We start from the raw sequence: 67,229 nt of genomic DNA, 5'->3' as shown, positions 1-67,229 counted from the left end.
GGTAATCATATACATACACATTTCTTTTCTGTAAAGTAAGAATAATAATCTATATTGCAGTATATAAATATATAAAGCCAACATACTGCACGCCCTAAATGTATACAATGTTATATGTTAATAATATCTCAATAAGAACTAATTAAAATTAAAATTAAATTTAAAAAATAATGATCTAATAATACCTTCCTTTTTGGGTTGTTAGAGATACAAATGATATCAGCATATAAAGTTCTGGCCCAAGGTAACAATAAATGGTGGCCTTCTGACTTTCTTGCAACCTCTAGGGTACTAAACTTAAGAATGGCCACAAAGGCCATGTCCAAATGCTCTTGTCTGCAGACTGACTGCTACACTCTAGAGGCAAACTGCTATCCAAGCTCCCAGGTGGTGTTGGGATTCAGGATAGAGGGTGTCAGTTCTGGTGCCCAGAGAGGCTGGTGATGGAGAGAAAGCCCACATGAGGAGTGGGGGGGAGCCCTGGATCTGCCCCGTTCACAATAGGATGATCAGCCTTGAACACTAGACTTACTTCAGGCAATTTCCTTGGACATCCATGGGCTACCAGAATGAAGAGGATACAGGCCAGTTTCAAGAAGAAGGAGTCAGAGCCCGGTCCAAGGTTAGGAGCACCTTCCTCCTCCCCGGCCCATCAGGGAAGCAGCTGTGGGGAAAAGCACCTGAATGAACCTGCTCTCCCTGTTTCTCAAAGCTTCCCTTAGACTTCCCCAGATAGGTTCTGATCAGCTCCCCTAAAACCCCACAACGAAGGCTGTCAACTCCACAAATTCTCTCTCCTACTTGCCAAATCCTACAGCAGTGTGGTTCGTCACTGGCCCGGCCCCCTAGCCATGGCTTCCAACCCTCTCACTCATACAGACCCCCATACCCAGATCTTTCGCATGAGTGGAGGCCATGGCAGGACCAGTAGAGACCAAGAGCATGAAAACAAAAGCTAAACAGAGTTTTAAAAGGAAAAAAGGGCACTGATCACCGTAGTCTCAGTGAGGTCCAACACCTTCCCCCCGACCTAAGGCAGGAAATTCAGGATGAGGTATGAGGTTTCCCAGCTGGGGAAAAGAAGTGGCTCTCCCACTTCTTCACAATAGAGGCCACCTTAGCTTCTCACACAACGTCGGCCACATTCTATATTATTCAGCCAACAACACAATCAAGTGGGAAGGAACTGCCTCCCTTCTAGACTCAGCCAAGACTCCTCCTCCAGGAAGGCCCTAAATAAATGGAATTCTATAGCACTTGATATGTAGGCTTCATCTTTTCCTATAACTTCACAGTTACCAATAGAGCATTTGTATACCATTGCCTCTGGGACCTGCCAGGGATAGCGTCAGAAGGAGCCCAGGGCAATGACCCTCACAAAGGACAGCCAACTTGACTGTGGGAACCAGGCAAGGCAACTTCCTGACTTTCTGTGCTAAAGAAACCCTACCATCAGTTCAACCTAAGTGCAGGGATCTGGAGAAATATTTAAGAGATTTAAGTTTAAAACAAAACCCAACAACCACCCCCATATCAGACTGACTATATATAGTCAGCTCTCTCTATGCCTAAAATGGAGAGATCATTGGTAAAGTTAATCCAAAATGGAAAAAAAAAATCATTGTTTGTTCTTAACTCACAAGAGAATGGGGTCAGTAATGCAATTCTCCTAAAGTTAACCTAGCACGCAGTTTTCGACAAGTACTTATTGAATGTCAAATAAATGAACAGGATCTCCAGTAGACACATGGAGTTATTTAGACCTCTCTGTCTGCACCTGTGTTATGCCAGAGAACTCTTTGCACTGGGAGTCCGGACATCTGGGTTCTGGTCTCAGCTCTACCAGTGACTGTCTATGTGATCTCAGGTAAGTCACAGTACTTAATTTGGTGAGAGAGCGAGAGAAAATGAGAACATGTTCCTTTTAGCAACATCATTTAACAGAGCCCTGGTTTTATGACAATCATCCTGCCTCTAATTTGGCACGAAGCTACAACCCTTTAGTCACACTGGAACAACCAGATAGCTGAAGACGGGCAGTGGCTGGCAGAAAAGGCAATGAGAAGGGGGCCCTGAAGGAAGTGCAGGGGCATGGAATGTCAGGGAGGTAATTCTACACCATGTTTCCAACACTGTAAAACCACTTCTAAATCAAGGCCCCCTCATTTCCTGGCCTGTGGTAGAGTGTGAGCTCCAAGCTCTCATTTACTAATCGAGTAGAAAACCTCCCCAACACCAGAAGAAAAAGAAAGGGTTTGGACAGCCAATTCACAGAATACAAATGGCAAGAAACACAAGGCAGAGAGGAGGTGCAGAGAATGTTTGACTTCATTATTAACAAAAGAAATAGAAATGAAGTGACGCTGAGACACCAGTTTACAACTATCAGATTACCAAATGTTTAAATGAGATGTGTTAAAGCAGGCTCTCCAATACACTGCTGGCAGGATTAAGAGAGACAGGCTTTCTGTAAAGTGATTTGGCCATGTTCATCAAGAGGCTTTAAAGAGTACTCCATTGGATTCTAGTGATTCCACTTCTGGGAATCCACCCTAAGGAAATAATCACAGACATCATTCACAACATGATTTATAATAATGAAAAGTGAAACTCCTCATGGCTGACAATAGGGGGATGTGTATATGTTATGGAATCATTAAGTATTTTCAAATGATTTCTAATGATATGGAAAACGTTAACTAAAAAAAAAGCAGGGGGCGCCTGGGTGGCTCAGTGGGTTAAAGCCTCTGCCTTCGGCTCAGGGTCCTGGGATCAAGCCCTGCGTCAGGCTCTCTGCTCAGCAGAGAGCCTATTTCCCTTCCTCTCTCTCTCTGCCTGCCTCTCTGCTTACTTGTGATCTCTGTCTGTCAAGTGAATAAATAAGATCTTTTTTTAAAAAAAGCAGAATTACAAAGTCTATAGTTGAATTCCAATTATGTTTAAAAATATACACGCATACTGGAACACCTGGTTGGCTCAGTCAATAGAGCATGAGACTTGATGTCAGGTTTTGAGTTCGAGTCCCATGTTGGGGTAGAGTTTACTTAACTTAAATATACAGAGAAAAGACTAGAAAGAAATACATTAAAACATTAACAGTTATATCTTGGTGATGGGTTTATAAGTAATTTTTTAAAAGACTTTATTTATTTATTTGACAGATAGAGATCACAAGTAGGCAGAGAAGCAGGCAGAGAGAGAGGGGGAAGTAGGCTCACTGCTGAGCAGAGAACCCGATGCAGAACTCGATCCCAGAACCCTGAGATCATGACCTGAGTGGAAGGCAGAGGCTTAACCCACTGAGCCACCCAGGTGCCCCTTATAAGTAATTTTTAAAATCATCTTACTTTCTTATACTTTCCCAATTTTCAACAATGAGCATGTGTTGTTTTTAAATTTAAAAAGCACATTAAGGGTGTGAGGGGAGGGGGATGTTTGTTTGTTTTTTGGGTTTTCCAAATATTTAGAGATAGAAAGGAACCTGTGACATAATATAGTGGTTCTCAACCCTATCAGCCCCAATCCTCCATGGTAGATACAATATTTTGTGACGCACCCTTTGCCACCCTTAAATGACTTTCATAGGTAATAGAACCTGCTTATACACATAATTTCCAGAATAGTAATGTAATACACTATTATAATATAAAGGAGAAAAAAGGGAAGTTTGTTTAAGATAATATATATTTCAATATGCAAATACCTAGGCAAGACTATACTAAAAGATATAATAAAGCAGTCAGAGGCTTCCACTCACATACGTAGATCCACTGTGAATGCAATTGCTACAAAGAAAGACAAATACAGGTACATTGCACTGGCGACTTAAAAATCCATGGATGGCACTGTGTTGGTGACATGATTTTCAAAAGTCACAACTCTTGCTAAAGTTCTGAATTGAATAAAATACCATCTTCTCTCCATTTATACAGTTGTTGCATTCCTGGAAATTCAGTGTGTATACTGAAATTGTACAAACAAGGGCACCTGGGTGGCTCATTTGTTAAGCATCCAACTCTTGATTTGGGCTCAGGCCATGATCTCAGGATAGTGAGACTGAGCCCCTCACTCCGTGGGGAGTCTGCTTGAGATTCTCTCCTTCTCTCTCTGCCCCTAGCCCTGCTTACTCAGTCTCTCTCTCAAATAAATAAATAAATCTTTAAAAAATAAATAAAATTGTAAAAACATGTTTTGTGTTGATTTGTAAAGTAATCAGGCCAAACTAATTACACCAGGTTTGCCCACTTACATTGATGTCCTATAGGACATTTGAAAATTTAGATACAGATTTCTAGTTCCCATTTCCACTTCATATTTATCCAAATTATGAAATTCACAATGACTCTCTTTTTTGTGAGTTGGGCTTGCATCCTTTAAAAGTAATGATATTCACAGTTTAAGCTTTTGATACTATTTCTAAACCCTACTGCCTAAAAATAGCAAGTGGTTCCTAGAATGTAATCTTTTTTTTAAAAAAAAAGATTTATTTATTTCTTTGAGAGAGAGAGAGAGAGAGCGCTCATGTGGCAGGGGGGATAGAGGGAGAAAGAGAATCCCAAGCAGACCTCTTGCTGGGTGCATAGTCCGCGACTTGAGAGCATGACCTGAGCCAAAACCAAGAGTCGGATGCTCAACCGAGTGAGCCACCCAGGCACCCCTAGAATGTATTCTTAAAACTGATACAGATGCTTCTAGATTTATTGAAAGCATTGCTCTTCTTTAGTAGCACCAAGCATAAGGGCAAATTATCGGTTTTTTGAAACCATTCACTGTGATCCCTTGGTGATTTTCCCTAGCCTGGCCCCATCCTCGGAAGTATTAAATGAATAGAGCTGGAAGAAGAGGACTAATAGGGCTAGGCCATGGGGAGAGAGAGGATGCTAGGTTGCAAGGGTACCACTTGCGCCAAGCTAAGTAGTCCCAGAGGAGAACCAGACACAGGACAGGTCCCTCTCCCTGCCCCACCAGGCTGAGGGCTCTCTCAAAGGAAGGGGGTCAAAAGGTGGGAGACGGGCTGGTCACTCACACTAGGCACAGGGAAAGACGTGAGGCAGAAGCACAAAGAAACAGACATCCCTGTATTTCTAAAACCATTCGAGTCTCCTTCATTAATTGGCTTCACCCCAAAAAGAAAGATTTCTTTATTAAGAAATACCAGAGAGTGAAAAACCTACCACACATACACATTTGTAGATTCACACAGAAGTGCAGAGTTTTACATATTAAATTGCATTTAAGTTAGAAAATAGATTTAAAAACAAAATACTTTTTTTTCCGCAACAAGGTAAAGAGATTTGGTCAGTAGGAAAAGGGACCTTAGGGGCAAAGGCAGGAAGGGCAGGGCAGGAAGGATGGAATTTAGCTGCTACAGAATTAGAACCCACATCTGCCACTGGGAAAAAATGCGAAGGGGGAGATGACACTCTCTGCTAGGGCAAGGAAGGCCCCCGGAGCCAAATGGACATGAAGAAATGGTCCCAAACGGCCAAATCCCACCACTCCTTAGGGGTTTTGGATCTGTGCCAGCCACCGTGGCCTGGGGAAGTAGGGTACATAGGAAACTTAAGGGATGGAGAGGAAGGGGAGAGGTGGAAAGAATGTCAGGTATTGAAAAGAGTGAACAATTTAAGGCCTATTCCCCAGGGAAGAACCAATTCTTCAATCCCCTCTGTGATCCATCACTCAGACTAGGTCCCAGCTGGCACGTGGTATGAATGGGACAGATCTCCAGGCCAAGGCCTTAAATAAAGAGGAATTATAAAGGGAAATAAAGAGGGCAGGGAGTATGAAAAAAGCAGAAACTTTTAAAAAACTGATTTCACACTAGAGATAAGGGATCTCCAGGTTTACCCTTCCTCTCAGAGAGAAAGCTCTGACAGACCTCAGGGTCAGCAGAAGAGTGGTTGAGGTTAAGTTGAGTGAGGAGAGAATCTGTCCTAACCCAAAAGAAAAGATGGGCTGAGACAGGGTAGGCTGAGAACTGACTAAAAAGCGGTTCATCTGAGTGTCAGGTTAACTGGAAAAACCTAACAACTTCCAAACTCTTGAGGCTTGGCCTTATTTTGAACTAACTAAAATCTAACTACAAGGGTAAACCTGAAAGATACACAAAAACAATGGGAAAGTGGAGGGAGATAGGAGAGGAACAGTCCGTCAGAGCCAGTCTCTCCCTAAGGACTATTACACTCAACCCCTGCTAACAAAGAAAATAGGAAGACATACAGAAAAATCTGGAAGCAGCCAAATTTCATTAATTTTAACTAGCTAGGAAGGGTGAGATAGGCATTGGCTGGGGTCTTGACTTTAGACCATTTAAAAAGAAATATATACCATCACTTATAAAAGATCACTAACAAAGTATTTCCAAGAGGAGGCCCTGATGAACCTGCTTCAATAACCAAGACTCATTTGCAATTAACAGCATCCCTCTGCATAAAAACAATATCCTAATAAAGAACAGGTATTTTTCAGTAAATATAATCCCCTCTGACCCTCCCAATCTTGTTAACACTGTATATTGCCTTGAAAGCCCTTTTCTCATAGCCCGGAATAAGGTAAACTTCAGTCTGAATGTGGTATAGATCAATGGAGAGTTTGGGAGCTATCTCTTCAACACAAGGGCCCCCTAGAAAATGGAAGTATGGGTAGTAACAAGCAACCCCTTCAACCCCCACCCCCACCCCAACACAGACATCCACAACCTCATGGTAGTTCTTGAAATGGAAGGGGGAAGGAGGAGGCAGGCAGTTTGCATTAGACACAGTTTAATCACCTTCAAATAGATTAAAAGTTCTGGTTTACACTTCCCCCCCCTCCCCGTAAGTCATCCAGACAGGACCCTGGCTTAGAAAGAGAAAAACACAGGTGCTTTAGGAAATATAGCCACATATAATACATAAATCTTCTTCCCTGAAATAGAGCAGGTCCTGAGCAGAGCTGACTGGAGGCCATGGCCCACCCCCAGGATGAAGCGGCTCTGGGACTCTGCCGGTGGAAGTGCTGGAAGAGTGGGGCTTGGAGGAAGCCCCCGTGTGGTTACCAAGCCCGAGGTGGGCCAAGGCCTTGGAGTGGGTTTACCCTGGAGGGCAGCAGTGCTGGGCTTTCCCTCCTCACTCAGCCGAGGCCTAATGGAAGTACTGGTTATTCTTTTTTTTTCTTTTTTTTTTCTTTTTTGAGGGGACATAGGGGGAGAGGAGAGGAGAGGAGAGCCTCTCTGTGCCTTGGTTTCCCCATTTGTGCATTCAGGGCCTCTACAGGCCTCACACAGGGAGTCTGAGGGGGTAGTGTTTAAGTGAGCACTCCGGCTTCCTCTGAGGAGAAGGAACCACCAAAGTGCAGACTTTTATTACTGCCCTTCCTGCTCCTAGTGGGAGCAGGAGTCAAAAGGAAAACAAAAGGGGCTAACGAGAAAGGAGGAGAGGTGAGACAAAGAGTGCACGGGGCCATGCCATTGGCATCTCATAAATTCTTACTAAGGATGGCACAGGTATTAAAAAGTTTCCGGACAGTCTACAAGAAATGTGAATTGTTATCTCTACAGTAACTACTTACATATATCTAACTGGAAGAGTGGGGCCTGGGTGTTAGAGAGTGGGCAGGAGACAAAGGAGAAGCTACATGAATAAATACAAGTGGAAGTTACCTGCCCCGTTCCTGAAAGGATTTGCTGGCAATGTTGGCACTTTGTAGCCAGGAGCATCCTCCCAGCCCACTCTCTAGCCTCTTCAATTCTGAAGGCCCCAAGGATCTAATTAGGATTCCCTGGTCAGGGTTGTCTGTGACTGTCTCTGGACTCAGGACATGCAGCAGCTTGAGAGGATCTGAGCTGGTCTCAAGAACCTTTAACCCCAGAATTGGCCCAATGATCCCAAGCAGGAGAGCTGGGATCTGGAGGAAACACAAGGGAGTCCAAGGAGACTCCGTGGCTGAGGCCATGGAAAGCCAGTGCCGGGGCCCCAGAGACCCATTTGTCCAGTTACCAGAGGTGACTGACATCTTCTGTGACTGCCTTGAGTCCAGAAATTAAAAAAAGCTTGCAGCAAGAAAATGCCAGTGTGCAGTTGGGTGAATAAAGACCAAAGGAAAACAATAAAAGGGACAGCTCACTTGCTCTCTGTCTCAGGTTTATCTTCTCCCCTTAAATCTCTCACAGTCCTAATTAAACACAAACAAAAGTCTCTTCCATAGATAGGCTACTTCTCAGCTTCAGTCACCTCCTGTGGTGGCTCTGGGGGTTCCGGGGGTGGCATCTCTTCAGGAGTGCTGGTGTCCTCCGGCATCTCGTTTGGGCTCAGATGTTCTGTTGGGGCCTGAGAAGGAGAACGTATCAAAATCAATCCAAAGCTCTCAAAATCCAAACAGAGATAATACATAGATACTGAACTCTTCCTCTGAACCCATCAACCAGACTGATGCTCCAGATACGTAGCCTCTGGCAGCAAACTCTGAACCAAGACTGAACTACAGTCTTCTCAACAGAATTCAACCGATGTGTGAGTTTTCTTCTTCATTGTCGTAGATAGATGTTTCCATTATTATTCATGATAATAATAAAAGGGGGCACAAATAATTACACGGACCCCTGCACCTTCACAACAGAATGTTATAACATACTTATCTAACGAGGCCTGACCCAGTGGTTCTCAATCTTTTTATCCCCTCTAACACACAGCTCACTAGAACAGTGATTCTAAACCAAACAAGGTAGGCTGGCAAAATCTTCAGATGGTATATGTGGTTGGAAATGCCCCCTGAGCGATTCTAAAATACTACCCTGTCCTACATTCAACTTAGCGTCACTAACTTAGATTGTTATGATTTAAGATCAGATTCATCAGAAAAATTATATTCAAAATGAGATAGTAATATATAAACAAGAGTTTGCTTTACTTAAAAAAAAAGAAAATTGAAAATTTAGGAAAGGCAAAGTAGAGAACAATTATTTACTTTACAGAAATCAGTCACTTTTTTAAAAGTAGGATTCCAAATAAATAAATAAATAAATAAATAAAAATAAAAGTAGGATTCTGTTTGAAAAGAATGTTCAAATCTACTAAAAATCTATTAGAATAAACAAGTTCAGGAAGTTTTCAAGATATAAGATCAATATAAAAATCAGCTGAATATACTCCCTATGTACAATTCAAAAATGTAATTAGGAAAATAATTTCATTTGCAATAACACCAAAAAGGATAAAATACTTATGAATAAATGTAACAAAAGTAGTATAAAACTTACACTCTGGGGGTGCCTGATTGGCTCAGTTGGAGAAGAGTCTGAGCCCCACGATGGGTGTAGAGATTACTTAAATAAATAAAACTTGGGGGCGCCTGGGTGGCTCAGTGGGTTAAAACCTCTGCCTTCAGCTCAGGTCATGATCCCAGGGTCCTGGGATCACGGCCCACATCAGGCTCTCTGCTTAGCAGGGAGGCTGCTTCCGCCTCTCTCTCTCTCCCTCTCTGCCTGCCTCTCTACCTATTTGTGACCTCTGTCTGTCAAATAAATAAATAAAATCTTAAAAAATAAGTAAATAAATAAAACTTAAAAAAAAACTTATACTAGGGGCTCCTAGGTGGTTCACATGATTAAGCATCTGACTGTTAATTTCAGCTCAAGTCATGGTCTCAGGGTCATGAGGTGAAGCCCCACATTTGGCTCTGTGCTCAGCACAGAGTCTGCTTGAGATTTTCTCTCCCTCTTCCTCTGCCCCTCCCCCCACTCTCATGTGCACGCTCTAAATAAATAAATAAAATTTAAAAACTTATACTCTGAAAAACACAACATGTTGAAGAAATTAGAGACCTAAAAAAGTGCAGACAGCCATGTTAATAATGGTTTAGAAGATTTAATCTTACTAGAGAGACAACACTCCAAAAATAAAGTATAGATTCAATGCAATCCCCATCAAAATTCCAGTTGGCTTCTTTGCAAATTGACAAGCTGATCCTAAGATGCATATGAACATTCAAGGGACCCAGAACAGCCAAAACAATTGAATAAATAAAGAATAAATTTGTACTACTCACACTTCCTAATTTCAAAACTTACTACAACACCACAATAACCAAGACTGTGTGATACTGGCACAAGAATTGATATATTGATCAGTGAAATAGGACTGAGACTCCAGAAACAAACTCTTGAATTTACAGTCAACTGACTTTTGACAAAGGTGCCAAGACAATTCAATGGGGGAAGAAATAGTCTTTTCAACAAAGGATACTGAGGCAACTGGATATCCACATGCAAAAGAAAGAATCTGAACCTCCTACCTCACACCATATATAGAAATTAGCTCAAAATGGATCAAAGATCTAAACATAAGATCTAAAACTATAAAACTCTTGGAAAACACAGAGGCATAAGTCTTTGTGATCTTGGATTAAACAATGGTTTATTAGATCTGACAGCAAAAGCCCAAGAAACAAAAGAAAAAAAAATAGATACATTGGACTACGTCAAAATTTAAACTTTTCTGCTTTAAAGGACACCATCAAGAAAGTGAAAAGACAACCCGCAGAATGGGAGAAAATATTCACAGATCATATACCTGATAAGGGACTAACACAGAGAATATATAAAGAACACTTGGTACTCAACAATTAAAAAAAAATTGCCCAATTTAAAAATGGATAAAGGATCTGAATAGACACTTCTCCAAAGAAGATACACAAACGACTGATAAGCTCATGACAAGATGCTCAACATCATTAGGGAAATGAAAATCATAACCATAATGAGATACCACTACACACCCACTATGATGGCTGGAACCAAAATGGCAAATAATGACAAGCGTTGCCAAGAATGTGGAGAAACTGACACCCTCATACACTCACGGTAGGGGATGCAAAAAGGTGCAGCCACTTTGGAAAATAGTCCACCAGGTACTCAAAAGGTTAAACATAGAGTTATTACATGACCCAGTGATTTCACTCCTGGGTATACACCCAAGACAAATGATTAATATGTGTCTACACAAAAACTTGCACAGGACAGTTCATCACTGCATTATTTGTAATAACCAAAAAATGCAAAGAACCCAAAGAAGGAATGTAAATACAAAATGTGGTATTATCCATATAAGGGAATATTATTCAGCCATATAAAGGAATGAAACAACATGGAGGAACCTTGAAAATATTAGGTCAAATAAAAGAAGCCAGACATAAATGACCACACATGATGTAATTCCATTTATATGGAATGTACAGAAGAGGAAAATCTATAGCAAAAGAAAGTAAATTAATAGTTGCCTAAGGATGGGGTTGGGGGAACTAGAAAGAAAAGAGAGAGTGACTGCTGATAGGTGCAGTAGTTTGGTGAAGGATCATGAAAATGTTTTAAAATTGATTGTTGATTGAAATTGAAATTGATTCAATTGATGATTGAACAACTCTGAATATGCTACAGTGAGCCATAAAGGGGCTTTACGAGACAGGCCCTACTGGTAAAGGGGCTTTAAACAGGAATTTTATAATATGTGAATTATAGCTCAATAAAGCTATTATGAAAAAATAGAAATGTCAAGGGCTGCCTGGGCGGCTCAGATGGTTAAGCATCTGCCTTTGGCTCAGGTCATGATCTCAGGGTCATGATCCCAGGGTCAGCCCCACATCCGGCTGGCTCCCCGCTGGGTGGGAAGTCTGCTTCTCCCTCTGCTCCTCCCCGCTGCTTGTGCTCTCCCTCTCTCAAATAAATAAATAAATAAATAAATAAATTTTAAAAAGAAATGTCAAATAGTAACTTTTTAGGAACATACTTTGTAAAGCATATCCTGAGCAAGAGAACTGGGAGATCTTCTACAACATCTGCGTATGCCAGGGAGGAAGCCCCCTTCTACCAAGATAACCCCTCCATTAACTCAAACCTACTGCCCTCACCCCTGTCTTAGGTCTGACAGCACTTTAATGCTTTCCTCCTCAAGTCACTTTTCATAACATTGAGCAATGGCATATTTTCTTGTCTCACATCCCCACCAGACAATGAGCTCCTTGAGATCAGGGACATTGTTTGTCATGTTCACCAGCATATCCCTAGCACCTAGCACAGTGACTGGCACAGAATGTCTAAGAAATGATTAGCTCTTAATCCACCTCAAGGGCACAAAGATCTAAAGACCATGTCAGGGCAGAAGCAGAGACAGTGAAGCTGGAATGACTGGACATGAAATTGCCTAATTATATTTCAAAGGTATAAATTAGCCTACACCTTCTATCACTGACTCAGCTGTTAGGTCAGGAATACTTACTGGGCTCTGTGGCAAAAGGCTGCTACTGGTCTCTTGAGTACTGGGAGGTCGGCTTCCACTTTCCTCCAGTGGCAAAATACCCCTTCGGTCCAGCACACTGAAGGAGAGAGGACCGTTAATAAAGCACTTTGTACTCACCCCTCCACCCATCTGCCCCAACCAGAACCTCTCTGTGTGTGCTAGAAAACATGAACCTGCCCTTTAGCAGCCTAGTGTTTCCTAGCACATGCCTCCTGTCTTCCATGGTTTTTTTCTTCAACAGACCAGGGAACACCACATTAGGCAGGGAACAAACAAATAAGAATGAAAGGTCATCCCTTCAAAAAATAAAGGTCATCCCTGTGGTCTGCGGTCCATGTAGATACGGCACAAGGGATAATCCCCAGGAAAGCCCATTTGACCCCAAAAGGCCACATTCAGAAGAATGCATCAGGGGCACCTGGGGGGCTCAGTCAGTTAAGTGTCCAACCCTTGATTTTGGCTCAGGTCATGATCTCAGGGCCCTGAGATTGAACCTCCGTGTTAGGCTCCCTACTCAGCGGGGAATCTGCTTCAGGATTCTCTCTACCTCTCTCTCTGCCCCCTCCCACCCCACTTTTGCTCTCTCTCTAATTTAAAAAAAAAAAAGGATTCATAAGGCCAGGTAATAGGATCAGGTTGAACTGCTTGTCCCAAGAATCCCAGAATCTTCTAGTCCGCTGAGTACCTGGGGGGCAAGGGGCCACACAGCACTTCACAGCAGTTCTTCACAATGTTGCCATGGCTATAGGGATTCTGAACACGATTCTTCCCTGTCCATGAGCCTTTGATCTGCAAGATAAAAGCCAAGGCCTATAGTAAAAAATATGTTGCAGAAACACCTGCAGCATGGAAAGATGAAAAGCTCTGGAGATGGATGGTGGTGATGGTAGCACAACAACATGAATGTACTTCCTGCCGCTGAATTCTACATTTCAGCATGGCTAAGACAGTGTATTTTATAATAGGTATATTTTACCACAACAGGAAAAAAAGAAATACTCGCATAGCCATAGAAAAATATTGACAATCGAGTGAAAAATCAGAGGCATGTATTATTTCCAATTAAAAATACAAAATATATATTCATCTAAACAAACACAGGAACAAGTCTGGAGGACTACAAATCATACCATTAACAATGGTGAATTTAGATAAAAACTTAAAAAAACAAAACCATGGTGAAATCCAGGAGGTAAAGTTACAGGGACTTACTTGCTGTGATTTACTCATCTGCATTTTCTGATTTTCTACAATGAACATGGATTAATTGGTAAGTTTTAATGGCTGAGCCACCCAGGTGCCCCTTAATTGGTAAGTTTTAAAAAGCAAGGATTTATTCAATGCAACTGTCCCTCTCCATTCCAAATCCAGAGGCCCTAACTAGCCTGTAAGGACCTATACCAGCTGAAGACCTTGTACCCACTTAACCACTGAACCTCTTCTTCCCAAAAAAAGCAGTGTGCTTCCTCTTCCACACACTGGATTTAACAATCTCCCAAACCAGCTTTCTGTCTGCCTTGACCTACCCAGCCCTGGAGACTCAGTTCTCGGGCAGGTAATGGGAGCACAGGCTTTGGAGAAGGAAGAATACGCGATGAAGAAGAGGAAAAGTTGACTCACGTCTTCATTTGTTGTCTGGTTGAGAGCCACGAGGAAAGTGTGAAATCCAGTCAGTCCCACGACGGACCACAGTGTGAAGAAGCAAATAAGCACTTCTAGGACAGTGAGGTGATGCTAAGGAATGTTGAAGAAGCTACACCAGGGAACTCAATGCCTCAGCCTCATGGCAACAATCATACCGACTTTACCTCTCAGAACATATATCAGAAATGGCCAAGTAGCCACATATAACAACAGATGAATTCTAAACTCATCGGATATATGAAAGGTAAAGGACTCCTATTTATTCCCTACGAGTAGCTGTCTAATGTTTCTGGTGTTTTTAAGTGTTTGTTTATTCATCATTAGCTCTTTGAAGAGAAAGTTTAGAAGAAGGCCAAAGCTAAATAATGTTGGCCTTCACTGCCAGTGGAAAATCCATCGAAAAATAAACTTTATAAATGAAAAACTGGTGGGAAAAACAGAACGTGACTTACAGAAATCCCATCGGAATCTCTTTCTCAGAAATGCAACTGTTGTACAAAATAAGCCTGAGCTATAACAGAAAGGGGGGACTTTGGTCAAGTGATGTAAGAGGTGTACTGAAACAAACACAGCCCACTAGAGGAGGCAGGGCTGAGCCTGGGTCAGAAGGACTTGGGAGGGAGGCAGTGGAGAAAAGGGTGAGGGAAAGACCTCCCTTTAAGCCCTGGCCATCTTCCATTCTGGTTGCTACCATTAAGACTACATTTTTTTTTAATTTTAATTTAATTAGATCTTGGCACTCTCTAACAGATAAAAAATGAGATGGTGGGAGAAATGCAGAGAGAAAGCCTACTCGAAACTAGTTTAAGAGGGCGTCACAGGGACATACTGCCAGGGGAGGATATGTTCCAGGAGTTTCTTTCAACGTCTCCAGGAAGCCAATTTTCAAGGATTCTGTTAAATTGGGAGGGCAAGTAGAAAGAAAAATCAATGACTTTAGTAAAAAAATGCATATTTATCCTAGTACCCACTCATTTCCTTCCCTCCTTATCCCATGTTACAAGCTGCTAAGAGATTAAGCCCTCACTCAAACAAGGGACTCTCACCTACAAGCTGGCAGTATCCTCACTAAAGAGTTTACATTCTCATTGCGGGATCTGGCACTGGACTACAGAGTCTGGCAGAAGTCAAGCTTCCCGCTCCCCTCCCTTTTCCTGAGCCCCCAACTATGGGCATGGATGGGGAATATTCATTCATAGATGAAAGAAATCAGAAATATTCAAGAAAAATCCTTTCTCCTCATCAATCCATCTACCTCCCTTGTTCAAAATCCAGCTGAGAACTCATCTCTTGATGAAGAAGCCTCCTTTAACTCCACACCCCATCTGGCTTTAGGGTGACTTGGTGTGTGTGCGTGTGCGTGTGTACGCACACATGCGTGTGTGCACATGCATACATGTGGGTGTGTATTTTCTGTCTCCCAAAGTAGACCACGACCTACTGAAAGACATTTCTCTTGTATAACCACTTCTACCACCTGGCACAGAGCAGGTCTTAGAAGACAGAAGAAAGGATGCAGAGCTAAAATACATCCTCAACCTTTGGGATCACCTCAGAAATGCCCACTACTCTGGGTACAGACCAGTAATCAGAGCCTCGGTCTTCAGCAGAAGGCCAAGGACAAGGTCAACATTCTCAGGAATATGGATTGATGTGAGCTGAGGTTTGGTGCTAAGCTTGAGAGCAGAGGGTAGTATTCATTTCTAATTGGTCCTAGGGTGCCTCTGCAATGGTAAAGTCCCACCAAGAAACCCAAATGTTTTCCCACCCTTCACCAACAGACACTGCCCTGCATACTCACTGAGAGCCACATAGACGATGTTGAAGGCGAACACATAAATCGTGAGGAGGGAGAGAGATAGGATAAAGAGGTAGAAGTAGCGGTAGTTCCTCTTTCCAACACAATTCCCCACCCAGGGGCAGTGATGGTCGAAGCGCTCTGTGGGAGAAAGAGAGAGTCCAGTGTCAAAGCCTTCAAAACAAAGCATAGCATGCCCTCCACATAGTGCCTGATTTAGAGACCCCCAAGATCACTGCCGATTTTGATTATAAAAAACACTGGTTTCTATTTTTCACAATGTTTTCAGCCATTTCATTTGACCCCCACAATCACTCTGGAAGTCAAGCAAAAGAAGATACTCTTTTCTTACATTGCAGTTGAAGAAACTAAGGCACTGAGGGGTCAAGCAAGCTGCCCCACTGCCAGGTGACAAGAGATTTTGCTTTTCCAAAGAAAAATCTTAGGTGGACTTACTAAGTTCAGGAAGAATAAGTAGGTGAAAATAGCCAAGGAAATTTTGAAAAATGAGTAGTGTGGTTTTTCTTAACCTCTAGCTTAAAAAAGATGATAAAACTACAGTGGCACCTGGGTGACTCAGTTGGTTAAGTGTCGGACTTTTGATTTCCACTCAGATCATGATCTCAAGGTTGTGAGATCCAGTCCCACACTGGGCTCTGAGCTGGGTGTGGAGCCTGCCTAAGATTCTCTTTCTCCCTCTCCCTCTGCCCCCTTCACCTCTCTAAAAAAGTTTTTAAAATAAATATAAAAACAAAATATAACAAAAAAATAACCATAAAGAATAGATGAGGGGTGCCTGGGTGGCACAGCCTGTTGAGCGGCCAACTCTTGGTTTGGACTCAGGTCATGATCTCAGGATTGTGAGATCGAGCCTCAAGTCAGGTTCTGCACTCCACACAGAGTCTGCTTGAGATTCTCTCTCTCTCTGCTCCTCCTGCTCCTGCTTTTGTTCTCTCTCTCGAAAATAAATAAAGTCTTTTAAAAAAAGAATAGATGAACACTTATCCACTGTACAGATAAGGATTTTCTAAGTAAGCATAAAATTAATAGAGGAAAACACAGATGTTAAAGAAAAATATACCTGACTCCATAAATCTTAAAAATATTTTATACATGTTAAAAATACTATAAAAGAATATTAAACAGGGAAAAAATGGAAATATATGTCAATTTTGTACCTTAGTATTTGAGAAAACCTTACAAATCAGTAACAAAATACAAAATACTCCTTCAAGAAAATAGCCAAAGGGCAAAAACAGTTAAATACCACATAACCATATATTTAAATGTTTTCAGATTCACTAATAATTCAGTGCAATACTAATATAAAATAAGAATTTTGCCTATCAAAATAAGAATATAAAAAAAATAAAATAATATCCAGTGCTGGTAAGAATAGCATAAAATAGATACTAATATACTCTTTGTGGGAGTATAAATTCAGAGAGCCTTTCTGAAAAGCAATGTGTGTATCAATGGCCATAATAAAGCTCACACCCCTTAGGCAAAATAAATCCATTTTCAGTAGCTTCTCATAAGGAAATAGAGATGTGTACAGAAATTTAAGTTTAGTAATTTTTTATTAGATATTTTATTGTGGCAAAATATATAATACATAATTTGCCAATTTATTCATTTTAAGTGTACAATTCAGTGGCATTAATTACATTCAGTGTTGTGCAACCATCACCACTACCTATTTCCAAAAATTTTCACCAACGCCAAAGAGAAGCTCTGTACCCATTAAAGAGTAACTCTCTATTTTCCCCTTCCCCCAGACCCTGGTAACCTCTAATCTTTCTGTCTCTTTACCTATTCTAGAAATTTCACATAAGTGCAATCATACGGTATTTGACTTCTTCTGTCTGGCTTCTTTCACCTAGCATAATGTTTTCAAGATTCATCCACATTGCAGCATATATCAGCACTTCACTTCTCCTTATAGCTCAGAAATATTCCATTGTACGGATATACCACATTTGTTTATTCATTCATCTGTTGATGGATGTTGTTTCCATCTTTTGGCTATGGTGAACAATACGGCCATGCACACTGATATACAGAAATGTTTGAGTATCTATTTTCAATTCTTTTTTGGTGTTTTTATGGACAGAATTGTGTCGCCTCCCCCCCCAAATTTATATGTTGAAGCTCTAACCTCCAATGTGACTGTATTTGGAGACAGGGCTTCTAAGGAGGTAGCTAAGGTTAAATGAGGTCATAAGAGTAAGGCCTTAATCCCGTCAGACTGGTATCCTTATAGGAAGAAGATGAGACACCAGGAGTGCATGAGCACAGAAAACTAGCCATATGAACAGAGCAAGAAAGAGGCCCCTGCAAGCCAGAGACAGAGACCTCACCAGACATCAATCCTGTCAGCACCCTGATCTTGGACTTCTAACCTCCAGAACTGTGAAAAAATAAATTTCTTTTAAGCTCCACAGTCTATGGTATTTTGTTATGGTAGTCTGAACAGACTAATTTAGATACACACACACACACACACACACACACACACACATCCAAGAGTGGAACTGCCGGATCATATGATAATTTCATGTTTAACTTTTTGAGGAACTGCCAAACTGTTTTCCACAGTGGCTGCGCCATTTTATATTCCCACCAGCAGTATATGAAGGTTCCAATTTCTTCACATCCTTAAATTTAATCATTTTGATTGCAGTGTAATAATAATGAGTAAAATGGAATAGTAAATAATATTTAATTAGAGGAAACTGCCTAAATAAACTAGAATATAGCCATATGATGGATTATGCAGTCATTAAAATAATATATTCAAAAAATATTTATTAAAGATGTAGAAAAATGCTCAGGATATAATGTTAAATGACAAAGGCAGGATTAAAAACTGTATCATGTGTGGGGTGCCTGGGTGGCTCAGTGGGTTAAAGCCTCTGCCTTCGGCTCAGGTCATGATCCCAGGGTCCTGGGATTGAGCCTCGCATCAGGCTCTCTACTCAGCAGGGAGTTTGCTTCCCTTCCTCTCTCTCTGCCTACTTGTGATCTCTGTCTGTCAAATAAATAAATAAAATCTTTAAAAAAAAAACTCTATCATGTGTGCTCTAACTTCCAAACAAGCGACAGTGGAAGGAGATACAGAAAAATGGAGAGTAAATTTGGGATTAAGTTTTATTTATACTTGCTGTACTTCCCATATTTTCTACAATGAACATGTGTTATTTTAATGAATAAAATACAGCATTTAAAAAATGGGCTATGTACTGGTCAAAATTAAGACGGTAAGAATGGTACATCTCCTGGCTAAATGGCTACAATATATCTTCTCAGCAAAGGATAAGAATATGTGGAAAAGACACATCCAACTGATTAGGGTAATATCTGGATCAAGAATTACAGACATTGGGGCACCTGGGTGGCTCAGTGAGTTAAGCCTCTGTCTCTGGCTTTGGTCATGATCTCAGGGTCCTGGGATCAAGCCCCACATCAGGCTCTCTGCTCAGCAGGGAGCCTGCTTCCCGCCCCCACCTCTGCCGGCTGCTCTGCCTACTTATGATCTCTCTCTCTCTCTCTGGGTCAGATAAATAAATAAAATCTTTTTTAAAATAAAATTTAAAAATTAGAAAAGAAGAATTACAGATATGGCCTCACTTCAAGCAAAACTGCCATATAAAAACATTGAAAACTGTAGATTTATACAGATACATTTTTACTGTATTTTATTTTTATTTTTTAAAATTTTATTTATTTTAGGGTGGGAGGGGTGGAGGGAAAGGAGACAGAGGATCTCAAGCAGACTCCATGCTAAGCATGAAGCCCGACACAGAGCTTGACCTCACGACCCTGAGATTAATGACCTGAGCTGAAATCAAGAGTTGGACCCTTAACCGACTGAGCCACCCAGGCACCCCTACTATTTTAAATCATACTTTTTCTTTTTCTCTTCTAAATATTTTATTTATTTATTTGACAGACAAAGATCACAAGTAGGCAGAGAGGCAGGCAGAGAGAGAGAGAGCAAGGGAAGCAGGCTCCCTGCTGAGCAGAGAGCCTGATGTGGGGCTCGATCCCAGGACCCTGGGATCATGACCTGAGCTGAAGGCAGAGGCTTTAACTCACTGAGCCACCCAGGTGCCCCTTAAATCACTTTTTCTGATAATATAACTAATATATGCTCATCACAGAAAACTCAAAAGAGGGACGCCTGGGTGGCTCAGTTGGTTAGGCAGCTGCCTTCGGCTCAGGTCATGATCCCAGTGTCCTGGGATCGAGTCCCACATCGGGCTCCTTGCTTGGCAGGGAGCCTGCTTCTCCCTCTGCCTCTGCCTGCCTCTCTGTCTGCCTATGCTCGCTCGCTCTCTCTCCTCTATCCCTGACAAATAAATAAATAAATAAAATCTTTAAAAAAAAAAAAACTCAAAAGAAAAAAGAAAAATAGAGGAAATAAAATCACTCATAATTCCACAACCTATAGATAAGAAACTATAAGCATAAGCATTCTGGTATATTTCCTTGCATATATCTTTATATATATATTTTCAACCATGTAACTGAGATCACACTATAAATGTAGCCTATCTCCTATTTTATTTCATTTAGCTTTCTTTTTTTTCTAAGATTTTGTTTACTTACTTGACAGAGAGACAGAGCGAGAGGGAACACAAGCAGAGGGAGTGGGAAAGGGCGAAGCAGACTTCCCGCTGAGCAGGGAGCCCTATGCGGGGCTCCATCCCAAGACCCCGGGGTCATGACCTGAGCTGAAGGCAGATGCTTAACGACTAAGCCACGCCAGCGCCCTTCATTCAGCTTTCTGATCTGAGCTTTCCCCACAAGTCTATTGCATGGACGTCCCACAATTTATTTGACCATTTATCTATGGGTGGTCAATTAGGTTTATCCAATTTTTCATCATCATGATAATCCTGAGGTAAATATTTCCATACCTAAATCTTTTACCACATCCCTGATTATTTTCTATCTAGGGACCTATCCCTAGAAAGAGAATATTTTTATTTTATTATTTTCTATCTAGGGACCTATCCCTAGAAAGAGAATATTTTTATTTTATTATTTTCTATCTAGAGATCTATCCCTAGAAAGGGAATCACTGGCATCAAAGGGTATACATATTTTAAAGCTTTTATGAATCTCACTAGGTTGTCTTCCAAAAAGTTTGTTCCAATTTACACTTCTGTCAGGGTAGCACTAAGCATTATCAGGTTTTATTTGCTAATGTTCTAGATTTTAAGAGACCCTGTTTTAATTTTTATTTCTTTGATTTTTAGTAGGGATGACCCTTTTTCATGTTAACTAGTTAATTACCTTTCCTATTTTACAAACTGTCCATATTTCTACTGGAATGATAGTGCTTCTTTTTAAAAAATCAAAGTTCTTTATACTTAAGAATATTAATAAGGAGAGAAAATTCTTTATGAAAACCTTCACATTAGGGGCGCCTGCATGGCTCAGTGGGTTAAAGCCCCTGCCTTCGGCTCAGGTCATGATCCCAGGAGCTCTCTGCTCAGCGGGGAGCCTGCTTCCTCCTCTCTCTCTGCCTACTTGTGATCTCTGTCAAATAAATAAATAAAATCTTTTAAAAAAAAAAACTTCTTATCAGAACTTCTTGAAATATCAAGCTTCCTAGCTAATTTAAAACAAGTTTTAATTTATAAAAGTCCTATCTACATACAGATTTTTACCAAATAAAGTAAGCTTTATCTTCCCAACATTTGCCCAAAGAATTGGCTAATAAGAAGAAAGCAATGTACTCAGTGAGGCATGTTCCATGGCATATACAAAGAGTCCTAGAAGTATGCTTGGGGAGCCTGGTGGCTCAGTCAGTTAAGCATCTGACTCTTGGTTTTGGCTCAGATCATGATCTCAGGGTCCTGGGATCAACCCCGAGCTCTGTGTTGGGCTCTGTTCTCAGGACAGAGTCTGTTTATCCTTTTCCCTCTCCCTCTGCTCCTTTCCCCAATCCCTACCCCGCACACATGTGCACTTGTGTTCTCTCTCTCAAATAAAAAAAAATTTTTTTAAAGTATGCTTATTGGTAAGGTAAGGAGTTGCATATTATGAACAGACATATTTACTGCCTGTTTCTGATCTTTCCCAGGGTTCAACACACAGTAGGCAGTGATTACAACTAAGCCACATATGTGCAGACAGAAGCACAGACCCATGTACTATGCACACCCACCACCCTTGCAACATCGGCAGAGAAAGATGAAATGACAGTTTTGGAATCAGACCTACTCCAGTTTCATATCATATTAATTACATGAGCCGGCACAAAGATGCATCACCTATTTCCTCATCTGTAAAAAGGGGATAATACTCACCACATGGGGTTCTGATGAGTCTTAAATAAGAGAAAGGGAAAGCACTTAGCACAGTGCCTGGGATATAGTAGGAACTCAATAAATGCTAGCAACTTTCTTCTTGGGAACACTACTTCTTACATATCCCTTCCTTCCCCGATGCTGCCCTCCAGTGGACTAGAGCTCTCCTCCCCCCAAGTAAGGCAGGCTCCACTTGAAACAAATCCGGATTTGAAAAACAGGTCAAGTTTACTTCCCCATTTATCAAAAAGGTTTTTTAAATACATTTCAGACTAGAGGATATTTCAATTATGATATGATCTATAGAAGTACAATTGATCTACAGCTGTTCAGTACCTTGCTTCCTAAAGTTTCCTAACTAAATCTAGCTTATTTCCTATCTAAATCAATCTTCCCACCACTACTAATTCTTCCCTAGAAAAATAACCTTGACCCTCTCCTTCAGTTCAGCCTTTCCCCCAGACAAAGCCCCTTCGGTTTTACTCACCCACACAGTTGTCACAGATGCTGCAATGGGAGGCCCGGGGAGGCCGGAAGATCTTGCATGTATAACAGTATTTCAGCTTTACAATCTGGTTGTTGATCTGGAAATTCTTGATACGAGGAGGTGGTCGCTGGCCCTGGGGCACTGCACCATTGGTAGCTTCTGTAGGTCAGTAAAGACAGTTAATATCACTCCCAGTCATTATTTGAGCCCCAAAGTCTCACTTCTCCAAAAGCAGAGGGAGCAATCGCCAGTTCCTTAGGCCCACTGTCTTTTCTAGACTAGCACTGCCTAAGGGCACTGTCAATATCATCAAGTATCCCATCAAATTCCACTGAATACCATGCAATTCTTTTCTGCACATGTGAAAAGAGGTTTCTTCATCTTTTTCGGCAGATTACAAAGAAAAACATTTATAAAAGAAATAAAAATGGCTAAAAAGCATATGAAATGAAATCATTCAAATTCACTAAGAATCAAAGGCATAAAAATCTACACAAAGATGCTATTACCTCCTACTATATTAACAAATATTAAAAAGAATAAAAATGGGACGCCTGGGTGGCTCAGTCGGTTAAGTGTCTGCCTTCAGCTCAGGTCATGATCCCAGGGTCCTGGGGTTGAGTCCAGCATTGAGCTCCTTGCTCAGTGGGGAGCCTGCTTCTCCCTCCACTTGCCTCTCCCTCTGCCTGCTGCTCCCCCCTGCTTGTGTCCTCTCTCTCTCTCTGACAAATAAATAAAATCTTTAATAAAAAAATAATTAAAATACCCAGGATTGGCAAGGATGGGGAAGGTATTTTTATACATAATCAGTAAGGGATAAAGCATTGGCTCCCAAAACTTTAAAGGCATATATTTTTTGACCCAGCAATTCTGTTTCTAGGAATTTAACAAAACTACAAAGAGATACACAAAAGATGTTGATGGAAGGATATTTGTCACAGAGTCCCTTTTAACAGTGAAAACCTGAAAATAACCTCAGTGTCACAGGGGATTGGCTAAGTAAATGCATGCATAGGATGGAATATTATGCAACCATTTAAAATGATGTAGACAAGTGAATAAAAACACAGGACAATATTCACAATATATTGCAAAATGAAAATGTACACTAGAAGGCATGTTACATGCATAAAAGGATATTATCTTGCAAAAATAAAATATAAGCATAAAAAAGGCTGGTAATACTTAGAATCAGAAAAATAATCATTTAAAAATAAGAGTAATGCATGCTTATTATAAAAGTTTGGAAAAAAACAGAAGATGTATGTAAGAAAAAAAATCATTGATAGTCTCTCAACTCAGGAATATGTTTTGGTGTATTTCCTTAACAGGTAAATAAACATTCATGATTTTTAAAAATTTGAGATCACATTATAAATATAATTTTGTATCCTCTATTTTTTGCTTAACACTATATGGTGAACACTTCTCCATGACTGTTAATTTCTCTTCCAAAAAATATTAACACTGGCAATATAATATTCCATCATATGTACATACTATTATTTATTTAACCATTCCATATTGTAGGGCATTTAAATGGCCTCTGGGCTTTTACTATTTAAATGATGTTATATGAAAAAAACTTAAAATGTTACAGATAAAGTTTAAATCCCCTCTGATCACCACCCCAATTTCCACCTCCCCTTCTCAACAATATATCCATATGTTGGGGCACCTGGGTGGCCCAGTCAGTTGAGCATCCAACCCTTGGTGTCAACTCAGGTCATGATCTCAGGGTGGTGAGACTGAACCCCGAGAGTTGGGCTCCAGTCTCACCTTGGAGTCGGCGTGAGGTTCTCTCCCTCTCCCTCTGCCCCTTCCCCCACCTCTCTCTCAAATAAAGAAAATCTTTTTTAAAAAAGATAATATATATTATTTAATATGCATTAAAATTAATTTCTAAAACAGAAAGAAAAAAAAGAAAAGCATGTTGAAGTCTGAGCGGTAATATATGAAGCTGCTGGCATTAAAACAGCTAGGCCCACATTAAAAAGAAAAAAAAAAGGAAAAAGAAAAAAATGACATGCTGAAAATCCTTCTACAGTAATTTGTATGAATCTGATTATTTCTTTAACTAAACTCTAAGTGAAATGGAATTACTGGGTCAAAGGGTATGAATCCTTAAAGCCCATATTGCTTATTGCTAAAATGCTTCCCAGACAGATTGTATCAATTTGCACGCCCATCCATCTGCAGCATATGAGAATGCCTGTTTCCTTGCACCCTAGATGTGCAGGGTAATTCTAAAAACAGAATAATTTTTCAATTCACTTTGATTTTAAAAATATCTGCCATATGGAACTTTTTTCCTTTTTTTGCGGAGTAGGGTAGATGCTGTGAAATCAAACAATAACAGTGTGCCACAAGTCTTAAAAGGATGGGGATAGCTCTTCATTAGAGAATGATGTAAGTACCAGCATGCCACCTTAATATTCCTTTGCATGACCTTTACATGAACGCACTTGTGAGATAGAGTTCATGGTTCATCCTCCCCATGAGGCGCTATGCTGCAATGGAATCACAATGTTGTCTTCTGCCCCAACCTCCATGCACATCTGCCCCATCCCTCCAGCACAGGGATGAGTGCAAATTGACAAAAACTTGCTAACATAAACATACAAATGAACGCAAGAATGTATTCTTCTATGGAGAGAAACATGCTAAAAGGAGAGGTCACAATGTGACAGCTCAAGCGTGGGCTCCAGGCCCAGTGATCTGGCAAAACAGAACTAACCTTGCTAACACCTGCTGGGAGATGCAAGAGACAAGTCAAGGCACTGCCTTGACCTTCAGTTTCTCCATATGTGAATGGAAAGATGATGATAAAAGAATAATCCCAGGTGGCGAAAAGATGGCACACACAACTCTCCCTCCTCCTATCTTACTCCTAACTACCCCAGCCTTACCAGGTCTCCCCTAAACTCCAGCTGTACCAACACACCTGGCCTCTGCTTTTTCCCCACTATTCCCACTCTTACCCCATCCTTAAGTAGTTCAAGCTCAGAGGTGCACAAACTATGCCCCCTTAGCTCAACTAAAACAGGCTAGAATTCTTCAAAAAGAAATTCACTGAGAAGCTGGAGGAAAATACAGCTAAAACAAACAAAAGAAATACAAAAGCTTGGACGCTTTCAAAGCACTGTAAAGGAGTATCAAATCAACTCATTGTATACTTTAAACTTACACAATGTTGTGTCAATTACATCCTGATAAAACTGGAGGAAAAAACATCAAATGGAAATGGGAGAAAATATTTCATTGATGATAGCATGCATATAAACATTAGGAATAAACTCAATATAAGAAATATAGAAACTAGAATTTAAAACTATAAAAATTTTATTCAAGGGCATAAAATTCAATCTTAAAATAAAGACATAGTATTTTCTTGGATAGGCAGATAATATTATACAAATGTAAATTCTCTCAAAAATATAAATGTAATATAATACCTATTATAACTTTAATGTTTGTGTATTTTTAATTAAAGTAATATAAAAATCAAAAAACAATCACCCTAACAATCTAAAGGCTAACCATAGATTGATGGTCCGTGGGCACTGCTTTTAGTCTTATTAGTCTTATAAGTCCTGGGCCCCTTTCTTCTAATCTATCTAGGTTGGACACTAACTCAAGCTACTTGGCTACTGGACTTGCAAACAATTTAGGCAAGCACTGCTGTGGAGTCTGGGAGGCTCCCAGTCCCCATGAGTGTTGATATCCTGGCCTTCTTTCCCAGTGTGAGCTCCTAGGATAGTCCCTCCTCTAGCCCTGGGATCTTCTGGTTCAATCTGTGGAGCCACCCTGGATCCTGGCTAGTGTAGCACTTTATCTCTGTCCCAAAGAGACCTACCCTGAGCTGAAAACTGCACCGTAATGAGCCTGTAACTGCTCCCTTTACCTTCCTAGAATTCTCAGTGGTTCCTGGCATCATAGCTGTCTCCTCCCACCTTGTGTATTGCCTTAAAGCAGGAGTTCTTGGTGGGGCCCACGACTGTGCTTCAAAAGATCTGTGAATCTCTGAAATTACATCCCAAATTATATGTATTATCAAACATAAAAGAATATTTTTATGAAAAGAAGGCTTATAGCTTTCATCAAAAAAAAAATCAAATGAGTTCATGACCCCTCAAAGGTAAAAAAAAATCCCATCCTCTTAGGAAGAGTGCAGTAAGACAAACCCTTCCTGAGACACAACCAAACACAAGAAGAATGAAGCATATGGCTTTCAAATCTTGCTAACCCTGCCTTACCAAAACCACAGGGTAGCCATGATCTCAGATTCAGGATCTTACAGGGAAAAGGCTAGATATTATTCTTAGTCTGCAACTACTATTATGATTCCACTCCTTTAGTGATTAAAGTCACCACAGCATCTTGCCAGCTGGTTAGAACACTCACCTATCTCCATTTCTATGAAAGCTGCTTCATCTGGTAGGGCCCGAGGGATCACTCCAGGGTCACTGAAGCTGGTCCTCAACAGTGTAGCCATGGAGAAAAGGAAGAGCATGGCAGCAAACACAGGGATGGCAGGAGAGAGCTGGACAGCCAGGTAGCGACATCTGAAGAAAGTGGGCGATTGAACATTTAGTTATATCCACCCTATATTGACCACAAACTGTTACCAGCATGTCGATCTGGTCTCCACAATAAAGTGAGCAGTACATGGAGGGAAGAGACCATGCTTTTTTCTTCTCTTGAACTACCCATAACTCCTAATATATGGTTCTTCACATAGTAGGAGCTCAACACTTACTGGATGTCACCTATAACCTCAGAAGACAGTCTCCAGGGAACCCCCATCACCAAGTCCAATTCCTCCTGTCAGCCTGCTGAGGACCACATTTCCTCTGTGCCTTGGGAAAGGCTCACACCTACTAGGGTCAGGGAAGCAACTGAGCCTGGACTTGTAAATACCACAGGTTGCTCTCACTCTGGGAATGTCTAGAGCTTTTCATAATCACTCATCTGGCATTAGGCCTGAGCTCAAAGAGGAGGAAGAAAAGATGAGGACCATTCATGAAGCAGGGTCCCAGCGTCAGAGGGTACATCTGGCACGCTTCAAGGCTAGTGAAAAGCTTCAGGGCTGCTGACTGACTTTGCAACATCCATCCTCTTCTCTCCTCAATTTGCTCTGCTAGTAGGTACTTAGTGACCTCAGGCAAAGGAAAAAGAAAATGTTATCTCCTCAGCACCTCTTCCCAACATCATGTTTGCTCCCCCTCTTTCCTCATAATTCACCCAGAAAGCCACCCCTCTTCTTCTCTGGATATCCCAGATCTACTCATCTTCCAGGTCCCAGAGGTATCAATGCCATCATTGCCACCATCACAACTTACTGAGCACTCAGCATATACCAGGCACTGCACTAAGCCATTTATATGCATTATCTCATTCAATTCTCACACTAAATCTATGACATAAAGTCTATTATACCCATTGGATAGCTGGAGAATCTGGGATTTAGAGAAGTCTTGCCTCTTCTGAGAGGCCTAGCCTAAGCTTCACTAATCTCTCCCTTCTCTACCGCTGTAGTCCTCACTGCCAGAGCCTTGTATTGTTTCCTAGCTGCTTTTCACTATATTGACCTCGTCTTCCCCAGCTGCACTTTGAAAGAGGAAAAACCTTGTCTTTGTGAAGTAGGAATGTTTGGGTTTGCAATCTGGCTCTGCCAGCTCCTACTTGGGTGACTTAATTAACTTCAGTCTCCTTAGCTGTGAAATGAGGATAGTAATAGTACTACATAGGGTCACTGTGTCATCAAATGCATGAATATAAATAAAGTGCTTAGAACTGCACCTGACACATAGTAAACGTTAAGTAAATGTCAGCTCTTAGCGTTCCCGTCTTACCATCGTGGCTCTGTATCTCCCAGAGCTTAATGCAAGTATGGGAACAAAGAAGCTATCCACAAATACTTGTTGCATCCAGCTGAATTTCAAATAGGAATATGTGATGAGAGTTATCACTGACCTATTTTTATTCTTTTCCTCCTGAGGCACATTTTTTCCTTCAATACAGAGATCTTCTCTTGGAGGCAGACTACAAGTGGATAAGCAAGGGCCAGAGGGAGAGTGGAGAAAGTAAGCTAAGGAAAAAGGCTTACCTCATCGGCATGGGGATTAAGCAAGCTGCTGTCCACTCAAAGCAAACATTTAACCCCAGGTTGTACATTCACTGTAGTTTTGGAAATCCACACGAGATCCTCCCCCTGCCTCCCTGCCACACACACGAGTGCAGGGGTGGGCGGGTGAGAACCAACATAATATTGGGCTGAGCAATTTGTCAGTAGAAGATGAACATATGTAGTGAACTTGCAAAATGATTTTGTGGCTTTTTGTTTGCTTGCCTGTTTGTTTTTAACAAAATCCTCGGTCATAGCCTGATTTTGTATGATTTACTTCCTTCCCCTAAAAGCTAAGGGTAGGAGGTAAAATTTGAAGAACTGAAGTATCTGACTACACACAGGGTAATTAAGGTTCTTACAGATCACTAGCTTGTGGATTACCTTCTTTTCCATTGTTCCACCTTCAGTAGAACAAGTAGCCAAAAAGTGAATTTGGAAACAAAAGTTACCTCTGCCTATCAGGAACCCAGAGGATACAGAAGAAACATTAAGACTCTGTTTCATGAGCAAGCCAAGTAAAATTACCACACTAACAGAAAACAGTCGTCTTTCTAGTCATTGCCTATTTCTAAGATCACTCTTGAAAACAAACAAATTCTCTAGGACTTGAACTGCTCTGGGTGTATGGTCTCCAATAAACAGAAAAATCAGAGCTATCTGATTGGCCACCAAAGGGATTTTAAATCATTTTATTACAGGAAAAAGATACAGAGAAAACAGAACTCTCTCTCCTCTCTCTCTCTCTCTCTCTCTCTCTCTCTCTCTTTCTCTCTCATACATGCACACACACACACACACACACACACACACACACACACACAATCAATGTTGCCCCCATGCATGAAGGACCTAATTTAACTAAGTCTCATTCCAACACCTGCTTGTTAACCAGACAAAGGACAACTTAAATTTGAATTATGCTATGCCATCAAGGATAAAGGTCTCTGTAATCTCCACATGGACTATCTTCTGCACCTGCTAAAACAATCCACTCTGTATGTCAACAAGTACACAACAGGCCCATTGTACTGTTCTCCAGAGATGAGGCTATTGGCAGTCAGTTGTCACTAGTGAGTGGGTGTGGCTGGGAAGGCAGATGTGGGACCAGCAGGCCTTTCCACTCCAAGTAAGAGGAAACTTGGAGAGCCAGTAGCTAAAACTGCTGTTAACTACAACTTATCATGTATGTCTGTCTTTAATAGTTATGATCAAAAATACCCCCTTAGGGGGCGCCTGGGTGGCTCAGTTGGTTAAGCTTCTGCCTTTGTCTCAGGTCATGATTCTAGGGTTCTGGGATTGAGCCCCATGTCCAGCTCCCTGCTCAGCGGTAAGAAGCCTGCTTCTCCCTCTCCCCACTTCTCCTGCTCTCTTTCACTACCTCTCTATCTCAAATAATATAATATATTTTTTAAATACCCCCTTGGATTAATCCCATAATTGCACTAAGCTAGAGATCTGCCTCTGACAGGACCAGGGTATGTGAAAATCTGGTGGCAATTCCCAATATCAACCTGAAAAGTCAGGAGTCTCCTAAATCACTAATTTGTCTTACTGGAAGGCTAGATCTGTCATCCATGAATATAAGCTAACTGTTTTTTTTTAAATCCCCCAGTATTTTCCATTTATATCACTTCATGGAATAATGATATCCATATACTTTTTTGAAACAGAACTCTCTTTTATCTTCAGAGTACCAAGAGGCTTTCCCCCTTCCAAAGGGTTCAGAAGTTGCTTTTCTCCCTTGTGAATTTTATAAACACAACCATGTCTCCCCTAAGTCTTCCTTTATGCCACCTGAAGAAATATCATTATTTTAAGCCACCTTCTATCAACCTCTTGATTGGCCTCGGGCTTTCATAGCCAGACTACATGACTGGACTTCCACATGTCCCATGGGCCGCATGGTGGTACTGTCTAGCAGTAACTAGCAGTGCCAGGCTGGGCTGGTGTGTCATGTCCCATCCCCCACCCCTAGCATGCTAGTTCACTGGAGGGACAATGATAATGACACAGACTTTAACTGATAGGAAAAAATTCAAAAGAGATTCATGAGTGGAGTTGGTAAGAAACCAGACAGATTCCATAGCAGGGCTCTGCCTCAGAGACTGGGAGCATGGATTGGTATTCTATACAATACTCTACCTCCAAGTCTTCCTAATAGCTCAGTGCAATCAATCAGCCAACAAGTGTTTATGGTTCTAACAAATGAAGAACAAGAGAAAATAGGAGTTAATTTTGTTGGGAAAAACATAACTAACATATGAAATAGCTGAAGAATAAGATAAGACCAATAATCAAGGGTTAGGATGGTGATTCAGACGCTAAGGACTATAAGTGGTCAGAGAAGAGCTCTTGGGAAGCTGGTGGCTGCTTAAAACTGCTCCCATAGCAGCTGTTAAGGGTGGCTTTAAGGAAAAGCTGTGCTTGGAACAGAAGAAAGGGCTCAAGATTAGAGTCCCACTATGGCCCTTGTCCCACATAATAGTAATAAGCCTTTGCTATTAGTCCCCACTGATATGGACAGTTGTCTGTTCTCTTACACACTACCTACTTCGGAAGCACAGTAAACATGCAGCGTCACCTATACTGGCTCAAGGCTCTCGTGATGACACTCAAGAGTTTGCTGAGAGGGAAAAGTTTCCTTGGACACTGAAAACATAATTTAAAATCAGTCTCTAGTTTGACTGCTATGTGAAGGTCAAAGGAAGAGGCATAAGTCTGTTTTGCTCTAGTAGCAAAGGGGAAAATTAACCAAACAGGGACATTTTCAATTCTGAGGCAATGAGCCATCTTCTCACTAAGGAGGGCCAAAATCTCTAGCCAGACAAACCTGCTAAGCAGTTGTTGAACTGCAGTGATAACAGCAAATTTCATGTTTCGATTATAACAAAAATAACAAAATTTCAAATATAATAAATAACAAATTTCAATTATAATGTACTCCTGCCCAAAACATAGAACAATTCCCTGCTGCTTATTATGCTAATCCCCGAACCCCACAGGCCAGTTATTCCGAGGCCCTCCATTAACTGGCCTCATGTAATAACCATCATAAGGTTTTTGCCTTCACATTGCTCCGTTCCAGAAATATTCCCCCTAATTACCCTGAATTCACTGGCTTCTTGCTATTGCAAAGGCATAAGGTGCCTCCTTTGTTCTTAAACATGATACCAGCTCGGGTGTCTCTGAGGAAGAAGATTTAGGGGATCCCTTCTTTACCTCAATAAACATCTCAAGTGATATCAGCATGCTGGGGGAAATCCCTGTTCTTTGTGCTTGCTTTTCCCAAAATAGAAGATCACTATACTCAATTAAGACTCATTCTCAAAAGATGGGAGGGGGGCCTAGTGTCACAGTTGGTTAAGCATCCAACTCTCTGTTTCAGCTCAGATCATGATCTCAGGGTCCTGGGATTGAGCCCCGCATCAGGCCCTGCACTCAGCATGGAGTCTGCTTGAGATCCTCTCTCCCTCTCCCTCTGCTCCTCCTGATCATTCTCTCTCTCTCTCAAATAAAGAAATAAATCTTTTTAAAAAAAAAAGATGGGAAATGCATTCAGTAGAGATCAACAGTGTGAAACTTATCACCAAAAAAGGTAGTAAGGCTGAAAATATACAGATAAATTCTGAATGACAGAACTATAAAGAAAGGAAAGCATACCATTTGGAAGACATAATCCAACCCTTCTCCAGGGAACATGCTTTATCAGCAAGTTGAACTTAGCTACGTACTTTAACAGATTGATATCGGAAAGGCAACTATGACTTTCTAAAACTGCTATTTGGCTGGCCAAGTCTTAGAATCTTGGGCTAGGTAAAGCACAAGGCAGAACCTCCATAGAAAAATTTTCCAGAAAACGTTCTCTCGGTTAGAGATCATGACAAAGTCACTTTTTCATCTTCCCAATCTCATCTAAGTAACTTCAGGAACCTGGACATTGGAACTATAAGCGCAATATTCTGCCATGTCAGTTTGGCTTTGGTCTACATAGCTCTGTATTTCCTCAACCTGGTAACTTTGTTTTGTCATATTGTCTTTCCCGTCTCTCCACAGGGACACAATGCCCCTCTCATCAGGATCACCCACATAGTAATGAGGTAGGGAGCACACATTGCTTAATTTTTCTCCAAACCATTCTCATTTGGGCAGCAGGGACTATGAGTAGTCACAGAGGTGACTACTAACTCACAAAGTTTCCCTTCTATGCTCACACTTAAAGATGGGCCTCTCTGTTCCTGCAAGGCTACCAGAATGCTATGCCAGAGTGCTACTAATTTTCTACAAAGACACCTTCATTTCCCAGGAGCTTGAGTGGAGGAGGCCCAAATAACCTAGATGCCACTAGGTAATACAGTCCTTAGTTAGCAAGAACCTAGAATACGCTAGTTTAGCATTTGGCACTATGCACACTTTAGTAAATCTGAATGTCTTCAGGATTTCATATTCAAGGGAACAATGAAATGAAAGGTAGTGTCATACAGAGGCACTGGCTGGCTGACTGATCTTGACAATGGGACCTCTCTTCTGTGCACCTGGTTTCCTCGCCTGCAAAAGGATGGAGATAGTTTCCAAGGGCCCTTCCAGTTCTACCATTCTATGATTCTGTGAGTCAAGACTGTTATATTTTAAGTGTATCCAGAACATATTAATTCAGTAACATTTATTAACCACCTACACTACGTAAGGTCTGGTGGAAGGCACCATGGAGGGCTACACAGATATAGGAGATAATCCCTGGCATTGAACGAGCTCAAAGTGTAATAATCATAGAATTTAGAAATCTAAGAAATGTCATATGATGATGTGTTAGATGAGCAGTATGTGCAGAAATTACTGGAAAGGTTTCAGGAAGGAAGACTCAAGAAGGGACGTGAAAGAAAGGTAGAATTTGGATAGGCTAGAAGTGGGTCAATTACGAAGCACCACTACAAAGCTTTTTTCAGTTCATATAATTCAATGACTCCTCTACACATCAAAATCACCTGCAAGGGTCAGTTCAGCAGGGTTTGATAGTGCCTTGATACAATTTCCTCTACAAAGAGCACAATGAGGCATAAGCAGTGAGCATAGAAGCAAACTGCTTATACTTCAGGGGTCAATAGTCACTTAGTCATTCTTGCCACAAGAGAAGTCTGGGTACCTTGACCCCACCTATAGTCTGGTCATAAAGTTAAAAGAAACAGATAGGAAGCCAATTCCAGAAGATACCGCACTTGGTCCTTCCCCCAAGCTTTATCAGGAAATTGAATTTGACTAACACCATAATAGTCTTTGAGTAGCTGAACACCTCACAGTTGTCTGTGTCATTCCACTAGAATGTTCTGACATAACTGGCAAGCTGGTGGCCAAGCTTATGTGTTCACACAAGCTGGACAGGGTTTGGGCAGAAAATACCGAGAATGGTTCATGTGGTCAAAGCTAAAACTGGCATATTCACTCACATTTCCTAAATACCTCACCCTAAAAATAAATTAGGAAATCCTCTTTTTAAGCACTGCAAAATTTTCACTCTGCTTTTAAAGTCAATACATTTACCATAGATATAATTGTGTTTAAATATGAAATATATTTAAATACAGCTACCTACTGGAAATCCAACCTTTCCTTTTCAGTGTGTGTATCTGAATCTTCTAGACAAACTTACACAGAACTTCAGACTCTCAGAGTTGCAAGAGGCTTAGTGATAATCTAGCCCAATTTCCCATCCTAGGCAGGAATCCACTTTGAGACAGCAGCCCTGAGAGATGGCCACCCAGTGTCTTTGGAAACACTTCTAACAATATAGAGCTAACTAGCTCCTAGATGGACAACCTTCTTTCATTTTATGTATTCGACCTACTGTCTGTCCACTGAAAATTATAGGATCCTCCTTTGAGAAGTCTAAACATGTAAAGGCAAAATCAAAAACAAAATATATAAATATACACTGGTACTACTAATACTGCATGTTTTTCATCAAGGGGTACCCACATGCCTGACCAGATTTCTCCAGCCATCTGGCCAAACCAGAGCTGTGCCATGGGCAGCTATAAATCAACTTGCACTTGTTCCTAAGCACCTGCTACAGGCAAGACCCTATGATGAAAATGCAGGTCCAGATGTGCGGCAAGATCTATACTTCCTTAAGGCAAAAATGCAGCAGCCAGAGGATGTGGAATCTATACTCCTAGGCAATTTGAGGATGAAAATAGACAGCTCTCAGTCACTGGTGGTTCAGATGCCCTCACCTGCCTGAAGGCAGGGGATTAGATCAGCTGATATCCTGAGGTCTCCTTAAATTCTAATGCTAACAAAGGGGCCCATATTCTGCCTCCCAAATGCTATCCCCCACTGTGTGGTTGGTAGTGAATTATATATTCCAAAGAAAAGGTTGACCAGAAAGAGATTTCATGCCTCAGAGGCATGCTGGTGTCCTTTGTACAGCCTGTCATTAACTAGGCATAAGGCCGCCAGCACTCAGAGTGTTTGTGTGTCTCCACATGGGAGACACACACACAAACACACACATACAAAGAAACACACACACATGTGCACAAACAGATTCCACCACTCTCAGTTAAAAGGATTCATCACCAGTGTCCTCTCCCCTTTGGTCAGTTTTATGCTTTCCCATTCCACTCCTTTGCTCACACATTAACTTCTTTCTCCCTTCTCCCTCCCCTAGCCCTACCCTCAAACATATTTACTCTATCTGGGTGGCTCAGTTGGTTAAGTGTTGGATTCCTGATTTCAGCGCAGGTCATGATCTCAGGGTTGTGGGATGGAGGCCTGCACTAGGCTCCATGCTCAGCACAGTCTGCATGTCCCTTTCCCTCTGCTCCTCCCCTGGCTTGTTCTCTCTCTCTCTCTCTCTCTCTCTCTCTCTCTCTCCAATAAATAAATAAATAAATAAATAAATAAATAAATAAATAAAATCTTTTAAAACTATTTACTCTATCACACAGATTGCTGGAACTCAAGGCAGTTCACAAACAACGTTATCCTTCATATCTGAGGGCAAAGCCCAAGAAATAACTTGGGGGGAAAAGTGATCTTGGTAGAAAACTCAACCTGCCTCCATCAAACAGTAACTTGGCTAATTATAAGCTTCATCCCACAGGCAGTTTTGTTCAGAGGCCTCTGGAGCCTAAGTGGGACAGATTCAAATCAGATTCTGTCTGGCTCCCAGATACAGAAAGGGCCAAACGCCAATAGCCCCAAATTTCAAGTTCCCCTGGACAGCCAAACCAGAGGTTTCCTGGGCCCAGAATTACTAGCTCACTCAGGGCCTGGAAACAAATCTCATCCCTGTTTCAAATGGTTCCAACCACAAAAATTTAACTCTAAGATGGAAGGGTGTGGTGGCAGAAAGAGCTAGTGATTCAGCAGTGGGAGGACTGAAAGAGAGGGAGAATGATAGTGAGTTCGGCTTTGCACTTTCAAAAAGAAGCAAGGCAGGAAAAAAAGCAAAGACAACAACAAACAAAACAAAAACTTGGGGAGAACGGTGAGAAGGGAAACATTTTTTTTTAATGTTTCACATACTCCTGCCTGACCGCACATGCTCATTTGTACCACACACAAGTACACACATACACACACCCCACCATAAACCTCAGACTGGAAAGCAGCTAAGAAGCCATCACCAACCGGACTTTGCCAAATACTTCACGAAGTCAGCAGCAACAGCAGCAGCAAAAGTGCCTTTGACAAAGAGCCTCTCTGACCTTCCTTTCCTAGCCCTGTTATAAACTGCCCCCCCCCTCGCTGTTATTCAAGCCAGCTGCAACGAGCAGAAAGTCTGGCAAAGCAGCCTGAAAAATCACTCTTGATGCACTGGGAAAGCCTGGAGCCCTTACAGAAGAAGGGCAAAATTGAGCTCCAAGAGACCAGAGCTCATTTTAATTACCACAAAGGCTGGCCAAGGAGCCCCCTCTTCCCTCCTATGGCCATGCCCCAGCATGGGAGCTCCATTTCCAGGTCACTGTAGTATATGAACTATAGCAGGCTCGTATCAGGTGTGGCTCACAGTCTACACACACTCCTTTTGGCTCCTCAGAGCTCTCCCCATAATAATCCTAAACCAATTAGCATTTCTCCCATCCCTAGAGTATATCAGCACACCCAGTAGTCATGCCATTGTACCCTAGAATCCAACTGGCCACCTCCCTAAAGCAGCAACTGATACAGGATTCAAATAGTGGCTCTAGTATTAGCTTTACATCGAAGAAAAAATAACTCCAAGGCTAGTATCAGGCTCACACAAAATACAGAGTTGTTTATGTTGAGTGATCCTGAGAGAAACTTACATTTAATGAGCACATATGTACCACACAGGCGGCTAGTTTGTGGTACAAACTAGTTTGAGGCTGGAACTGATCTGCAGGTCCCCGATTCAGATGACTTTTCAATTTAATAGGTAGCAGAGAGCTGAGCTCTAAGGAAATAGGACCCAGAATAACAGAATAGGTCAGTTTTGTGGTATTGAGTTATGACCATGAGGGCTGCCCCAGCCCCAAAAGGGGTGGAGAAGAGGGAGTCTTTCACTAAGCACCTAAGGAGACCACCGAAAAGGAGAGGTGAATAACAAAGACAAATTCATTTATTACCCAAGTGTGCCAGGGGTAACCCCAAATCAGTGCTATAAAATTGGAGTCAAAGGTCTTGGCCTTTTTAGGAAGCAGGTACTCTGCTATAAGCACAAAGAAATGAATTTGGTTGGCATGATCTAAGGACATAGCTTAAGAGGATAGTGCCATCCAAAGACCATCCACAAACTTCCCAGAAAGAAGGTTCTTCCTCTAGCCCCAAAGAAACCATCATCAGGTAACTCTACTCAATGGAAACTCACTCAAAGGCGAAGAAGAGTGTACATGTCCCCAGGATGAGGAAGAGGGTCAAATAGAAGATGCCCTTTTGCCGGGCCATCATGACTCGCCCATCACAGCAGAAGGTGTTCCTGCCTGGGAGTTTCTCCCACTTCCGTGTCACCTTCTTTCTCACCACCATCACAGACATGATTGGAATTCCTGGTCCAAAATGGGTTTTGTGATTACAAGAGGGAAGAAACAGAAGCTGAGCCCAGCTTTGATATCACGATGTCTGCTATTGCTGCCGCGGGGTCAAACATCATCAAAAGTCCAATTTCTAGCCCTAAGAAAAAGCACAAAAGGAAAAAAAAATGAGACAGGAACAAGAAAATGCAGTTCAATCTTCCTTTCCCACAGGTGGAAAGACGAGCACTGTCTGAAGGGGTAGGGGAAGGGAAGTGGGAAAAGTTTATCTCCAATCCACGTTTGTCCTCTAAAAGGAAAAAAGGTTAAAGGTTCTCCAAAAAAAAAAAAAAAAAAAAAGAAGGGGGCTAACATATCTTCTTAAGTAAATCCCTATGCTTCCAATATAATACTGATGATCTGATCATCATAAAACCCTGGAACTAGAAGGGATTTTATGGGTGATAACCCCAATTACTTTGTTTTGGAAATGAGTAAAGTTAAGACCATAGAGAGGAAGTAACTTGTCCAGCGTCACACAGCTGCAAAGCTAAGCCAAGAAAACACGTAAGCTGACTTCCAGTCCAAGGCACTTTCCATATACCACACTGTTCTATAATCATCAGTAAGAGGACTCTAAAAACAATAGTAGAGTTTCTGTCCTTAAGGAGCCATTCCCTCCCCCCCTCCACTTCACCTTCTTTCTTCAATTAGCTACTCAAATATGAATCACACCCGGGATCAAGTCACCCTCTGGCAGGGCTAGGAGGTTCTGGACATTCTGTACACATACCCAGGTTGTATTTACTCAAAACAGATTTCCCCTAATCAAACCCTCTGCAACCTCCTGAGTTCGGGAAATGAACCAATCTTGCCAGCCTAGCCTAACATTTGCGGGAATCTTAATGAAACCACATCACAGACCTATAGGCGAAAGGCTGACTTAAGCAGGAGAGGTTTTGGAATGGTTGGGGGTGGGGGTGGGTGGACATGGCAGAGTCATGAGCTAAGAAACGTCATAAAGGTGCTTGCTTTCTGGGACATTTCATAAGTGCCATTTCTACTTGGCGTCCTGAACCCCGGGGGCCCAGCCTCTCTCAACCACTGTATCCCTTCTCCTCTCAGGTGTGGTGCTGTGGCCTCTATTTACTGACACCACATGCCCCACGCTGGCAAGAATGAGGTGGAAGCCTGCAGCCCGCCTGACTGAGAGAAACAACCAACCCAAAATCACTCTGGGCTGGAGAGGGCAAAGGTCCAAACAGAGACCAGGAGATGAGCAGGGAAATGAGAAAGCAAGAAGGCTTGGCCAAGGGGAGGGAGCACCAGAGGTGCAGAGAACACTTCCTTTGTGTAAAACTAACCTGGAAAACAATCTCCTCCAGATAAACCGGCCCAGCGGGAGACGAGAGACCAGGAAAGGGAGCCGGGCCCTGGGAGAACAAAGATCAAAATCCATCGAGAGGCAGCGACCGGCCCACCAGCCGGGAACCGGAGGCCCGAGTCCGGGGCGGGCGGCAGGCGCGGCCTCGGGAGGCCAGCCCTGCCTCCGCCACGCAGCGGACCACCGCCCCAGGCAGGTTGGGACGCGCGCCACCTCCACACGCTCGTACACACTCACACACGCCCGCCACGTGTAGTCACCCGCGGCCAGGGGCTCGGCGGCAGCAGCCCGGCTGAAAAGGGCAGTTGCCTACGTCCGCGCGGCCGGGCTCAGCGGAGGGGTTGGCAGCCCACCATGCGGCCGAGCCCAGGAGACCCCAACCCCCACCCCTCGTTACCTGAACCCGGGAGACCGAACTGGGCCGGGAACTGAGGGCAGGAAGTGCACCTTCCCAGGGGACCGCGTCAGCTGCCAGAGGTGGCAGCGACTTCTCCTCCCCAGCCCGGAGGCTGCCTCCTCTTGACAAGGGGCCCCAATAGTCGGGGCCCTAAACCAGCTGTGGCAACCGCCCACCGCTGGCCGAATGGAACGCTCCTCACGTCACCAGGTCGTTCCAGTAGTTGCTCGCCTGCCATTGGCTGCTCCGCCTTGCTGCCTCCGCCCCTGCCACCCCTGCTCCGAACTACCATTGGCTACTCCAAACGCCACTCGACGCTGCCTCCGCCCCACTCCCCCACCCATCTCCCGGCTTCGTGCCCACCTGCCAAGCCACAGCGAGCCTCCCTTTGGGGTCCGGGCGCCAATGTGAGAAGCGTCCCTTTCTACTGATATAGTTATGCAGAGACGGAGGTGAGGGGTAGTGCTGAAGGGACAAGGAGGGACGGACTACCAGCCTCCCCTCACACACAGGGTGAGAGGCTGAAGCAACACTGGCTCACAGATCCTGGTGCTCACCCCATACTCGGTCTGCCCTGGGCCTCTTCCGCCCTACGTGCCTGAAATCGATCGCGACTCCAGATTTTACTCTTTATCAGCGTAAAAACAAGTCCTCTCCCTTCCAAGTCCCATTCAGTAGTTAGGGATCTCACCTCTGTCCCAGTCACCCTGGCCTGCATCTCTAAGGCTTCCTGAACACAACAAACATAAAAAGGAACTTGAAAAGGAGAGCTGTCCCCAGGAACGCAGAATCATTTTGCGGTACCGAAAACAAGTAATTGACTGTGATGAAGTTAGAGAAACTCTACTGCCAGTGCTTAAATTCTTCCAGGTAGGGAATGAAGTAAGGTTTCCAAGAAGGTTGTAAATTACTGTTCGCTTTGGAGAGCTTATGATAATTGGAGGGGGGCGGGGATACAAGGCACAATCCCCACCCACCAACCACATTGATTCTGTCCCTCTGCTTCCCCCCTCTGCAGCTACTGCCAAAATGAGCTACTGCTCCTGATCTGAGTGAACCACATCCTTTAGAAGTTCGAGATTGGAGTGAGAAAAACAATTGAGAACAAGGGCATTAATATTATACAGAGGACTTTAAAAGACATCAGGTCTGTTTCCACGAGTATGACTCTTGGCTTCCAAATACAAGGGGAAATATGAGAAAGGGCTGACGGTGGCCTCTCCTTACCCGTCACACTGTTGGGGATAGTGCCTAGGTTGCTAGCCAATTTCTGAGCTTGAATCAAGTTTCTCTAAGGTGAGAGTATTTGCAATTAATAGAGATGAGATTGCCATAGCTCTTCCCAAGGCAATTTTTGTGTGTGTTAGTTGAAGGACCATATACATGGTCAGGAACTATTTCTCCTTTACAGTATTTGGGTCCCACGTGATATGAAGGAAAAAGCTATTTAGTGATAATTACATTTGACACTTTCATGGCACCACCCTTCGATCAAAAATTTAAAAGGATTAAAAAATCGCTAGGTAATTCTCTAATGAGAGAGATGTGTTATAATTAATTTGTAGGGTAAAGTATGTCTTTATAAAGCTTCTATTGTTCCTTAGCACTCATGCTGATTATAATCATTGCTTTATTCCCTATAAACTGTAAGATCAGTATCATTGTCTTCAATTCCCCCCTTTAAATACTGGAGGGTGCTGGTACTGCACACACTTGGTATGGAAGGGAGAGGAACTTCCCTCAGCCCCATCAGACCCCTGGATTCTCAAACCTTTGTACACTAGATGCCCTTAGGCATAGCATGTTTACCCTAGCTGCCATCCCCCTGACTATGGAACAGTCACAAATAAATCTCTGCAGCTTCCAAACATACTTTGTCCATATCTCAGGCACAGGTGAAGCCCAAGGAGTCCTGGAATCAATGTGTCACAGCAATGCATTCCTGGGCTCTGCCCCTCCCTGCTCTGGGTCACATCTCTCTGGGATTAAGTGGCTGTGTAGGTCAGGCTTGTTTTATTACTATCTGTTATGACTTGTGTTTACCACTAAAAGAAATATAAGTAAGATTTATATGGACAAACATTCCATAGCACTTCCTTCTCTGTAGTTACATCATTTCATATAATCCTTAAAGTCTTAATGCACACACACAACTAAATTTTGACTAAAAAATGAGCTTGTTTCTTTTTTCTCTTCTCTTTCCTTCTCCTCTCAACAAACCTCCCAGACTTTACGTATCCAAATGAGCACTGGTTCCCTTGAAGGGGAGTTAACAGTAATGTGATGAGCACTGGAAACACCACTGCAATCAGCTGCCATTGTGTGATATACATTTTGGTGTGCATCTTTAAAGATACCTACCTGTCTCCACATTTATGGCTCCCATGCTAGTGTGTGTTGTGGATGTGTTGGTATAAAGCGCAGGTCTGAGGGCTGCCAGTGGACTCCAGCTTGCCTACTAGTGTTGCTCCACGTATTTCTTGTGGAAACACCCAAAGACCCATTTAGTACTGCATCCAAGAACAGAGCCCCGAAATCAGGCCCCATCCTGCATTCCAGCTCATGACGACCCTTTTCTTTTGCTCTGCTTTCTCAAGTTTCAGCCCTCCTATGCTCCCTTGCCCTCCCCACCCCACACATGTGTGTCCCTTACCACCCTGCCTACCCGACCTGCCCTCCTCTCCCAACTCCGTGGCTATAAATAAATACATATTTGTATAATGAATTGATGAGCAAAGGGAAGAACCATGGGACACCCTGCCCACACATAAGCAACTAGTTCTTAGGCAGCAGCTATTTCCCTGGGGCCCCAGCTGCTACGACTGGCACAGAAGAGGCAGAACAGAAGGCACAAAAGCTTTATGGCCAAATAGACCTGGATTCAAATCCTGGCTCTCAGTAGCTTGTATAAGCTTCTGTAAAATAGAGCTAATACGTACTTCATAGTGTTATAAGGGAGATTAGAGATAATGTGCAGGAAATGTCTTGCATATAGGAGAAACACGATGCTATATGTTATGATGAACGTCTATATGTAGCAAACCTGGCCCGCCTCCCTCCTTTACCTGTGCTGCTGACTAGGGGTAGAAGGGTAAGAAGGAGGAAACCCATTCTTCACTTTGTTGAATCTGTGTCATCCGTGTTTTCTGAGCCTCTAAATTTGTCACTGAAGTTAATCCTCATCTGACTGACCTCTTGGTTTCCCAGTTCTAGGGGCACCCCCACTCCTGATTAGGAAAAGCTTGGGCAGTAATCTTGTTCTAGCCAAATGGCTGTTCTCTAGCACTGTTGTCTCAGATGAATCCCCAACACTGCTGCCACGTTATTCGCTTTAACAGGCGAGAGATCAATGGAATCTCCTTCATTACACACCTCCAGTATTCACAGCACTGTGCTGGGATTATTGGCTCCTGTTAGAGACTGAAAAACACCCTAGCCACTGTGCAAAAGCCAAACATACAGAAAGCCCAATAAAAAATGCCTGGGGTGGCAGGGAAGTTGATATTACAATGCAACTGAACTCAAACCAAGCCTCTGTCTCTGCCTGTGATACCTGTCTGCTCCTGCTGGTTCTCAATTTTGTTTCATCTCTAGACTGGATTTCTAGCCATTCCAGGCTGAATGGTTTTAGGTGCTGTGCTTGAACCCTCAACACTAGCCCTAAGACAACTCTCTCATCAATAAAGACCACTTATTAAGAACCTCTTCTGAGCCAGGGATTAAGTTAGGTGTTTTATGTAAATGAGGTTCCTAGATTATGGTCTAAATTTGATATCCAAGTGACAGCATCTGATACTGACCCAGCACAGCCCTAGTCTCTGACTCTGTCCAGCCTTCTCATTCCAGGAGCTGACCTCAAGGGATTGTGTGGCCCGAAATATAAACTGGTTTATCAGCCAATCACTAAGTATGTACTGAGCACCCACAGTTTGCCCAGACTGTACTAAGCACTATAGGAAATACCAAGGAAGTATATGACATGATCCCAGCCTCTAAGGAACTTGAAATATTCAAATATTCAAAGACAGAAAAGACAAGTTCATGTGAAGTCATTAAATATTAATAAAAAACAGTACAGAGTCTAGTTCTCAACTATGCACAGCAGAATCTCCAACTTTTTAAGGAGAGTTTGCCTCAAAGGTTTGTACCCTCTCAAATATCTTTAGTAGAAAAGTAAACTGGCAATTTTTTTTTTCAGCAGGGCTATTCAGTAGTATCTCTTAATGTTTTTACATTTCATAGCCATTGACCCAACAGATCTACTTCTATTAAGAAATACTAACACACTGGGGTGCCTGGGTGGCTCAGTGGGCTAAAGCCTCTGCCTTCAGTTCAGGTCATGATCCAGGGTCCTGGGATGGAGCCCCACATCAGGCTCTCTACTTGGCAGGGAGCCTGCTTCCTCCTCTCTCTCTCTCTGCCTGCCTCTCTGCCTACTTGTAATCTCTGTCTGTCAAATAAATAAAAAATCTTAAAAAAAAAAAAAGAAATACTAACACAAAAGTTCAAAGATCTATGTTCCAAGATGTTCAGTATAGCATTGCTTGTAATTGAAAAAGTCATCAAACAAAGAAACAAACAAAAAAATTATTGGGTAGGAGTACTATGCAGCTATTAAAAATAATGAGATATAGCATATATGCAGAAAGAACATGCCATTGCCTTTCTATATGTGTATATATTTCAATAAAAACTTTACATTAAAATTTAAGTTTTGGGGCACCTGGGTGGCTCAGTCAGTTAAGCCTCACTCTTGATTTCAGCTCAGGTCATGATTTCAGCATTGTAGGATCAATCCCCGTGTAGGGGAGCGTGGAGTCTTCTTGAGATTATCTCTCTCTGTTCCTCCCCCATCACCAAAAAATCTATTGTCTATCTATGTGCTGATATGCAAGTATGCCCAATATGTTAAGTTTAAAAACACAGTATCTAAATGTTTATAAAATCCAACTTCTATCAAACAAAAAAACCTTATTTTTTCTATGTGTATATGTATATGATTTTGCATATGCATATTTTAGAAGTCTGGAAGGATATTTACCAAACAGTGTCACCTCTGGGGTACGAGGGTAGTAAACAAATTTTAAAGTTTTATTTTATTCACTTCCTTAATGTCTGAATTAATTACAAGAAACATTATTAATTTTAGAACTTAAAAAATAAAAATTTGAAAAAGTATTGTAAGGCTCTATATTTGTTCAGTACGGAAGAATAACCATGTGCATTAATCTACTCTCCCTCCTAAGACACCATTAGAATTATAGTAGAGGGATTTAAAAGGTATAAACCCACAACAAAGAAAAGGGACATCAGATGACAATACATGTCATCTGGAAGATAAAAAATTGAGGGAAGGGGGCGTCTGGGTGGCTCGGTTGGTTAAGGAACTGCCTTCGGCTCAGGTCATAATCCCAGAGTTTCTGGATAGAGTCCGCATCAGGCTCCCAGCTCCTCGGGGAGTCTGCTTTTCCCTCTGACCTTCTCCCTCTCATGCTCTCTCTTACTTGCCCTCCCTCAAATAAATAAATAAAATCTTTTTTTTTTTAAATGGAGAGAAGTGTGTTGACAGAATACACAGAACTAAGACCAATTTGTAGAGCCAACCAGCCCAGAAAAATGCCACACAGAACATTAGAGGACTCCAGGAAAAAGGGAAATCAGCAAAAGAGATGGTGTGGTGTGGTTAAGAGCTAGGAAAACTGGGGCACCTGGCTGGCTCCAGTCAGTAGAACATGCAACTCTTCATCTCAGGGTCTTGCATTCGAGCCCCATGTTGGGGCATAGAGATTACTTAAAATAATAAAATTATTATGAAAATTAAGGATACATTAAAGGCACAGAATGCAAGAAATAAGCCAAAAAGGTGCAATAAAGAAATCCGGCGTAGAGGGTGGTGACTGGGTGGTTCAATCGGTTAACCATCTGCCTTCGGCTCAGGTCGTGATTCCAGTGTCCTGGGATCAAGCCCCACATCTGGCTCCAGATGGGTTAAGCCGCTGCTTTCGGCTCAGGTAATGATCTCAGGGCCCTGGGATGGAGTCCCACATCAGGCTTTCTGCTCAGCGGGGAGCCTGCTTCCCTCTCTCTCTCTCTCTCGCTCTCTCTGCCTGCCTCTCTGCCTACTTCTGATCTCTGTCTGTCAAATAAATAAATAAATAACATCTTTTAAAAAATTATTAAAAAATAAAAATTTTTTTAAATGTCATTTTCCAATAATTAAGGCAACCAGGACATGGAATGATATAGAGCAACCAACAGAGGTTGTAACATTGGAACTACAAAGAAGAAAATATAATCAAGGCCCATCCTTTGGTTTTACACAGATATATATTTATATAGTCATAATAATGTAAGCACTATCCTTATTGGTTTTCAACTTTTGAAATCCAACCTAGAGATAAATCACAGAAAACTTAATTGTGATTACAAAGTATAAAGTAAATGTTTACAAACTTAATGTAAAAGCATAGCATACAGAAATTGGAAAGTACACGAAATTAGGAGGTGGAAAATTGTGTAGAGGCACTAATATGCCAATTGTAGAAAGTAGAGAATCAAGAGATATTATCTGTAGATGATGGAACCAAAAAACAGAGACTTATGTGTCTTATATAAAGGCACAAAGAGGGGCGCCTGGGTGGCTCAGTGGGTTAAAACCTCTGCCTTCAGCTCAGGTCATGATCTCAGGGTCCTGGGATCGAGTCCCACTTCGGCATCATTGGGCTCTTGGCTCAGCAGGGAGCCTGCTTCCTCCTCTCTCTCTCTCTGCCTGCCTCTCTGCTTACTCGTGATCTCTATCTGTTAAATAAATAAATAAAATCTTTTAAAAAATAATGAATACTGTTATGCTGAAAATAAATTAATTATTTTTTTAAATAAATAAATAAAGGCACAAAGATAACCCAGAAGACATACAAACTAAAAGATATACATTAGAATGGTTGTCCCTGGAAAAGTGTACTAAGCAGAAGAATTAAAGAGAGTAATAAGAGTGATGTATTTGGGGGCGCCTGGGTGGCTCAGTGGGTTAAAACCTCTGCCTTCAGCTCAGGTCATGATCCCAGGGTCCTGGGATCAAGCCCCGCATGGTGCTCTCTGCTTAGCAGGGAGCCTGCTTCCTCCTCTCTCTCTGTCTGCCTGCCTCTCTGCCTACTTGTGATCTCTGTCTGTCAGATAAATAAATAAAATCTTTTTTTTTTTAAAAAAAGAGTGATGTATTTGGAGGAAGAGAGTGGCGGTACAGCTGTGTTAGTGAGCTAACTCCTACCTATTAGTGCAGCAAGTCACTAGAGGATGTTTAGAGCTGGTAAACCAATGACTGACAGTATACACATATCATTCAGAGAAAAGGGATAACTGCAATACTCCCCTTACTGGTCTCCCTGATTTCACCCTTGCTCCCTTTTGGTCTATTATTAACACAGCAGCAAGAAAGATTCTGGTGTAGCTCTTTTTTTTTTTAAGACTTATTTATTGTTTTTTTTTTTAGAGAGAGAGCATGGTGGGAGGAGGTGGGGTGGGGTGCAGAGGGAGAGTGAGAGAGAGAGTCTCTAGCAGACTCTGTGCTGAGCATGGAGCCCAATGTGGAGCTGGATTCCATGACCCGGAGATCACAACCTGACCAGAAACCAAGAGGCAGATGTTTAACTGACTGAGCCATCTAGGGGCCCCTGGAGAGATTCTTTTAAACGCTCACTCAGATCTTGCCACCCACAGCTTGCCCAATGGCTTCCCATCTGTGAAATAATAGAAAAATATATATATACATGTCCCCAGTTCATGGCACAAAGCTAAAACCCTTGTAAATTCCTAAGTGGTAAGAGCACTATGAGCGTCTTTTGTTCTAATGTTTGGTCTTCGACCCAGTTCCTGACACACGGGTTCTGAAACACTTATAATTTCCTGGGTGATAGAAGCATCCTTTGTTCTAATGAGGCAACTCTGGGTGGGCTCTTGGGTGGCTCCTGGGTGGAGGCTGGTCACCAGAAAGTGGAATTCTCAGCCCCACCTCCATCAAGAGAAGAAGGGAGAAGAGTAGAAATGGAGTTAATGACTGAATGGAGTTAATGAAGCCTCCATAAAGATCCCAAAAGTATAGGATCCAGAGAGCTTGCTGCTTGATGAAAACATCCATATGTCGGGAAGGTGACACACCCCAACTCCAGAGGGACAGGAGATCCTACACTCGGGACCCTCCGAGCCCTTGCCATATGTAGATATATCATCTCCTTCCGGCTGTTCATCGGTATCCTTTAGCATATCCTTTAATAACCTGACAAACCTAACTGCTTCCCTGAGTTTTGTGAGCTGCTATAGCAAACTAATCAAACCCCAGAGGGAACCATGGGACCCTCAGATCTATAAATAGTGGGTCAGAAGCACAGGTGACAACCTGGACTTGCCATTGGTATCTGCAGGCGGGTGGGAGGGGGGAAACAGTCTGGTGGGACTGGGCACTTAACCAGGGGAATCTGATGCTATCTCCAGGTAGACAGTGTCAGAATGGAATTAAATTCTAGGACACCTATATGGTATCACAGAGAATTGTTGTAGGGGGAAAAAACCCACACATCTGGTGTCGGAAGTGTGGAAATGTGGCAATAGTGTGAGAGGAAAGGAGACACACAAGAAGGAAGAATGAGACATTTCTAACATGCCATCTCACTCAGAGCAAAAGCCAAAGTCATTACAAGGGCTTATTAGACCTTACATAGTCATCTGCGCCACCATCTCCCACCCCCCTGCATCTCCTGCTACTCCCCCTAGTTCATTCTGCACCAGCTCCAGTGGCCCCCTTGCTGTTACTTCAACAAACTGGACATGTTCTACACAGGATCTTTGCACTGGCTATACTACCCACCTAGAATGATCCAGATATATGAATGCCTTACTCTATCTCCTCCTTCAGGTCCTTACTTAAATGTCCCCTTCTCAGAGAGTTTCTCCCCAGCCACACTATTTGAAATTCCAGCAGCCCCTCAAATCTCCCTATCTCCTTTCTTTGCTTTATTTTTCTCCCATAGCACTTAGTATCTTTTAACATACTATATATTTTAACTATGTATTTATAGTGTACTATTGCTCTCTACTGCTAGAATGTAAACTTAAGAAGAGCAGGGACTTTCATTTTTGTTCACCACTTTATCCCCAGTGCTGAGAACAGTGATTGGCACACAGCAGGTGCTCATTAAGGATTAAATTGCAAGAGCTCCAGGTGGCTGTGTTGATTAAGCGTCTATCTTCAGCTCAGGTCATGATCCCAGAATCCTGGGATCGAGCCCCACATCCGAGATGCCTATTCAGTGGGGAGTCTGCTTCTCCCTCTCCCTCTGCCCCTTCTCCCACTCATACACTCTCTCTTGCAAATAAACAATATTTTTTTAAGAAGAGCTAAATTGTGTCCCCCCCATTCATATATTAAAGTCCCAATGCCCAGTATCTCAGAATGTAATTGTATTTGGCAATAAGTTATTTTTTAAAGATTTTATTCATTTATTAGAGAGAGAGAGTGCACAAATAGGGGAGAGGGGGAAGCAGGCTCCCTGCCGAGCAGAGAGTCCCAGGAACCCAAATCACCACACTGAGACAAAGGCAGACCCTTAACCCACTGAGCCACACAGGTGCCCCTGGGGGTAAGTTCTATAAAGAGGTGGTTGAGGGCTCCTGGGTGGCTCAGTCATTGAGTGCCTGCCTTCAGGTCAGATTGTGATCCTGGGGTCCTAGGACCAAGCCCCACATCAGGCTCCCTGCTCAGCAGGAAGATTGCTTCTCTCTCACCCACTCTCCCTGTTTGTGTTCCTGCTCTCACTGACTCTCTCTGTCAAATAAATAAATAAAACCTTAAAAATAAAAAAAAAATAGGTGATTGAATTGAAATGAGGCCATTGAGATGGGGCTCTAATTCGGTATGACCAGTATCCTTATAACAAGAGGAAGAGACACCAGGGGTACAAATACACAGAGGGACAATCACATAAAGAGGCAGCAAGAGGGTGACCATCTGCAAGGCCAGGAGAAAGGCCTGGAACAGATCCCCAGATGGCCTTCAGAGGAAAACAAGCATGCCAGAATCTTCATCCTGGACCTCCAGCTTCCAGAACTATGAAAGAATAAATTTATGCTTTTTAAGCCTCCCAGGCTGTGCTATTTGTTACGGCAGCCCTAGCAGACAGTGAGTTCAATGAATATGTGCTCTGAATGAATGGATAAACAGGTAGATGGATACGGCAGGAACATGAGAAAAACTCAAACCAGAAACAGTTTAAAAGAGGTAGACCTCAGGATGGAAATACAGGTGAGGAGGAATGGGACAGGAGGCAGATGCTTTTTATTATAAGTCCTTTGGTACTATTTATTATTTTATCTACATGAATGTATTATTTCAGTAAATAATCTTAAATGCTAATTTTTAAAAAGGGGTGTTACAGAACAAAAGAATATAGGTTTGGGGCACCTGGGTGGCTCAGCGGGTTAAGCCTCTGCCTTCGGCTCAGGTCATGATCTCAGGGTCCTGGGATCGAGCCCCGCATCGGGCTCTCTGCTCGGCAGGGAGCCTGCTTCCTCCCCCTTCTCTCCCTCTGCCTGCCTCTCTGCCTACTTGTGATCTCTGTGTGTCAAATAAATAAGTAAAATTTTTTAGAAAGAATATAGGTTCATGAGGCTTTATATTACTTGTTCTCCATCCAGGGCAATTTTGTCCTCCAAGGGATATTTGCCAATGTCTAGACATTTTTCTTCTCAAATTTGGAGAGAGTGCTACAGGCACCAGGTGGGTCAGGGCCAGGAATACCACTAAATATCTTACAGAGCACAGCGCAGCACCCCACAAAATGTCAATAGTGGTGAGCTTGAAAAATCCTTTTACACAATTGTGTGGATGGTAGTGCCATAACAAGTTATTAAGGAAAGTTATGGCTGTTTAGCTAATAGAATGAACCTCCAGGAAGAACTTAATGTAGAAAAACTACCATGTTATGCTACAATCCACACTTTGGTGCCTTTGTTAGAGAAAAATTCTGGACCGAATGATAGTTCTGATGGCATTGCTAGCAACATGACTTCTGTCCATAGATTCTTACACAAACCTTCAATATACACAAATGCAAATGGCCATTCATCCCACATTACCTCACTCGCACCTCACGGTCTCTTACTACCAGTCTAATTCATCCCTTCTGCTCTCCACAAATTAACACGCAATACTCCCTTCATTCTTTTATACCAAACCCCAATTCCAAGATTTCTCCCAAATCACAACTCATGCTGGAATGCCTTTTCTGTACCTTCCAGCCAAGATTTCTTTCTTCTTTTACCTCTCTCATGAAATTTCCATTCCCTGGAAAAGAGGGAATAATTTCTCATTGGTTCCATCTTGCATAAAAACAGAACCCCTTCCTTGCTCAATGACCTACCAAAAGCACCTACTTTTTCACACACACCACTAAGTAAATATCTAGTGTATGGATCTACTAGGTGTTTTGACTACTGTATGTTCATGAGAAATGTGTCTGTGGTAGTGTTACATCCAGTTAAGAGGTGGTGTAGAGGGGTGCCTAGGTGGCTCAGTGGGATAAGCCGCTGCCTTCGGCTCAGGTCATGATCTCAGGGTCCTGGGATCAAGTCCTGCATCGCATTGGGCTCTCTGCTCAGCCGTGAGCCTGCTTCCCTTCCTCTCTCTCTGCCTGCCTCTCTGTCTACTTGTGATCTCTGTCAAATAAATAAATAAATAAAATCTTTAAAAAAAAAGAGGTGGTGTAGACAAATGTCTGGTGGTCTGCTTTGGGAATATGGTTTCCTAGGAGGGTTGTAAGAAGAATCAAGGGCAGTCACTGTTTCATAATATTGCTCAGAACATTAGTTTTGACCTCAATGAGCAATATTTTCATGCTTCCAGGTACTGAGAACCTGCTAGGGAAGGGGAAAGATACTATTCCAGAATCAATGCACTTTGGAATATCTACAGAACGAAACACAGGAGACTAGTAACACTGATTGCCCTCAGAGATGAAAACTGGAGAACTTAGAGATAAAGGTAGGCGAGAGATCTAATTTTCAGTGTATATGCTTTTATAACTTTGGAATTTTGCTCCATGTGCATATATTAGTTGTACAAAAATATTAATTTTTATGTCAGCATACTATATGAAACTATAGTATTTGTATTAATTATTTTTTATGTCCACATACTGTACAAAACTACAATATTTCTATCTTAAGCCAAACTTCTACCCAGCTACAAATGGATGTGAAAATATCTTGTTTTTTTATATTCAAAACTGAGGTATTAAATATATATCCTGGCAATCTGTTAGACACTGAATCCCACACCGAGAAAAATACTAAAAAGAAATTATCTGCAATGATATGTTCTTTATTGATATGACTGTCTTTAAATTACATGGAAATAGGCAGAAGAAAATTGACCTAAACTATAGTGTTCCTATACCTCCCTAAAGCAACACTTATAAAAATAACTGGAGGGCTGAAAAAATGCAGTGACAAAATTTTATTTACATTTTAATGTAATATATAATTGATTGACCAGGAGCTTTAAGCACTCTGTGTTCTAGATGACAAGAGAAGACCATTTTATCTGGGAATAAATAGTTCTCTGCCTTATTTTGGTTTGGATGCGATAATGATGAATACCAAATCCCTCGGGATGAAAAAATGCTTTATTGAGAACTCCATTTCCTCAAATTTTTCTCATTTCCCCAGTGACTGTAATATCAAATGTCATAAGTTTAAAACAAAACAAAAACGTGGAAATGGCCCTTGTTCAGACTGAGTCTCTCCTATGAAGATATACTCTTTTTTATCTGATCTGTAAGGCCCTTCTGAATTCAAGGATGTCTACCAGACCTCTGGCCATACAAGGTAAAGGGTCATCAATCTGGTGTATCTGCCCCTGGCCACTCCAGGAAATTGACTTTAGTTCCCATTGATGAACCTCACCCTACTGACACCTCCTAGCACATTTTGCTTCTGTTCTAAATTAATTTGCACAGCAGGTGAGCTGGAGACTTTCAAAAGGTGACATGAGTATGTTTTACAAATGTATTTCTTAACGACTCTTCTAAATGAGGAAGGAATCAGGCAGGCAAAGCTGAATCGGCTAAACCAGGCAATATAACGACCTTGAGATTCTCAGTATTCTTCTGTGTGCTTCTGTTCTGGGTTGAATAGACATCCCATTGGTTATTATATTTATCTGTGGAAATTTAATCTCTGTTATTCTAAAATGAAAAAGTCATCTCTTCACCCTTGCAAAGTCTGTTTCTATCTGATAACAGCTTTATTGGTTGTGCATGTACATTGATATATTTGTCTGCTAAGACTGCCATAACAAAATACATAGACTGAGTAGCTTAAACACAGAAATTGATTTCCTCACAGTTTTGGAGGATAGAATTCCTAGATCAAGGTGCCAGCCAGTTCAGTTCCTGGTGAGGGCTCTCTTCCACCCTTATGACCTCACTTAACCTATATTATCTCCTCATAAGCTCTGTCTCCAATACAGTCACATTGCAGGTTAAGGCTTCAACATATGAATGGAGTGGGGGGAGTTCAGTCCATAACAACTGCATTCACAGTAATGGAGAGTTTTATATTTTATAGGTTATTAAACATATATGTAGGAGATGTATCTGCCCACATATATACAAACATTTAGAACTGGCAAAGAGGCAAAGCAAACTGATTGCTTTGGAATTAGTGGGATTGGTGTATAGAATGCATTTGGGGGAAGAGGAAGAAGGGTGTCAGCAAGGAATGGAAAAAATCAGCTGGTGGGATAGGAAAGGAGGAACAGGAGAACTCCATATAGGCAGTCTCTAACCAGGAGAATATTAAGTTTTTAGCAAAGTCTTGCACCAAAGCAAACAAATTCCACAGAATTGAACAGGATGCTTTGAATCCCCACTCCACCTAATATCCACTAAGACAAAGCTCTGCCAGGCAGGCTGGAATATGAACATTGGCCTAACCTGTCCTATCCTGATTTCAAATTCACAAGAGAATGGCAACTACGTCCCTTTAACTCACACTATCCAGTATTGCGGGGCAAAGGAGCATTTAAATGCTTTTGATGGTGATGATTATGGAAAAAAATGGAATGCAAATGGCTACTGACAAGTTTCATTGTAACAACTTTTATAACCCCATTATTAAAGAGATGAATATCTTCATATTCCTAAATAAGAGGTAATCACATGTCTAAAGCCTCTTTGCCCCTCACTTATTATGTTAAAATGCTATTCTCATTTATTCTCAATCTTTTCCCCTTGATGTGCATTAGTTACTATGGAAACATTGGAATACTATAGTTTGAGCATATCAACATTTCCAAATTCTATTAGAATATGAAGCTAATTTATACTGTGGTATTGGGGGAGATAGTTCCCAGAGTTATAAATGAATGCAAGACAAAATGAAATATATGGCACTGTCACACAAATACAAGCCCCACTTAGCACCACAAAATGGCTGAGGCTCATCTTAACTGCCTAGTCTATGTATCAGAATCCTGACTACAGCTGTCAATGAAATTGTCTTAGTCTGTTCACGCTGCTATAACAAAATACCATAGCAGGGAGGGGGGGCCTATAAACAACAAACATTTATTTTTCACAGTTCCGAAGGCTGGGAATTTCAAACTCATAGCCACAACATATTTAATGTCTGGTGAGAAACTTCTTCCTAGACAGTTGATTTCTTCTCAATGTGTCCTCACATGATGGAAGGGGCAAAGGAGCTCTCTTGGGTCTCTCATTAGAGCACTAATCTTATTCATGAGAGTCTTCAGGACCTAAGAACCTCCTAAAAGGCCCCACCTACTAATATCATCACGTTGGGGGTTAAGTTTCAACCTATGAATCTGTGGGGGACAAAAACATTCAATCTATAGTAGAGGTCTACTAAGAAAGACATTAATCCATAACAACATCAGTACATGTTCTTTCCTCTTTATGCTATAATTATCATTATTCATAAACAGTTTATTTGTGTCATTTCCACTTTAACCCAAGAGTTTTTAGGCTAGTCATTTTAAATTTCGAAGTGACCAGATTCTTTTGTTGTGGTGGTTTTCTTGTTAATTTCTCATTTTTAATTTTATTGTGGTAAGAACATTTGCCCATGTGTGGGTACTTACTATACATCTTGACCACAATGTCTGGCATACAGCTAAAACTGAATGTATCATCTTCTCTCTTGAACTAGATGTTCCTCTGTATTCCTTCCTCAGTTGTAATACCACATTCACCCAATCACTCAAGCTAGAAAATCTGCAAATCAGCTTTGTGTCCTCCCTCCCCCTTATTCATTAAATTGAATCAATCACCAAGACTTATAAATTTTACCTCCTAAAAGCTCTTCAAATTTCTCCCCTCCTCTATATTTCTTGGCATCATCTACTAAATAATGCTATGAGAGATAAGGATTAAGCTCACTCCCACCACTCACACCTCCCATCCATCCCTTCCAATATAGTTTTAACATTATTTTTATATCCTCAAATTGCTGTCTTTTTTTGCCTTTTTAAGAAGATTTTATTTATGTTTTCATTTGGTAGGGGGGGAGGGAGCAGGTGCAGGGGCAGAGGGAGAGGGAGAGAAAATTTTAAGCAGACTGTGTTGAGCATGGAGCCCAATGCAAGGTTCCATCCCAGGACCCTGAAATCATAACCTGAGTTGAAATCAAGAGTTGGCTGCTCAACCGACAGGGCCACCCAGGCACCCCTCTTTTCCACTTTAAATAATATGCATATACTTACATTTCCTGTTTGATAAACTATAGGTAGTTTCTCCTAACTGCCCACTTTGTAAGATGAAGACATTACTGTTCTACATTTCCCTCTCCCTCGTCTGTCTCACCCCTACTTCCCAATTTATGTCTGTTTCTGTACATCTCTGTTTTCACATTTATCCACACCATCATCTTATCAAACCTCCTACTTGGTCTCCCTATTTCCTTTCTCAGCCCATCTTAACTCTTCACACAAAAGCCAGAGTAATCGTTTATGAGTTTAAATCAATATCTGATTTTGTCAATGACAGACTAACTTGTTTCAGACTATCCATCCCATTGAGAGCAAGTGTAAAAGCTGAACACATAAAAACATTTTTAGTCACATTGAAGGACCATCAAGGCAGCAAGAAATTGAGACAGACCAAGATTCTGGAGGAGAGAGAGGGAGGGGGAGAGAGGAGAGATGTGAGTCAGACATCTGGCTGCATTTTTGCTTTAAGCCATTTGGCCATTTGAAATCTGTGGAATGAGAAGCTAAGTACCTTAGCAAAAAAAAAAAAAAAAACCTACACACACACACACAATGCAGAAAATAGTGCTTAAGAGTCTGAGAAGCTGAGAAAAGCTTTCAGAAGTCTAATGAAACTGAGAAAGGGAAAATGGAGTTGAGTGCCCATGAAGGAGAAGCCCTGGTAAATACCACAGACTTTCAGCTGAATCCCCCAAAAGACCACAACCCAAGAGTAAGAGAGAATGAGGAAAAGCTCAGCCCTCATAAAAACGGAAGCCTAGTCCCAATTTCTAATCAGATGAAGGTGATTTATCCCTACCCTGAGTGCTTGCCAGAGTAAAAAATAAATCCCCTCTGGAGGAAAATAGCATCAGCCAGAACCTCAAATTATCTCAACTTTTTATATGGTTCAATATATGGTTCACTCAATCAATAATCATAAAGCATACAAAAAGACTAAAACTGACTGAAAAATCAAGAGAAAATAAGGACAGGCCACCTGGGTGGCTCAGTCAGTTAAGTGTCTGACTCTTGATCTCAGCTCAGGTTCTTGATCTCAGGGTTGGGAGTTCAAGCCCCACACTGGGCTCCATGGATTCTACTGAAAAAAAAAAAAAAGAAAAGAAGGAGAAAAATAGACAATAGATACGGAGCCACAGAAAATCTAGATATTAGCAGTTCTCAGACATAGACTTTAAAATAATTGTAACTAATATATTCATGAAATTAAATGACGTAATGGAGAATTACCGCTATAGACGACTAACTGCCTATATAAGAATTATATTAAGAAAAATTGGGAGCCATGTTTCCCCTTTTAATCTACAAAAAGGGCCTAGGAGCAGGGGCACACTTGTCTTAGTCAGCTCTGATTACTGTAACAAAATGGCATAGACCAAAGGGCTTAAACAACAGAAATTTATTTTTCACAGTTCTGAAGTCTGGGAATCTGTGATCAGAGTGCTAGCGTGGTCACGTTCTGGTGAGAAGCCTCTTCCTGTTTTGAAGATAACCACCCTCTCATGGTACCCTCATATGCCGGAGAGAGCTCTGGTCTCTCCCTTTTCTTGAAAGGGCACTGATCTTCCATCTTCATGGCCTTGTCTAAACCCAATTATATCCTAAGGGCCTCATCTCCAAATACCATCACATTGGCAATTAGGGCTTCAACATATGAATTTTGTGGGGATACAAACATTCAGTCCATAACAACCCTAATGACACTGAGCATACCCAGGGCCCAGATCTTGGTTTCTAAATACCATTCTCCATTAAAAGGAACCAAGGATCCTTGTAGAAAAGGTTAATCCCACAACTGGGGCACAGAATGTATAAGAGGAGTTTTAATCTTTTTGTCCCTAAAAGTAAAGAGGTGCTCAAAGAATAATGGGGGAAATATCAAAAGGACACAGAGCCCCCAACCGGCTCCCATTGGCTAAATTTGAGCATCATAGTAAATAAGGATAGTAATGACTTAAAACCCATTGAATAAAGTAGGAAGTCATGAGTCCATACTAATATGAATGAAAAGTTTGATGAGGAACTAGAGATAGATATACATATACAGATATATAGATAGACAGTTTCAAAGTACCTGTACACAAAATACTTATTATTTGCAAAGTTAAGAAGAAGCACCCTACAGTGGAGAAGCATGGAAGACATCAACTTAATGCAATGAAAGAACAAAGTATCACTTCTGTGTATTCCTGCCAAAAACTTATAAACAAATATAATCATGAGGAAACATTAGATAAACACAAGTTGTGAGACATTTTACAAAATAACTGGGCTATAATCTTTAAGTGTCAATGTAATAGAAGTCAAGGAAAGAGTAACTATTGTAGATTACAGACTAAACAGACATGACAACCAAATGCAATGCTTCATTCTGAATTAGATTCTTTGGCTATAAAGGACATTATTGGCAAGTTGGCAAAACTTGAATTGGTATCTGAGTATTGGATAATAGTGATATATCAGTGTTAATTTTCTGACTTGATGGTTATGTTACAGTTTTTTTTTAAGAGAACGACCTTTGTTTTTTTAAGAAATACACATGGAACTATTTTGAAATGATTGAGCATCATGTCACTTACTTACTCATAAAAGGTTCAGGCTACTGGGATGCCTGATGGCTTAGTTGGTTAAGTGGTTGCCTTTGGCTCAGGTCATGATCCCAAGGTCCTGGGATTGAGTCCTGCATCAGGCTCCTTGCTCAGCAGGGAGCCTGCTTCCCCCTCTGCTTGCCTGTCCCTCTGCTTGTGTTCTCTCTCTGACAAATAAATAAATAAAACCTTTCCTTTAAAAAAAAAGTTTTAGGCAAAAATTTCTTTGTACTGTACTTAAAACTTTTCCATAGGTTTGAGATTGTTTCAAAGTATTTTTTTAAGATTTTATTTATTCATTTGACAGAGAGAGACACAGTGAGAGAGGGAACACAAGCAGGGGAAGTGGGAGAGGGAGAAGCAGGCTTCCTGCTGAGCAGGAAGCCCAATGCAGGGCTTGATCCCAGGATCCTGGGATCATGACCCGAGCCAAAGGCAGACGCTTAATGATTGAGCCACCCAGGCACCCCTGTTTCAAAACACTTTTAATGTCTTATGATGTTTTAAAAAACATGATGAATTAAAATTCATGACAATAATAGCACACAACAGCAGCTCAATTTATAAGGGAATAAAATGAGTTAGAGGATTGAAAGGTCCTTACATTAAGCAGTGGTAAAAGTAGTAATTGCAGGTAGGTTCTAGTCAAAATCCATGTAATTTTTAGGTTCACAACTAAAAGAATAATAAAAGAATGTATTACCAGTAAACTAAAGATGGAAAATAGAATAATAAAAAAACATGACATACTTAATGGCTCACTTCTAAAGAATGCAGTATGGGAAGGGGAAAACATAATAACTTTATAGTGAAGTAACCTGGCAGATAACATCTTAATCACAGTTAATATGACCAGTGATAAGTCATTTTGTTAGCAGGCACCCTCTGATATGATGTGATGAGAAATGCACTTCATCTCTGTGGTGCACTCTCTCCAAACCCCATAACCTAATCTAATCATGAGACAAACACAAATTGAAGGACATTCTACCAAATGCCTGACAAATTCTGCTCAAAACTGTTATAGTCATGAAATTCAAAGACTAAGAAACTGTCACATATCAGGGGAGACTAAAGGCATATAACAACTAAATGCAATGTGGTATTATAGACAGCATCCTGAAGCAGACTATTTAGACTATTACAATTCAAATAAAATCTGAAGGTTAGTTAATAAAGATGTAGAAATGTTCATTTCCTAATAACAACAAATGAGAACATTCAGGAAAATTGAAATTTAGGGGAAATTGAACCTTGGTGAGGGATTTACAGGAAATTTCTGTACTATCTTTGCAACTTTTCTGTAAACCTTAAAGTATTCCAAAATAAAAAGTTTATCTAAAACAAACTTCATAAATATAAAAGTACATAAGACAAGAAAGAAATAAAAGAACAGGTATAATAAATAGACAACAAAGAGGATGCCAGACATAAATCTAAATATGCCAATAATTAACATGAAATATTATTAGACTAATGTCCCAATTAAAGAAATGGTCCAGTGGTGCTTGGCTATCTCATTCAGTAGAGCATGCAACTCTTGATCTCTGGGTTGTGAGTTCAGGCCCCACGTTTGGCATAAAGCTTACTTAAAAAACAAACAAACAAAGACACAATTGATTTTATGAAAAAAATCAACCATATGCTGCTTGTAAGAGATACATTTTATTTTTAAAGATTTTATTTGTTTATCTGAGATAGAGTGAGAGTGAGAGAGCAAAAGCAGGGGGAGCAGCAGGCAGAGGGAGAAGCAGGCTCTCCATCGAGCAGGGAGCCCAGCACAGAGCTCGATCCCAGGACCCTGGGATCACGACCTGAGCCAAAGCCAGCCACTTAACTGGCTGAGCCACTCAGGCACCCCGCAAGAGATACATTTTAAATGTAAGAGTAAAAAATGGTTAAAAATGGGGGCACCTGGATGGCTCAGTCGATTGTCTGCCTTTGACTCAGGTCATGATATCGGGGTCCTGGGTTTAAGCCCCATGTCAGTCTCCCACTCAGCATGGAGCCTGCTTCTCCCTCTCCCCCAACCCCTGCTTATGCATGTATTCTCTCTGTCATAAATACATAAACATCTTTTCAAAATATGTCAGGACAGCTATATGAATATTAGATAGAATAGACTATATTCTGGAGGATCTGGAAGGCTGTATGCATACAAAGGGCTGCACATATGCTCAAGGGAGATCAGAGATGGCCGAACTTAGGCCTTATATAAGCAGAAAATAAAAATCAGGGAAGACTTGTAAACTGCCTGAACTTAGAATGAGTGTACCAACACATGCATACATTTCCTGGGAAAGGGTGGAAACCTTGTTGGCTCAAAGTGTTTGAGCAAAATCTCTGACAAATAATTGATCACAAGCTATCATGACCCAAGGGTGAAACCTAGGTGGCTAGGCTTAAAAATTAAGAACAAGAATGTTAACAACAACAGCAACAGCAAAAAACTGAGCAAAGATTCCAGTTGTCACACACCACAGGGGAGATGGACACTACATAATTAATCCAAGCATATCACTAAGCAAAAACAAAGGAACATAGTGCAATATAAAAAAATAAAAATAGCTCTCCTCCAGACACCCAAGATGCTGAAAGGAAAGAAGGTGAAGGAGAAGGTGGCAGCCCCGGCCCCTGCTGTTTTGAAGAAAAAGGAGGCCAAGAAGGTGGTCGATCCCCTGTTTGAGAAAAAGCCCAAGAATTTTGGCATTGGACAGGACATCCAGCCCCAAAGGGATCTCACCCACTTTGTCAAATGGCCCTACTACATGTGGCTGGAGTGGCAAAGGGTTATTTTCTGGAAACATCTGAAAGTGCCTCCAGTGATTAACAAGTTCGCCCAGGCCTTGAACCTTCAAACCGCCACTCAACGACTTAAGCTGGCCCACAAATACAGACCAGAGACAAAGCAGAAGAAGCAGAGATTGTTGGCCCAGGGTGAGAAGACAGCTGCTGGCAAAGTGGATGTCCCCAGTAAGAGGCTGCCTGACCTTCGAGCTGGGATTAATATTGTCACCACCTTAGTGGAAAACAAGAGGGCTCAGCTGGTAGTGATTACACATGATGTGGATCCCACTGAGCTGGTTGTCTTCCTGCCTGCCCTATTTTGTAAGTTGGAGTTCCCTACTGCATTATCAAGGGGAAGGCCATACTGGGGCATCTGGTCGACAGGAAGACCTACACTACTATTGCCTTCATACAGGTTAACTCAGAAGACAAGGGAGCTCTGGTTAAGCCAGTGGAAGCCATCAAGACCAATTACAATGATAGATACAATGAGATATATTGTCATTGGGAAGGCAATGTCCTGGTTCCAAAGTTGATGTCTCTCAATGCCAAGTTAGAAAAGGCGAAGGCTAAAGAACTGGCTACCAAACTGGGCTGAGTGGATGCTGTCGAATTTTCTTTACATAGAAGTAATAAAAAGTTCTCTATAAATAGATAAATACATACATACATAGAAACAAGGTGTAACCCTTACATGGGGGAAAAGCAGCTTATACAAATTATCTGCAGGAGGGCCTCCATGATAGATTCAGTACATATGAACTTCAAATAAGCTATTAAAAATATAAACTAAAATAAACCTTATTTAAAGAATAAAAGGAATGTGTAATGACAATGGCTTATCACATAGGGAACATTAACAAAGAGATATGAATTATAAAAAAGAAATGGATAAAAATTCTAGAATTAAAAGGTACAGTTGAATTGAAAAATTCATTCAAGGGACTCAAAAGCAGATTTGAGCTGATAGAAGAAAGAATTAGTGAACTAAAAGGTAGATCAATAGATACTATCCAATCTAAAGAAACAACATGAAAAAAAAAAGAAGAAGAAGAAAACTAAAGAACCTCAAAAGGCCTGAGAGACACCATCAAACACACCACATATGCATAATGGGAGTTCCAGAGGAGAAGAGGAAGAAAGTGGGGCATAAGTACATGAAGAAATAATGAGTGAAAACCACGAATCTAATGAAAAGCATTAATCACAGCATCCAAGTTAATGCCCTACACCCAATCTACATCCAAGTTTAATGAATTCTGAGTAGAAAAAATACACAGATATTTATAGCTAGAGAGGGAAAGCCAAAGAGAAAACCTGAAAATAGCAAGAGGAAAATCACATGTGAACCACAATGAGATTAACAGCTGACTTCTCATTAGAAACAATGGAGAAAAGAAGGTGGTATTATGACATATTCAAAGTGCTTGGGGAGAAAACTCCACCAAGAATTCTAGGAGTCAGGTCACTGTGGCAACAGTTCATAACAACACTTTCTCCTCCCCAGCTTCTGGGTGTCCCTTCAGGGATTCTGCTGTAAGTTGTGCTGAGGAGAAGGGTGTGGGAGGTCTCTGACCTGCCACCATGGGGGACGGTAGAGGAGACAACTTTGAAGGTATGAGCACTGATCGCCTTAAACTGGAGTTATTGGAAGAAATCCATATGAAAGACTTGGTACAGCTCTCAATACTTGAAATAAGACACAAGATAGTGGAACTGGAAGCCAAACTCAATACTCACAATGAAGGTGGTGAATGGAAAACCCGTTATGAAGCGCAACTTGAACTGAATGTTCAGCTAGAAAAGCAAATTGTTATTCTCAAAGAGAAAATGGAAAAAATCCGTGGAAATCCTTCAGATAGACTAGCTTCTATTCGTGTCTATGAGAGAATGCCAGTGGAATCCTTAAATACATTACTTAAACAGCTAGAAAAAGAAAAAAGGAGTCTTGAAAATCAAGTGAAAAACTGTGCCCTTAGACTGGAACAAGAGTCAAGAGCTTACCACAAAACCAATGATGAACGCCGCGCATACCTAGCTGAAATGTCTCACATCTCTGGCTCACACCAAGTTTCTAAAAGGCAACAGATGGATCAACTTCATAGAATTAAAGATAATCACGTGAAAGCAGGAAGACATAATCCAGCTAATCAGAAGATAGTAAATGCCAAGAAAGGACCAGCAAAAAAGATCACAAAACCAAACCATCTTCCAAAACTCAATCCATGATTCCAGAACTGGATGGATTTCTATTTCTTCCCTTTATTCATATGTAATAGTCAACTTGTGAAGTTCGAGTTAGTGCATTTTTCAGGGAATGAAATAGATTTTTTTAAAAAGCTATTAAAACTTCTTTAGCTCCTCTTCCAGCTGTTTGTTCCTTTTTCCGCATGAAAGTAATTTTTTAGTAATCTAGTTTAGTTTCAAAAATTACTCTAGAAAATAATTTTAGTGACTCTAATATATCTAATAACAGTTTGTGATTCTTAAAAAGTCCTAGAGAACGTGAAGGTTATCATCATTATATTTTCTTTTTAATAACCTCTCCATGATATGCTTTGATAGGTAACATTGCTATTGTATTTGGTTTCTAGTCGGCCGTAATCTAAAAATGTGAGCTTGGGGCGCCTGGGTGGCTCAGTCAGTTGGGCATCTGACTCTTGATCTGAGGTCTCATCTTGATCTCAGGGTCATGAGTTAAAGCATTAAACCCACTTAAAATAAATAAATAAATAATATTCTTTTAAAAAATATGAATTCACCAAAACTTTTTGCTATTTTAGGCTGTATCATGTTCATTTTTTTAAGCACAAAGCTTAAACAAGGCTGCAAATCAACTGCATTTTAAACTGTGGCTTGAAGTATCATGGTATTGAGGAAATAGCTTTCAATCGGGAATCAGTTTGGTTATAGTCCCCACTCTGCCATGAACTTATGAGATTTGGGGAAAGCCCCTTCACCTCATCTTTATTTCTTGTACCTATAAAATGACTGAGGCAAACTATGCAACTTCTAATGCTTCTTACCGTTCTAGAAAATAAATATGTATTCAACTACAGGGTCCTGTCACTTAGCACATAGTGAACTAAGTCATGTTTGTGATGCTTATTAATTCATAGTAATGAGCTCATTTTTTGGACCAAACTTGGCCAGTGTCCACAACACTCAAGTCTAGAAGTGGAGATAGAATGAGGATAGGAGACAGTTCTAGAAAATTTATTAAATTCTCCTATTCATGTTTAGACTGTTTTTGTAATTGTTACATAGATCTGCAATCCACATATAATTTATATGCTCAACTTCATAAGTGAATTTAAATTCCCAGAAATCACCCAATGGTCAGTGTAACTTTTAGCTAATGGCGTTCTCACATTGTATCTGGCACTAAAACCTAAATTCTATTCAGTATACTAGTAATGAATACCAAATGCATTTCTATAACTATCTCAATAGTTATTCACTTTCTTTAAGGAGAATGCATAAATTCCATATAGCCAAATAATTTTTTATATGACTATAAAATATAATGCAGTGAAATATAAAGTCAATTCCTATAAATTACTCTAGATTGGAGTTGTTTGGAAATATTGTCTCCTATTCTTAATTAAGCTAACTGCAGATACCAGATACCATGGCCCATATTATCAAACAATTACTAGATTTTTATGTTTTATACCATCTTTCTTAGCATTAGCAACAAATTGATAATCTTAATATTAGTAATAAATAGAATCACAGATCATCACTGAAGAATAAAAAAGGTAGTTTTTTCCCTATCATACAGAGGTAGGCCATTGTAGGGACTGAATTAAAGAACATTTAAAATTATCTCAATCACTGTGATGGTCTATTGAACAGCTTCCCATGGGGATCTATCACATTTAAGTGTTAGTTCTATAGGTGCTTCTTTTGAATACTTTCCAGATATCAGAAAGTGTCTCTTAACCATGATGATGGAATGTTGATGAGGTAGTGTAAAAAACTGAAATGAGAGACTTTCAAGATCCGTATTCTGGTATCAGTTTTGCCACTTCTAAGCTTCTGACTATAAGCAAATCACTTTTTATTTTTCTTTTAAAGATTTTATTTATTTGACAGAGAGAGATCACAAGTAGGCAGAGAGGCAGGCAGAGAGAGAGAGAGAGGAGGAAGCAGGCTCCCTGCTAAGCAAAGAGCCTGATGTGGGACTCGATCCCAGGACCCTGAGATCATGACCTAAGCCGAAGGCAGCGGCTTAACCCACTGAGCCACCCAGGCGCCCCAGCAAATCACTTTTTATTGCCTCATTTCATTATGTATAGAGCTGGGAATATTTACCCTACCACCTTGGGATTGCTGTGTGGACCAAGGGTACTTACTGAACATTTGTTTATTTACTTCTTTATACCTTATTTCCCTCTGAAAGTTTGCCACTAAATTTAGAGGTATAAAAGCAACATCCACAACATAGAAGATGAAAATAAAAGTTAAACAGTTTTGCAAGAATTTGTGACTAAGCAAAACTAGCTTTAAGCTTTCTAACAGCCAGCACAAAGAAGGAATGAGCTGCATAGCTCTCATTAGTTTTGTAGATGGAATACACAAGTAGTGAAAAAGTTTGCCCTCATTCCCTAGTTCTAAGTTCTGAAGATAATTTGCCATGCAAGATTTTATAAGAAAGTGCAATTATTGGGGCACTTGGGTGGCTCAGTCACTAAGCGTCTGCTTTCAGCTCGGATCGTGGTCCCAGGGTGCCGTGATCAAGCCCCATATCGGGCTCCCCCCTCAGCAGGGAGCCTGCTTCTCCCTTTCTCATTCCCCCTGCTTGTGTTCCCTCTCTTGCTATCTCTCTCTGTCATAAATAAATAATTTTTTTAAAAAGAAAGTGCAATTATTTATTGCAATAATCAAAACAAAAATGAGAGTTTGGGATCCTTCTTTGTTTAATACTGAAATATGTATTGATAAATACCAGTATTTTTTGAGTTCAGAATTCATGGGTACCTGGGTGGCTCAGCTGGTTGAGCCACGCTCAACAGGGAGCTCAGTTTCTGCTCTGCTTCTCCCTCTGACCCTCCCCCCTCTCATGCTTTCTCACTCTCTCTCAAATAAATAAATAAATAAAATCTTTTTTAAAAGTTCAGAATTCATAAAGCAGAGAATCAGTAAAACAATATTTAGTATATTTCAAATTTTTAAGTGTCTAAATGTATTACAAAATATCAAGAAATACTATTTATAAACACAGATGATGTTACAACCAAAAAGACAGGTAATAACAAGTATTGGCTAGGATGTGGAGAAATAGGAATCCTTACACACTGCTGGTGGGGAAGTACAATGCTGCAACCACTTTGGAAAACAGTTCGGCAGTTCCTCATAAGGTTAAACATAGCGTTATCGTATGATTCAGAAATTCCACTCTTATGTATATACCCAAAAGAATTTAAAGCCTATGTCTAGGGGAGCCTGGGTAGTTCAGTCAGTTGGGCATCTACCTTTGGCTCAGGTCATGACCTTGGGGTCCTGGGATCAAGCCCCATGTTGGGCTCTCTGCTCCGCCGGGAGTCTGCTCCTCCCTCTCACTCGCCCTCTGTGCTCCCCCCACCAATAAATAAAATCTTTAAAAAATGAATCCTATGTCCACATAAAAACTCCAAAACTGCTAGAACTTATACAGGAATTCAGTAAAGTGTCAGGATATAAAATCAATGCACAGAAATCAGTTGCATTTCTCTACACCAACAGCAAGACAGAAGAAAGAGAAATTAAGGAGTCAATCCCATTTACAATTGCACCCAAAACCATAAGATACCTAGGAATAAACCTAACCAAAGAGACACAGAATCTATACTCAGAAAACTATAAAGTACTCATGAAAGAAATTGAGGAAGACACAAAGAAATGGAAAAATGTTCCATGCTCCTGGATTGGAAGAATAAATATTGTGAAAATGTCTATGCTACCTAAAGCAATCTACACATTTAATGCAATTCCTATCAAAGTACCATCCATCTTTTTCAAAGAAATGGAACAAATAATGCTAAAATTTATATGGAACCAGAAAAGACCTCGAATAGCCAAAGGGATATTGAAAAAGAAAGCCAACGTTGGTGGCATCACAATTCCGGACTTCAAGCTCTATTACAAAGCTGTCATCATCAAGACAGCATGGTACTGGCACAAAAACAGACACATAGATCAATGGAACAGAATAGAGAGCCCAGAAATAGACCCTCAACTCTACAGTCAACTTATCTTCGACAAAGCAGGAAAGAATGTCCAATGGAAAAAAGACAGCCTCTTCAATAAATGGTGCTGTGAAAATTGGACAGCCACATGCAGAAAAATGAAATTGGACCATTTCCTTACACCACACACAAAAATAGACTCAAAATGGATGAAGGACCTCAATGTGCGAAAGGAATCCATCAAAATCCTTGAGGAGAACACAGGCAGCAACCTCTTCGACCTCTGCCGCAGCAACATCTTCCTTGGAACAACGCAAAAGGCAAGGGAGGCAAGGGAAAAAATGAACTATTGGGACTTCATCAAGATCAAAAGCTTTTGCACAGCAAAGGAAACAGTTAACAAAATCAAAAGACAACTGACAGAATGGGAGAAGATATTTGCAAACGACATATCAGATAAAGGACTAGTGTCCAGAATCTATAAAGAACTTAGCAAACTCAA

At 41.3% G+C, this 67,229-nt stretch overlaps 2 protein-coding genes and 1 pseudogene across 4 annotated transcripts; 2 read left to right on the top strand and 1 right to left on the bottom strand.

Annotated features, from left to right (window-relative positions):
• Positions 1-6,747: 6,747 nt before the first annotated feature.
• ZDHHC9 (zDHHC palmitoyltransferase 9) lies at positions 6,748-39,612 on the bottom strand. 2 transcript variants are annotated; one of them, XM_082717761.1, is made up of 11 exons: positions 39,405-39,612; positions 38,988-39,056; positions 37,482-37,783; positions 26,926-27,086; positions 22,522-22,680; positions 15,718-15,855; positions 14,764-14,810; positions 13,893-13,997; positions 12,958-13,061; positions 12,252-12,348; positions 6,748-8,309 (listed from the first exon to the last, which is right to left on the bottom strand). In XM_082717761.1, the coding sequence occupies exons 3-11, from the start codon at positions 37,646-37,648 to the stop codon at positions 8,193-8,195; spliced, it is 1,095 nt and encodes a 364-aa protein (XP_082573887.1). In that variant the 5' UTR covers positions 37,649-37,783; positions 38,988-39,056; positions 39,405-39,612; the 3' UTR covers positions 6,748-8,192. The 2 variants fall into 2 exon arrangements, with proteins under 2 accessions (XP_082573887.1, XP_082573888.1); XM_082717762.1 differs by lacking the exon at positions 38,988-39,056 and having other exon boundaries at positions 39,405-39,594.
• Positions 39,613-60,358: 20,746 nt separating this feature from the next.
• On the top strand, positions 60,359-61,155 carry LOC309855855 (large ribosomal subunit protein eL8 pseudogene; annotated as a pseudogene). The gene has a single exon. The product of its transcript is annotated as a large ribosomal subunit protein eL8 pseudogene (transcript).
• Positions 61,156-62,026: 871 nt separating this feature from the next.
• LOC309855846 (coiled-coil domain-containing protein 169-like) lies at positions 62,027-62,908 on the top strand. Its single transcript, XM_082716495.1, has one exon. The coding sequence runs from the start codon at positions 62,142-62,144 to the stop codon at positions 62,784-62,786; it is 645 nt and encodes a 214-aa protein (XP_082572621.1). The 5' UTR covers positions 62,027-62,141; the 3' UTR covers positions 62,787-62,908.
• Positions 62,909-67,229: the final 4,321 nt, after the last annotated feature.

The sequence above is a fragment of the Mustela nivalis genome, assembly GCF_964662115.1.
Source record: "Mustela nivalis genome assembly, chromosome: X".
Lineage (NCBI taxonomy): Eukaryota > Metazoa > Chordata > Mammalia > Carnivora > Mustelidae > Mustela > Mustela nivalis.
The sequence above is the reverse complement of the archived record's forward strand: the minus strand, read 5'-3'. Positions and strand labels throughout refer to the sequence as shown.

What these genes read in the sequence shown, in the direction of transcription:
- ZDHHC9 (XM_082717761.1), bottom strand. Translation starts at nt 37,648, where the DNA reads ATGTCTGTGATGGTGGTGAGAAAGAAGGTGACACGGAAGTGGGAGAAA. An exon ending in CATCGTCTATGTGGCTCTCA is followed by an intron (nt 14,811 to 15,717) that starts GTGAGTATGCAG and finishes CCAATTTAACAG; the next exon opens with AATCCTTGAAAATTGGCTTC. An exon ending in CGTTGAAAGAAACTCCTGGA is followed by an intron (nt 13,998 to 14,763) that starts ACATATCCTCCC and finishes TAGCATCACCTC; the next exon opens with ACTGTCCTAGAAGTGCTTAT.
- LOC309855846 (XM_082716495.1), top strand. Translation starts at nt 62,142, where the DNA reads ATGGGGGACGGTAGAGGAGACAACTTTGAAGGTATGAGCACTGATCGC.